At 35.5% G+C, this 72,089-nt stretch overlaps 1 protein-coding gene across 4 annotated transcripts; it reads right to left on the bottom strand.

Moving 5' to 3' along the window:
* Positions 1-15,921: 15,921 nt before the first annotated feature.
* LOC111155222 (DnaJ heat shock protein family (Hsp40) member C10) lies at positions 15,922-67,618 on the bottom strand. 4 transcript variants are annotated; one of them, XM_022515504.1, is made up of 24 exons: positions 66,931-66,944; positions 66,800-66,822; positions 65,754-66,103; positions 63,775-63,940; positions 62,453-62,503; positions 51,004-51,086; positions 50,632-50,763; positions 49,985-50,078; positions 48,860-48,937; positions 44,783-44,826; positions 44,006-44,143; positions 39,867-39,956; positions 38,987-39,100; positions 36,300-36,414; positions 28,513-28,640; positions 28,094-28,210; positions 24,365-24,466; positions 23,585-23,740; positions 22,639-22,772; positions 21,297-21,350; positions 20,904-21,051; positions 19,005-19,124; positions 17,059-17,163; positions 15,922-16,041 (listed from the first exon to the last, which is right to left on the bottom strand). In XM_022515504.1, exons 3-24 carry the CDS (start codon positions 65,955-65,957, stop codon positions 16,030-16,032), a joined length of 2,385 nt encoding a protein of 794 aa, XP_022371212.1. In that variant the 5' UTR covers positions 65,958-66,103; positions 66,800-66,822; positions 66,931-66,944; the 3' UTR covers positions 15,922-16,029. The 4 variants fall into 4 exon arrangements, with proteins under 4 accessions (XP_022371212.1, XP_022371145.1, XP_022371063.1 ...); XM_022515437.1 differs by lacking the exons at positions 66,800-66,822; positions 66,931-66,944 and adding an exon at positions 67,555-67,618; XM_022515355.1 differs by lacking the exon at positions 66,931-66,944 and having other exon boundaries at positions 66,800-66,851.
* Between the last annotated feature and the right edge of the window lie 4,471 nt (positions 67,619-72,089).

Raw genomic sequence — 72,089 nt, 5'->3', positions numbered from 1 at the left:
GTTTTTTTATCCATTCTGATACCCTGTGTCTTTGATTGGGGCATTTAGCCCATTTACATTCAGGGTAGCTATCGAAAGATATGAATTTAGTGCTATTGTGTTGCCTGTAAGGTGACTGTTACTGTATATTGTCTCTGTTCCTTTCTGGTCTACTACTTTTAGGCTCTCTCTTTGGTTAGAGGACCCTTTCAATATTTCCTGTAGGGCTGGTTTGGTGTTTGCAAATTCTTTTAGTTTTTGTTTGTCCTGAAAGCTTTTCATCTCACCTTCTATTTTCAGTGACAGCCTAGGTGGATATAGTATTCTTGGCTGCATATTTTTCTCATTTAGTGCTCTGAATATATCTTGCCAGTCTTTTCTGGCCTGCCAGGTCTCTATGGATAGTCTACTGCCAATCTAATATTCCTACCATTGTATGTTATAGACCTCTTGTCCCTAGCTGCTTTCAGGATTTTCTCTTTGTCACTGAGACTTGTAAGTTTTACTATTAGATGACAGGGTATTGACCTATTTTTATTGATTTTGAGGGGGATTCCCTGTGCCTCCTGGATTTTGATGCTTGTTCCTTTCCCCACATTAGGGAATTCTGTGCTATAATTTGCTCCCATATACCTTCCCCCCACCCTTTCTTCTTCTTTTGGGATTATCCTAATAATTATTAATAATTATTCCAAATATTCTAATATTGTTTTGTCTTATGGTATCACTTATCTATCGAATTCTCCCCTTTGTGGTCCAGTATTTATCTCTTTTTTTCAGCTTCTTTATTTTCCATAATTTGGTCTTCTATATCACTAATTCTCTCTTCTGCCTCATTTATCCTAGCAGTAAGAACCTCCATTTTTTATTGCACCTTATTAGTAGCTTTTTAAAATTTCAGCTTGGTTAGATTTTAGTTTTTATTTCTGCAGAGAGCATTTTTATTTCTCCAGAATAGGATTCTCTAGTATCCTCTTTTTTTTTTTCAAGCCCAGCTAGCATCTTGATAATCATCATTCTGAACTCTGGTTCTGACATCTTACTAATGTCCATATTGATTAGGTACCAAGTCATCGGTACTGCCTCTTGTTCTTTTTTTTTTGAGGTGACTTTTTCCACCTTATCATTTATCCAGATAAGAGTAGATGAATGAGAGAACAAAATACTAAAAGGGTTGCAAAAACCTCAGAAAAATATATGCTAACCAAATCAGGAGAGACCCAAAACTAGGGGGAGAAGAAAGGAGAAAGAAAAAAAGAGAAAACAAAATATGATTAGAACAGATCCATACACTTGATTTTGGGTGTATTTTGGTCTGTTAGAAGAAATGGCCTCCCCAAACTTTAAAGAAAGAAAACTTTTTATATATATAAAAAGAAGGGTAAACATGATGAAGGGATGGAATATGATTGTAAAGATAAAAATTTAAAAATATTATAGAAAAGGAATTAGTGAGATAAGAATTTGGTTGAAAAAGGAAAAAAAGAAAAAAAAATAACAAGAGAATGTGACCAACCTGGAAACTAGAGCAAAACCATATACCTAGGTTTAGGGTATATTTTGATCTGTTAGAAGAAACTATCCCAAAATTTTAAAGAAAGAAAGACTTATATGTATATAAAAAATAAGGTTAAGGGGCGCTTGGGTGGCTCAGTGGGTTAAAGCCTCTGCCTTCGGCTCAGGTCATGATCCCAGGGTCCTGGGATCGAGCCCCGCATTGGGCTCTCTGCTCCGCAGGGAGCCTGCTTCCTCCTCTCTCTCTCTCTGCCTTCCTCTCTGCCTACTTGTGATCTCTGTCTGTCAAATAAATAAATAAAATCTTTAAAAAAATAAGGTTAAATACAATAAAGGGATAGAATATGAGTATAACAATAAAAATTTTAAAAAGATTTTTAAAAGTATTGCTAAGATAAAATAGTTTAAAAAGGTTAAAATACGAAAGTGGAAAATTTTAAAAAAATAGAATAAGAGAAAATAAAATTAAAAAAATTAATTTTGAAAGACTGAAGAATCATAGGGGAAAGCTATGAATTCTATGTGTTTCATTCCCCTAGCTCTGGAGTTCCATGGTTCTCATTAATCAGTGAATTTGGTCTTGGCTGGATGTTCTTGCTGGTCTATTGGGGGTAGGGCCTGTTGCAGTGATTCTCATATGCCTTTGCCCCAGGTGGAATTGCACCACCCCTGCCAGGGGCCAGGATAAGTAATCTGCTCAAGTTTGCTCTTGTTAGCTTTTGTTCCCTGAATGCTTTCCATACAGTTTTGGAGGAAGAGAATACAGATGGTAGCCTCCCAGTGTCCAGCCTGGAGTAGCTGAGAGCTCAGGGCCCCACTCCTCAGTACACCCTCAGAGAAAAGCAGTTAATCCCTCCTGTCACTCTGGTCTCCAGCCACACTCCATGCTTACCCAGCCTATGATCGAGTGTTTCTGTCTCTGGTGCATGGCTCCATTTGGAGTCTCTAAACCCAGCCAATTCCTGTAGTGCACTCCTGTGCCTCTCCTCCTGGAGGAAGAAGGAAGGGGTCTCCCTGGATCTGCCACTTGTGGGGGTCCCTGCTTGAAGAGCAGTGACATGGGTGTGTGGGGAATCACAGTTTGTGACAATCCCAAGCTGAAAGCCCACTCCTTGGCTCCATCTTGCTGCCAGCTTCCTGGGGCCAATACCTGGGAGCTCTGTCACACTTAGACATCTCTGCTCTTTCTTGCCCTGTGCGTTCTGAGACCACACTGTCCTGGTGAGTGCTCCATCCCCTGCTTAGCATCTGGAGCAATGTTCCTCAATGGAGCAGACTTCTAAAAGTTCCAATTTTGTGTTCTGCTGCTCTACCACTTGCCAGGAGCCAGCCACTCCCCCCACAGGCTATCTTCCTGTATATCATCTCAGATTCACTTCTCTGCACATCCTACCTTCCAGAAAGTGGTCGCTTTTCTGTCCCTAGAATTGCTGCTTCTCTCTTGAATCTCCTGTTGAGTTTGTAGGTGTTCAGAATGGTTTGATAACTATCTAGCTGAATTCCTGGGACCTGATGAAATTTAGGTCTCCTATTCCTCCACTGTCTTGCTCCTCCCCCTATCACCTACAACTTTTAAGGCATAAAATGTTTTAACTTCTAGCCAACAATTCTTATCACAATTCTTACCACAATCACTGGCAAACTAATTTTAAACAATATAACAATATAGTGCAATACATCTGGTTGTTAATTATACACTTTATACGTGTGTGTTAGGTTCTGAAAATGGAGGAGGACAGATGAAAGCCATGTCTTATCCCCAGAGAAGAAAATTGTAAATTATGGGGGGAGGACGTGGAAGAAATTTCTTATCATTTATATTTTTCTACGTTTATTCAAAACACATCAACAAAATACATTCAAAATTTACTTAATCTCTATAGGAAAAAAGGTATTTTTTTGCACTTTGAATTTATTAAAATAAATACAGATTGAATTAGCTCTCCAAGGTGCTAATAGGATTTAGACTTTTTGATATATCTTATTATTGAGCCTTGTGTTCTTTTGTGACTATTTCAGAGAGAATAAATTGCTGAGGTATTTTTAAAAATCACAGTATAGTTGACATAGTAATAACCTCAGGTTTTTTTTTAGTAAACTATATGAGATGTTGCTGTTCCAAAGCTGGACATTTTATTATATAAATATACCTACCATTTTTAGAAATCATTAAAAATTTTCTCACCCCTATAATAAAATGGCAAGTAAAGGATTTTTAAAACATAGAACTAAGGAAAGCAAGGTTAGAGACTAGTTACCATGTCTAAATTTACTCAAAAACAAAGCAAAGATGGTATAGACTTTACTTTCATAATTTTCATGGTAACTAGAGAAAGAGAAGATAGATGTTTTATAAATTAACTAGTTGTTTTAACATATGCAGGATAAATTGTCTATTTTTTTGTATTGTTGCCTTTCAGTGGTTGATGGCCCCAGATACATCCACATCCACATATACATATATTGGATAAATATAATACATATTTAGTGTCAGAGCCAAATACTGTACCTAATGGCCTGGAACAAATATTTGAGTGCAAAGGTGGGGCTCTTTGCTGGTTAACTGGCCTCAGAACCATGGTTTGTTAGTCAGAGTCTTGTCATTTGTTAATATACTCACAAAGAATTTGAGTTTTCTAAATTTCTGATTTTATATTTTCCAAAAAACCCAACACCTATTCCTTTTTTAAAAGAGATATAATGACATATAACATTGTGTTAGTTTTAAGTGTACATTAAAATGATTTGATGTATATATATTGTGAAATAATCAGCATAAGACTCATTAATAGCCATCACCATACATAGTTGTATTTTTTTCTTATAATGAGAACTTTAAAAATTTACTCTCAGCAACTTTCAAATAGGCACTACAGTATTCTCAACTATAGTCACTATGCTGTATATCATAACACCAGGACTTACTTGTCTTATAACTGGAAGTTTGTATCTTTTGACTACCTCCACACATTTCACTCCCCTCCCCACCACACCCCACTTCTGGCAACTACCAATCCTTTCTATGTATCTATGAGTTTTTTTTCTTTCTTTCTTTCTTTTTTTCTTTCTTTCTTTCTTTCTTTTTCTTAACTGAATAAATTTGACATGTAATATTGCATAAATTTGAGGTATACAAATGTGTTACTTCGATACATGTATATATTGAAATATGATTGCCATTATAGTATTTATCACATTATAGTATAGTGTTGTCTATATTTACTATGCTTTAGCTCTCTATAGCTTATTTACTACTTGTTACAAGTTTGTACCTTTAAACAACATGTCTTATTCCCCATCTCCTGGTAACCTCCATTTTACTCCACCTTTTTATAGGTTTGACCTTTTTAGATTCCACATATAAGAGATAATCTTACATTATTTTTCTTTCTCTGTTTGACTCCTCTCACTTAGCATAATGTGTTCATGTTATTGCACCCATGTTATTGCAAGAAAGAAGGATATACTTCTTTCTCATGGCTGAATGATAATCCATTATGTACATATACCACATCTTCTTTGTCCATTTATTTGTTGATAAGCATTTAGGTTGCTCCCATATCTTGACTATTGTGAATAATGATGAAGCAACATGAGAGTGCGTATGTCTTTCTGAAATCCTTTCCTTTGGATGGAATCCAGAAGTGGGATTGCCAGATCATATAGTAGATCTCTGTAATTTTTTTGAGAATCCCCATATTGTTTCCCATAGTAGTAGGACTAATTTACTTTCTTAAAAAAAAAAAAAAAAAGCTTCATTTGTTTTTATTTGAGAAAGGGAGAGGGAGAGGAGTGAAGTGCACAGGGAGAAGGAGTACTCAAGCAGGCTCTATGCTGAGCACAGAGCCTGATGCAGGGCTCAATCCCAGGAACCTGAGATCATGACTTGAGCTGAAATTAAAAGTCAGCTGCTTAACCAACTGAACCACCCAGAGGTCCCCAATTTACATTCTTAAAACAGTATATAAGAGTTCCCTATTAACCATGTTCCCACCAGCACTTGTTGTCCTTTGTCTTGATGACAGTTATTTTAGCATATTTGAAGTAATATCTCACTGTGGTTTTAAACTGCAGTTCCTTGGTGATTAGGGATGTCGAACATCTTTTCATATGCCTGTTGTCCATTTTGATTCTAGAAATTTATCCATTTCTTCCAGGTTGTCTAGTTTATTGGCATTTAGTTTTTCATAATGCTCTCTTACAATTGTTTGTATTTCTGTGGTGGTGTCTCCTCTCTCATTCATGTTTTTATTTATTTGGGCTTTCTTGCTCGCTCTTTTTGTTTTTTTTTTCCTTGATAAGTTTGGCTAGAGGTTTATCAATTTTACTGATTTTTTCCCCCTTAAAGTACTCCTGGTTTTATTGATCTGTTCTATTGGTTTTTTAGTTTCTATAACATTTATTTGTTCTCTGATCTTTATTATTTATTTCCTTCACTGCTTTTAGGTTTTATTTGTTGTTCTTTTTCTAGCTCTTTCAGGCATTAGGGTTATGCTGTTTGAGATTTTTCTTGCTTTTCAATGTAGACGTATATTGCTTTAAAATTTCTTCTTAGAACTGCTTTTTGCTGGGTCCAGAAGGTTTTGAATGATTGTTTTCATTTTTATTTCCATGTAATTTTTTATTTCTTATTTGATTTCCTGGTTGACACATTCATTATTTTATAGTATGTTATTGAACCTCCATGTGACTCCGGTCTTTCCAGATTTTTTTCTTGTGGTAGTGTAGTGGTCAGAAAAGATGTGTGCTAGGACTTTGATCTTTCAGAATTTGTTGAGGCTTGTTTTGTGGGCTAATTTGTGATCTATTCTGGAGAATGTTCCATGTATACTTGAAAATAATGTGCATTCTGCTGTTTTAGGATGGAATTTCTTTTCTTTTCTTTTCCTTTCTTTTCTTTTTTTAAATAGACTCCACATCAGCATGGAGCCCAATGCGGGGCTTGCACTCACAACCCTGAGATCAAGACCTGAGCTGAGATCAAGAGTCAGATGTTTAACCAACCAAGCCACTCAGGCACCCATCGGATGGAATGCTCTGAATATATCTGTTAGGTCCATCTGGTCCAATGTGTCATTCAAAGGTATTGTTTCCTTATTGATTTTCTTTTAGATGGATCTAGCAATTGATGTAAGTGGGGTATTAAAGTCTCCTACTAATGTCTTATTATTGATTAGTTCCTTTATGTTTGTTATTAGCTGTTTTCATATATTTTAGTGCTCACTTGTTGGCTGCATTATGTCTTCTTGTTGGATTGTCCCTTTTATTATTATATAACATCCTTCTTTGTTCTAAAGTCTATTTTATCTCAGTATTGCTACTCTGGCTTTCTCTTGACATCCATTTGCATGATAGGTAATTCTCCATCCCCTCACTTTTAATCTGCAGGTGTCTTTAGGTCTAAAATGAGTCTCTTGAAGCCAACATACAGATGGATCTTGTTTTTTTTTTTAAATCCATTCTGTCACCCTATGTCTTTTGATTATAGGATTTAGTCCATTTATATTCAAAGTAATTATTGATAGATCTGTATTTATTGTCATTTTATTACTTGTTTTGTGGTTGTTTCTGAAGATTTTCTCCAATCCTTTCTTGTCTTTTATGGTTTGCTAGTATTCTTTACTGATATGTTTGGATTTAACTTTTTTATTCTTTGTATACTTAATGGTTTTTGATATATAGTTACTGGAAGATTTTTATATAACCTCTTCTGCATAGAGCTGTCTCTATTAAGTTGATGTTTGTTTAAGTTTGAACCCATTCTTTACACCTCTCTTCCCCATGGTTTAGGTATGTGGTGTTGTATTTAATTTTTATTTATTTATTCATTTTTCAAAGAGTTTATTTGCGTGTGAAAGAGAGAGTATATGCAGGGGGAATGGCAGAGGCAGAGGGAGAATCAGGCTCCTTGCTGAGCAAGAAGCCTGATGTGGGACTTGATCCCAGGACCGTGAGCTGAAGGCAGATGCTTAACTGACTGAGCCACCCAGGCATCCCATATGGTGTCATATTTTATATCCTTTTGAGTTCCTTGGCTGATTTTTTTTAATAGAAATATTCACTTTTACTGCTTTTGTGCTTCCTGACTTCATGCTGTGATTTTGGTCTTCTCTTTCCACTCAAAGATTTCCTTTTAATATTTCTTCCAGGGCTGGTTTAGTGGCCATGAAATTTAGTTTTTGTCCGGGAAACCTGTTTCATTTCCTTCTGTTCTTAACAATAGCCTTGCTGGATAGAATATTCTTGGTTGCAAGTTTTTCCCCATTCAGCACATTTATTCATTCATTATATTCATTTAGCCAGCATATAGTACATCATGTTTTTGATGTAGTGTTCAATGATTCATTAATTACGTATAACACCCAGTGCTTATCACATGTGCCTTCCTTAATACCTATCACCTGGTTACCCCATCCTCCCACACCCCTCTCTTCTGTAACACTGTTTGGTTCCTGGAGTCCAGAGTCTCTCATGGTTTGTCTCCCTCTCTGATTTCTTCCCATTCAGTTTTCCTTCCCTTCCTCTGTGATCCTCTGTGCTATTCCTTATGTTCCACATATGAGTGAAACCATATGATAATTGCCTTTCTCTGCTTGGCTTATTTCACTTGGCATAATCCCCTCCAGTTCCATCCATGTCAATGCACGCAGTGGGTATTCATCCTTTCTGATGGCTGAGTAATATTCCATTGTATATATGGACCGCATCTTCTTTATTCATCTGTTGAAGGACATTTTGGCTCTTTCCACAGTTTGGCTATTGTGGACATTTCTGCTATGAACATTGAGGTGCATGTGCCCCTTCTTTTCATTACATCTGTATTTTTGGGGTAAATACCCAGTAGTGCATTTGCTAGGTTATAGGGTAGCTCTATTTTAATGTCTTGAAAAAATTCCATACAGTTTCCCAGAGTGGCTAAAACAGCTTTCATTCCCACCAACAGTGTAAGAGGGTTCCCATTTCTCCACATCCTCACCAACACTTGTTTCCTGTCTTGTTAATTTTTGCCATTCTAACTGGTCATGTCACTCCCCTCTGGCTTGGAAAGTTTCTGCTGAAAAATCTGGTAATAGCCTTATGGTGTTTCCTTTGTATGTATGTAACTGTCTTTCTTTGTCTTGTTGACTTCAATATTTTTTTAATCACGATATTTTGCCATTTTAATTACAACATGTCTTGGTGTAGATCGGCTTTTGTTGATTTTATTGGGGGTTCTCTGTGCCTCTTGGATATGGCTGTTTCCTTCCCCAGATTAGGGAAGTTTTCAGCTATTATTTCTTCAAATATATTATTTGCCCCCTTTTCTCTCTTTTCTGAAATTCCCACAACATGAATGTTACTACATTTGAAGGAGTCACTGAATTCCCTCTGTATATTCTTGTTTTGCATAGTTTTTCTCTGGTTCAGCTTGATTACTTTCCATTACTTTGTCTTCTAGGTCATTAATTCATTCTTCTGCTTCTTCTAGCCTGCTATTCTCCCCACCAAACATGTGTCTCATTTTGTTTTTTGAGCCCTTTATCTCTATGTTATTCCTTATCTCTGTGTTGATGGTCTCACTGATGTTCTCCATTCTTATCACATCTGGGTAGTATCTTTATGATCATTAAAACTTTAAATTTTCCATCAGGTACATTATTTATATCTGTTTAATTTGATCTCCAGTGATGGCCTTGTCCATTTCTTTCATTTGGGACAAATTCTCTGCGTTCCCATTTTGTCTAAGTCTCTGTTCCTGTTTATCTGTGTAACATAAGTCCGTCATGTCTCCTGTTTTTGAGGATAATGGCTTTATGAAGGATAGGTCCTGTAGTGTCATGCAGTGTAGTGTCCCTTGTTCTTTAGGGCCTGCTGCTTTTGGGAGTGTCTCTGGTGTGTGCCGTATGTGCTTTGCTGTTGTGTCCTGACCATTTTATCCTTCAGGACAGTCAGTTGTAGAGGCTCTCTTTCCCTGTCATGGGTAATGTTTGGTCCTCGGCCTGAATGTTGTGCATTTTAACTAGATGTGCTCTGGTCTGTTTGTGAAATGAAAACTGTCATCGTCACCACCACTGGAACTAAGGCCTCAGAAAACTTCTTGGTCAGGAATTGTGGTGTTGGCAGGGGTTTGGGCCAATCTTCTGAGGGAGCCTCCCCACTGTGCTGGGACTCATGAGGGTCGGCATGACTGGGAAGGGCAGTTCCACTGGAGTGCAGGGGACAGGGCTTGGTGTAGGTTAGGTAGTAAGTGTGAGTGCTGTGCTGGTTCCCACGGGTGGCCCTGTGCTTATGCTGAGGGAGGGTGAGGGAAATGGCTCTGCCAGTTCCTTTGCTCCTGGAGAGGTCTGTCTGTGAATACTACCTCTCTGGCATGTGCTCCAAGATGAACAACCTCTTCACCATGTGCCCCATGTGCTCTTCAGATCGCTATTTCCACAATGTGTCCATGGGCTGTTTGTCCTTTCTTTTCTCCAAGAGTAGACCCCATGTCCTCCAATCTCTCCCAGAGCCAAGCATGCTGACCTTTATAATCTGAGCTTTAAATCCTGCTGGTTGCAAGAACTCATGAAAATTGGGCCTTCTCACTTTCCAAGTCAATTTCTATAGGGATTTGCTTTCCCTGTGTGGTAGCGTGTCCCTTGTCCTTCTCCAGGACTATAGCTCCCTGTTTCTCTCCCAAGCTGCATCTGCACTTCCAACCTTCTTTGATGTGGCCTCTTTTCTACCTTTAGTTGTGGAGTTTGTTCTGTCAGTCTTCAGATTGACTTCTAGAGTATTTAGGACGATATGGTAGTTATCTAGTCGTATTCGTGGGACATGGGGAACCTAGGGTCCTCCTACTCTGCTCCCATATTCCCTTCTCCTCAGAGCTTTCCTTTTTCTTTTTCTAAGATTTTATTTATTTATTTGACAGACAGAGATCACAAGTAGGCAGAGAGGCAGAGAGGCAGGCAGAGAGAGAAAGCAGGTCCCTGCTGAGCAGAGAGCCCAATGTGGGGCTCGATTCCAGGACCCTGGGATCATGACCTGAGCTGAAGGCAGAGGCTTTAACCCACTGAGCCACTCATGTGCCCCAGATCTTTCCATTTTCTTAATGAAGGTTTTTCATCACTATAAACTTATAGTGGTACTGCTTCTGCTGCCTCCCAAAAGATTTGCTGTGTTGTATTTTCATTCGTTTCAAGGCATTTTTTTTAACCCATTGATAGTTTGATAGCATGTTGTTTAATCTCAATACACATGTAATTTTCTACTTTTCTTCTTGTAATTTTTAGCTTTATAATATTATGATCAGAAAAGTTACTTTAAATGATTTGAAACTTATCATATTTACTAAGATTTGTTTTGTGGCTTAACATAAATCTGACCTGGAGTGTTCCATTTGAGAATGTCTATTCTGCTTTTGGGTGGAATGGTTCTGTAAATGTCTGTTCATCTGGTCTAACTTGTAGTCTAAGTTAGACATCCAATGTTTTTTGTCTTGTTGACTTTCTGTCCAATCTACCCATTGATAAAAGCGGGTGGGGACTATTATTTTATTACTGTCTATTTCTACCTTTAACATTTGCTCTACATATTTAGGTGTTCCTAATTTGGATGAATAAATATTTACAAGTGTACTTCGTTTGACCCCTTTGTCATTATACAGTGACTTTGTATAATTACTAGTCTTTGTTTTAAAGTATATTTTGTCGGGCAAGCATAGCTATGTCAACTTTTGGTTTCCATTTGTAACAGCTTCCTTCTCCTCATTCCTGAGCTTATGTGTGTCCTTAAAGCTGTAGTAGTTCCAGTAGGCAGCATAGTTGGGTCTTGTCTCCTATTTGTCCAGCTATTCTGTTTTGATTGGAGAATTCAATTCATTTACATTTAATTATTGGTAGGTAAGACATTACTAATACCATCTCATAATTGTTCTCTGGCTGTTTCATAGTTCTCTTGTTCTTTTCTTCCTCTCTTGCAGTCTTTCTTTGTGAGTTGTTCATTTTCTGTAGCTATTCACTTTAATTCCTTTTTTTTTTAAAGATTTTGAGAGAGAGAGCATGATCGAGCACGCTAACGCACAAACAGAGGGTGAGGGCAGAAGGAGAAGGAGAAGCAGAGTCCATCCTGAGCGGAGAGCCCAACGTGAGGCTTAATCTCAGGACCTTGAAATCACAACCCCAGCTGAAGGCAGATGCTTAACTGACTGAGCCACCCAGGTGCCTCAGTTCTCTTTGTGCATGTATTACAGGTTTTGCTGTGTAGTTATCATGAGTCTTACATGGAACATCTTTAAATCCATTAGTCTATTTTATGCTAACAATTTACTCTCCTACAAAAACTTTACTTCATTCTCCTTTTGTGTATCTGATGTCACAATTTGAATCTTTAGTATGAACAAATTACTGTAGTTATTTTACTACCTTTGTCTTTCAACTTTTATACTAGATTTATAAATGATGGACCCACCAGCATCACATTATTCAGAATCTATGTATTTATTTTGGTCAGTGAGATTGATACTTTTTCTTTTCTTTTCTTTTTTCTTTTTTTTTTATATTTTATTTGAGAGAGGGCACAGGCAGAGGGAGAAGCAGGCCCCATGTTGAGCAGAGAGCCTGATGTGGGGCTTGACCCCAGGATACTTGGATCAAGACCTGAGCAGAAGGCAGACACTTTACCAACTAAGCCACCCAAGCATCCCTCGATGTTTTGTATTTACTAATACCCTTTCATTTCAGCTTGAAGAAATCACTTTAACATTCCTTGTAAAGCTTGTTCATTGGTGATTAATTCCTTCAGCTTTTGCTTATCTGTAATACTCCCACTTTTAATTCTGAAGGATAATTTTGCTATGTATTCTTGGTTGGCAGTCACAAGTTCCCTCTTTGTTGTGGCACCTGCACTGGGGGATGGGGTTTATAAGACTGTGTCATTGCTGCTTCTGCCCAGTCCAGTGTGGGTTTTTCTCTCATTAACCTGATGGATAGGAATTGCTTGGCTACTAGTGTCTGGATTTCTCTTAGAGGGAATTGTTTTGTACATAGCTGTTGATTCAGTGTGTCCACGGGAGGAGGTGAGTTTAGGAGCTTCCTATCTCACCACTTTCTACTGGAACCAATTCCTCTTTTTTATTTGAGGATGTAAAATTTGAAATGTTTAGAATAGTAGTTATTCAATTAATATGGAACAATTTTTTGTGGACATTAGCACAGATCTTTCTGAATAGGCTTTTGATCTGTATCCCCCCCCCCTTTTTTTTGAGAGAGAGAGAGAGAGCGAGAACAGTGAGAGAGCATAAGCAGGGAAGCAGCAGAGGGAGAGAGAAGCAGACTCCCTGCTGAACAGGGAGCCTGATGCGAGGCTCGATCTCAGGACCCTGAGATCATGACATGAGCTGAAGGCGGGTGCCCAACTGACTGAACCAACCAGGCACCCCCTGTATCTTTTTTAATAGGACAGCAGGTACTAAGGAATGCACTCAAGTGACCAGTGTAACCAGCTGATCAAGACGTTATACCGGCTGGCCTGGCATTAGCTTGCAGCCATAATTTGGGTTAATCACCTTTCACAAAATAGATCCAACTGTGAACAAGGGGACTGGGTGACAGTACAAGAAACTAAGTGCAAATTTAGTGTTAAATGTAAAAAAGACTAAAGTTGTGAATAACTAACACTTTGGTGTATGATCAGTAACACATTTCTACTTAGTCTGGTGACTAACTTAAATTCCCATTACTCTTACCGAAAATAAGCTATTCACCAGAAGAATTTAGGTGTCTTTAAAAGTTTCAGTTTATGTGTAAAGTAGCATACTCTAGAAAGATATTCTTCTCAGCCTCAGAATCAATTAGAGGAAACTACAAAAAATTTAAAATATATTTTGTTAACTTTGTACTATTTAATAGTCATAATGGACTGAATGTGTCTAATTTAAGACATATATCTGAGTTTGGCAGACCTATGGCCAAATTATACAAAAAATCTGTTTTAAAAGGGCTGAAAAATATTACTGCATTAAAGGCTTTCATATTCTAAGTATCTGGGTAAATGTGTCCCATAGGAAACAACACAGCAAATCTGATCATTGTACTTAAGAAAATTCCGCTTTGAATACTGTTAGAAAACAAAGCACAAATTTAAAGAAAACTTTTACAATATAAAAATAACTTCCTTTATCTTAATCATATACCTTAAGTAAAAAAGATATAAAAGATCTTAAATAAAATATGGCAAATTGGAATAGGTAAGCATCACTAACATCAAAAACACAAACTCCAAGTTATTTTATATAGCCACATATTTAAATGTATCTAATTTTCAAATACAATTGCCCGATAGAAAATGCTCCAGTCTGCTAGAAATGGTGTTGTGTTACCAAAGGTCAGCTGCACACAAAAATGGTGTTGCTGAGAGAAATGGCACATTTGACCTGGCACTCTTCAGGGGTGATCCACTGCACTTATATGGCTGTTAAAACTGTTAATTCTGCCAGCTGTTCTTGAGATACTCAATGACATTTGTGATTGCAGAAAATCGCCTCCTGATGGATATTGTAGGATATATATTATTTAATAGGACTTTCAGTAGCCTTGGCTTTAGAGCCAACTCCATAGGCACCAGGTTACAGGGTATATAATGCTTACTTTTTTTTTTTTTTTTTACTGCCTAAAATGTCCCTCAATAAGTTTGGAATTGTACTTATAGTTAGTAGTATAGGTACCCATAAACCTATGTATGGGTTCAGTGTCAGAACTGTGAATTACAGACACTTGGGAGAGAGGAACCATCCCTTAGATTCCTTCTACATATGCTTCAGTGTCCAGCACAGTGGTATTTGCATAATTGGTACATTAATTCAATAAACATTTACCAAGACTTCTTTATATCTTCCATTTTGGAATTATTGTGGAAAGCCAATTTTGAGATTTCCAGGCAGTGAAAATTTAACACATGAAAGGCACTTGCCATTACTGATCGTATTTCAAAAAGGTGGTATTAAAGTTAGAAGTGGCAACTGTTCTGTAACTGCCCACATATGTGAAGTGGAATCCAAGTGTAATAGGACTTAAAGGATTCAACTGAAGCAAAAATGGGAGAGTATGAATAGGATTAGACTAGAAAAAAAATTTTTTTTTGGTAGATATTGCAGTGATAAAATAATTATCTTCATGAGGAAATACTGGGAAGGAGATAAAGTGACATCAAAAAAATCTTCCAATATCATAGAGCATAATTCTAGTAAGTTTTTGGGGAAACTTTTTTTTTTTCTAATTTGCTGACCTCTTTCGATCAATTAGTTTTTAATACACTCTGAACTGTAACTAAACTACACATTACTGACATGTTTTGTTAAGATGCAAGGAAAATTCTAGATTCTTTTAGTCTGAACAACCAAGAAATGAAAACAGCCCATCCTTAGATTTATATACTTTTCTTATAAAAATAAGTTCAGTTATGCCAATATTTATCTGAAAATGACAGCATTCAACAGCAAACTAATAAATGGAATAACCACAGTGTCATTATGAGCTACAGTGAAACAAAACCGTAAAGTTACTTTTCCTATTTGAATAATAAATCAGACGAGTGAAAAAACCTCAACTGTGGGGGGAGGGGAAGAGGCAAATGTAAATAAAGGATCTGTATCAAAACAAAGTCCAGGAGACAAAAACCATAAATATTTAGAACAATACTTCAAAAGTCAATTACTATCGCAGGGTAAAACTTCTAAGAAAGCAATTCAGAAGATAAATAAACACATATGTTTAAAATCTAGAACTCTAAATACCTGATATACTTGATATACTTGGGCCCACTACAGAGCCCACTTACCAGCTACAAATACTGTTTTCCTCAGGTATTTCTAGAGGCTGTAGAAATCTACTGGGTTCATTTATTGTTACAAAAACTTTTCTCAATTGTGAAAAATTAAAATCAGTTCTTCAAACTTTAGAAAGAAAATGAAAAGTTGCTTCACTATAAAACACCATGAAAACAGAATATGTTTGCCACAATGGGAGTGTTTTTTTTTTTTTTTTTTTTAAAGGAAACAGAATCTGTTTCATCCCATTTCAGAACAGGTGACAAAAACTAAGTTACGTCTCTTCAGGCCAGCCACAAAACTTTAAGGAATAGAGACCAGTTTCGTACAACTTAGACACATATGTACATAACTCAACAGGCTCCTGTTTGTGCCAGCCAGTCTTAACATCATTTCCAGGGGTCAGTAATCTATAGCCCATGAACTGAATGTGGTTTGTGGTCTGTTTGTGTATGGCCCTGAGCTAAGAATGGTTTTTGCATTTCTTTAAAGGGCTGTAAACAAAACAAAAACAGAGTATGTGACAACTGTATATGGTTTACAAAGCCTAAAATCTTTACAATCTGGCCTTTTATAGAAAAAGTTTGCAGACCCTTCATTCATACCAGTGTTGTACAGAATTCAGACAGTGCAATTACAAGTCCAAGATAATGTTCATTTATTCCCACCAAGAATGTAGTAACATCCTAAAAAGATGTCTTCTGATGTCATTTGTTAGAATTCCTTCTCTTTTTTCATCTTCAACATCATTAAAGTTCATCCTATAATAATATAAAAGTGATTGAAAGAAAAAGTATGAATTTATATTAAAATATTGATTAGTTTATAGTATTCTACCTTTTAAAAAATAACTAATGAATCACTATATGAAATATACCTTGCCTAACTGTAACAATGGAAAAGGATATCTCTTAGTTATTACCTATCCATGCAGACACTACTAATTACACTTAAGTAATCATATTGGTATGTTTTTTAACTTAATTTCATTTATGATATTCTGGTTTATGTCTAATAACATTTTCCATTTCAAAGGTTTAACTTGAGATAAGAGTCAGACTTTAAAACCTCTCGAGGAAGCTGACCTGGTCAAAACATCGGAAAAATATTTCTGTAAAGAAGATAAGGCCTCTATGTTGGAGTCTGCAGTTCTAATATGGCTCTACAAGGCCGGAGGTCTCTAGCGCTCTCCAGAATCTGTGCTGTTCTTTTTTGTCCTTCTTTCACCTTATAGGGAAAGAATACAAAAAACCTCATATGTGATTTTATTAAATTCCACTCAGAAAGCACTCCAGCACTCTTTGGCCTGTTTTTAAGTATGTCCTAGAATGACAATGATTTTAAAAAGGGAAAAAAGAACAGTTCTTTCACAGAATAGCAAAGGGCTTGCACTGCCTCTTGAGATAAAAATTCAAGAAGGGGCCAAGATGAATATGGTTCCAATATATCCTGACTCTACTAGAGTAGATATTTTGCCGTATAAAATATTTTATGAGGCTCCAGTATATTTATTCTCAACAAGTCAAGGCTTTATTTATACTTGAACAAAATTTAAATAATTTATGGCCATAGTTCACTACTTTGAGTTAAATGGTTTTACTTGTCTAAATTTCTATGCTTATTAGTGCATACAAGCTACATTCTGATTATCATATTTTCCAAATTAAGAAATTTCAACTTTACTATTTTTTGAAGCTTCCACTCTACCTGTTTATTGATATAATGTACAGTAAGAATAGATAATGTTTGCCAAAGTCAGCTCTAGATTTAGTCCTTACCTTATCTCTCTTTCCATGATTTTGGAGATTTTTCAGTTTTTCATATACTAGGGTAGCAATCTCTTTTGCATCTCTGGCATCTATTTGCTCTCCCCAAATATTTCTCTAAAATTAAAAACACTCCTGTTATAATCTTTAAGGTATCTATTCAAAACATGACATTTCCATTTAAGAAATTTAATTAAATATTCCTTTTAAAAGTTCTAAATATTTGAAACTCAAATTTCTTCAAGGAAATAATGCTGCAAAAACAGTTAACTCATAATTTACTTAAATACAATACTGTTAGGGGAACATGTAAAATAATTCATTGGAAAAAATGATATTGCTAACTCCAATTGCCTTAAAATAACTAAATTGTAAAGAAAAGACAGCCCCCATAGGATTCAGATCATTCCAATCTAATACAAATCATAGGCACAGTTAAAACCTTGATCAACAACACTGGAAAGTAATGTATGTCTCCTGGTTCTCATTTGCTCAGAGCAGGACGGTGGTTGAAAATCAGGGAAGGGGGCAGGTCAATATATCAGGCTTGCTTTGCTTGGATCTGGTGTCATTTATTTCCTTCTTGGTGGGAACTCCACACTGTATGTTAGGATTTTGTTTTTTTGTGTTACTGCCCACCTGATCTGTACTGCTATTTACCACAATCATTGTTCTGCTTTGATTTTCAAATCTGGCCTGGACTTCCACCTCTGTCTCTTGGTTTGGACAGGGATATTTGGGGTCCTAATGTCTTCTGCGCTTCTCCTGCCACATGGTAACATCTTTTCAAACAGCTCCTTCTATGGCCTGATTAATTCTGTAACTACTCATTATACTGATACTTCCCTAACACCATCTATCTGAGTGAAGACCCCTATCTATGCCATACATTTCTCAGCTGTTCTGAGAATCAAAGTAGAGTCAATGATTCCAAAGAAATGAAGATTCAGGTACTAGTATAAGCTCCTTTACTCTCACTGAGTTCTGCTTACCCCAGGCTGTTCTTAAGACAGAATTAACCTCTTTGCCAAATCAAAATCCTTCACTGAAAAATTTAGATGACAATACTAGACTTTTGAAATTCATCATCCAATTTCATTATTTAACTCCAAAATATAATTTCTAATAAATAAACATGAAATCTTAAGCTGATGAGCTTTCTCAAAAAGTATAAAAATATTTGAAATGACTTACTTCAAATGTTTTACCAGAAAACATGAATACATAGCAAATCCTTATTTAATTACATTGTCAAAAATGTCATGCTTTTACCCAGAAAGATAGCAAAAGTCTTGAGTACTTTCAGTTAGCAATTATATTGGTTGAAAGGTATACGCATTTATATAAATGACCATAGGGGTTATCACCTGAATTTTAAGACCCATCAGTAGATGTCTAGTTTTTCTTTTTGAAGGGGAAAAAAAACCCAAAAAACATAGTGGCCCACAGAAGGGAGTTATAACCAAACCAAGGAACCATAACTTTTATTTTGTAGTCTAAATCACTAATTAATATTTCTCAAGATAAATGTTCTGGTACTAGCCTATTTCAAAAATATTATGAATTATGATAGTATTCTTTTAATTTTTTTCATTTCCTGGGAAAAATAATTATAAAGGTAGTATTTTTCTAAAAGTAGGAAATACAGAACTTCACAGAAAATAATTAACTTAAATCTCCACTCACAGAAAACTACTATTAATATTCTAGTATGTCTCTTCAGTAGTTTCTGTAATTCAGGAGTACAAAAATTTTAAGGCAGTGGGTCATCTGAACTTTGAGACAGAAAAACCTTTTAAAATCACGTGATGCATATTTTACTGAAGCTTCTTTTCACATATACAAATAAAACAAATGACAAAGGGAGAAAAAGCTAATAAAAACATTCAGACTAATAACAAACCTTTCCAACTTGGTCTGCTAAAGGAGAGGCACATATACGAATGCCTTGTACGTACCTTTGTTCTTTCATAGGGAAAAAATTTAACAGTTGGATAGGCTCTGATGCCAGCTTTCTGGCATGTTTGAGCATAAGCCTGACAGTCTACTTTCCCAGCTTTCACTTTTCCTTTAACCATCTGAAAAGAGAGAAATATGGTTTGTCATTCTCTGTGGCATAAACTATTTTGGCAACCACAAAGCAACATGATACAAATATTTTCAAATCTTTATCACTGTCAAGACTTAAGCTTTTATCCTTTCCATCCTGGTAAGACCGCTTCCAACTTTTTACTGGCTCTTTAAACACCTGTTTACCCAGAAACACCTCTCCAAGAGCAAATAAACTCTTTATCTTATCAAGAAAAGCTCCTTCCTGGTACCCACACCCTGTCCATCACACCACAAACACCTCAGATTCTGTCCTCATCCACCTTCTTCCTTTCTCTGGTCTCACATGCTGAGGGAGCACTCTTCCTTTTGTGGAAGGTTCACAACTCTACCTAAGCCTCCAGTCCCTCTGTATCAAGCCTCTGACTTGCTCTTCAGGGTATGGTCTTTTTCATATTGAGTAATCTTCTGCTATATTCAAGATATTGTTGCATTACAAAATAAGCTAAATACAAAGGGAGTAAAACATTTTGTCGAATTACTAAACAAAAAGGGAGCATAAAAGGAGAAAAAGATCTAGTAAGTGGAAAATAACCTCTTATTTGAAGGACAATCCAATAACTAAAATAATCTTTTATGACTCCTGGGGAGCTCTGAAATCCCTTTGCTAAAGAAATCTCCATGGCTTGAGATTTTCAGCTTTTGTTTTAGGCTGGTGAAACTTTAGCTTTCTCATTCTAGTGAGTGTTTTACAGCCCACGGGCAAAGCTCCCTGAAGCCAGGAAGCTAACAATCTGGATAGGCTAATGAGGAGGGTAACAGTGACAGAAACAACAAACATTCAGACTGTATTCAGTTTATGCATTCAGTTAAGTTTTATAAGCATTTACTGAGTTAGACAAGACTTGTAAAACTAGCCCTCAAGAAGCTCAGTGTTATGGAGGACACAGGTAACTAAGTATTTAACATCCATTATGTAAGTACACCAAAGGAGTACAAGATATTAAAGTGAACTGACTGAGATGGACAGTGAATACAGAAGTGCCAACTGAAGCTGGGTTTTGTAGGATAAGGAGGAAAAGATCCACATGACCAAGATAAGGAAAAGGCATTTTAGAGATAGGGAACAGCATGTACTTGTTCAACAAACTTGGAGTAATTTGTTGTGCCTGAACTGTAAGGTTTGGGGTAGGGACAGAGAGAAAGCCAAAGAGATAGAAAGGGTCCCATCAGAGACCTGCAACCTAGGATGCCAGGTCAGAAACCTGGTTCACAGGAAGCCTGAGAAGGGAGTATTTCAGAAAGATGATCAGGGCAGAACAGAAGAAGGCAGGCTGGCAACATGAGACTAGCTGAAAGGTACACATGAGATGTCTCGATGAGATGATGAGGGCTTGAACAGAGAGGCTAGCAGAAAAGATGGAGAGGAGATGTCAAATTTGAAAGGCATTTAGAAGACAGAACTGATAGGATCTATGATGGCCTGCCAAGCAGCAGAGTAAAGGAAAGAAATAGGGAACAAGCTAAACTGAGGTATCTGGCTGTTAGTTAGGTAGATGATGTCCTCAATCAAGACAGAGGTGTTAGCTAAAAGCATTAATAAAGAAGGAAGAAATCTGCAAAGATTTTAGTCATAGAAATGAAATGGAATTGAAAAAAAATTCACAGGAAACTTAAGAGAATTAATATTTAAAATATAATTATAGCTAATCATTTAATATAGCTACTTTTTAAATAACTGTTATTTTATCTAATTATTAAAACATGCATGGGACTACAAGTGATTTAAGTAGAGAGACAAGACTTACCCTAGCCAAAAGCTCAAACTCTGGAGCAAAATTTTGGCAAGGTCCACACCAAGGAGCATAGAAATCAACCACCCAGTGATTTTTCCCTTGTATAACTTTTTCATTGAAAGTCTGAGGCGTTAGATCTATGGATGCTTTAGGTAAGAATCTGTGGCAAGGGATCAAATTATTTTTCATTATATGAAACCAAAGGAAACATCTAAAATATAATACTGTAAAAGTTTCTAAGTAAAAAAGGCCTTCCAAGTTATCTTGGTAAATTTTAATTCTTTACGAAGTAATTTAAAATGCTACAGCCTTAAGCAACTCACAATAAATGTAACTACAGACATAAGAGGAAGGTAAATAGCACTGAATCTATTTTATACAATGATGCATATTTTGATTACTCACCCTAGACCCCAAATTCTCAGGGAATAAGCATCTCTATTCCATCCATTGTAACTACTGAAAGAAGAAAATTGATATAAGTTTTAAATACTATATTCTATTATTGGATATGTTTAGAAAACCATCTCTCTGCAGCAACTGAAAAGTTTAACTTATTGACTAGATACCATTTCCCTTCTCAGATACACCTACCTATAAATGCTGCTTACACGGCTTCCCAAATAAATTTTTCTCTAGTCTAGGTGTTTTTTTTTGGTGCTCCAGACAGCCCCGAAGTCTAACTGCCTGCTGGACAGCTCCTATACGCATGGGAATGGTAACACTCCAAATGTTTAAGACTTCAGTTTCAGAACCTTTATTCTGGTCATTATGTCTGTCAAATTCCTACCTCCTTTTTTTTTTTTTTTTTTTTTTAAAGATTTTTATTTATTTATTTCACAGACAGAGACAGGCAGAGAGGCAGGCAGAGAGAGAGGGAAGCAGGCTTCCCACTGAGCAGACAGCCCGATGCGGGGCTCTATCCCAGGACTCTGGGATCATGACCTGAGCCAAAGGCAGAGGCTTTAACCCACTGAGCCACCCAGCCGCCCCTCCTACCTCCTTTTTAAGACCCATGGCAAAAGCCACCTCCTAAATGCAGCCTTTCATGATTTCCTCTCATAGCTGTGATCCCTTCCTCCTTGGCAATCCACGGCTCAGTTTTACTTTTTACATAATGTTCTTTATATTCTGCCTTGCACTTGAGTTTTCTACCTCAAATGCCATGTGGTGTTACAGAAACAGGATGGGCATTGACACAGACTGGGCTGAATCTTCAATTATAAACCTTAGCAGCTGTGTGACTTGACAAAATTATTTAAGGTCTGTTAATCAGTTTACTTATTTTTAATAGGAGGAAGGGCAATAATTCTTATTTCTCAGGGTCTATGGGAGGACTAGTGGGAATAACATGAACAAAGATCTAGTATAATACCTGAAACCAAAAACTGACTTACTAAATGTTAGTACTTCCTCCGTTTATCTTTTTCTATACTGGCGTGCCAGCTTCATAAACACTGGGATCATTCAATTCTTTTTTCATCTTCAGAGGTTCTCATTAGCACATCATCTTAAAACATGGTGGGCTCCCAAAAAATATTTATTGGGTTAACGTCTATTTAGTTAAGATAACTTTTTTTAAAGAAGCTTATTTATTTAAGTAATCTCTATACCCAACATGGGGCTGGAACTCATGACCCTAAGATCAAGAGTCACATGTTCTTCTGACTGAACCAGCCAGGCACCCCTAAGATAACTTTAAATAAAAGGTTATAATAAATGTCTTTACATTTTAGGCAACACTTACTGATACTGATAAGCGTTATTTGATTTTTGGGGGAAAAATCTTATCTCAGGGTATCTCCGAACATTTTCTTGGGCACAAAAAGAATGATACTGTTGGCAGTCTATGCTGCCCACATTGATCAGTCCAGTTAATGTCTATAAAAGAGAAAGAGAGGAGATAAACAGATCAAAGTGATTAGAATAAAATTAGAATTAGAATAAAATATAACTATTTATGTTTATAATAGAGAAATTATCACTGTGAGATGATTATTATTTTTCAGTGATTAGAACACTTACAGTAATGAACTGAGAATGTAATGCTGTAGTTAGGACCCTACTACAATTATTACAGATTAAACAACAGCTTTCATTCATGTTCTATGTGGGGGGAAATTAGGTATTTATAAAATTAAGTGTTAGAAACAAGGAACTAATGAAGATCACTGCAATGGTACTTCAAAGTTATTTTCCAAATAGAGACCTGCATTGCAACACATTGAAATCATGCCCCAATTTTAAAATTTTACTGAAAAGGACACAAAATTGCATCATCTTAAACGTTAAGATACTAGAAATCACTTTTACCTATTTGGTTCGTTCACTTTTTCTTAGAAATATAAAACAGAGATTTCATTTTCCATTCTCATATTTAGTAACTTTCTTCCAATCCTTCATAACACTATGTCTATTTGTATAGAAAATAAAGGGATTTGGGGGTTGACTTTGGCAAAAATTTGGCCAGATAGGTACCAAACAAGTGACACAGGGGAAAAAAAAAGGTAGATTATCTATACCATCTATACCATTCACTCAACCTGACAGAAAGAGAGTTGAAATCCAACTGGTATAATCAGAACTGTTTAAGTGATAATCTAGAGGTGGGTTAATCTCAGTTTCAAAACAGTTCTGTTAAATACACATTCATGCTACATGTTAAGATTAAAAAAAAAAAAACACTACTATACCCGGGCCATTCTTTTCCATTCTGGCATTAGGACTTGACATGGATGACACCAAGGAGAATAGAAATCAACCATCCAGACTTCGTCCTGTTTTCTCTGTTTAACTAGTTCATTGAAAGTGGTGGGTGTCAGGGTGATCACTGAAGGATTCATAAGATCCTAAAGAGAATATAACTTTCATTATAACAATATAAAAGAGTGTTCACATATTCTTGGCAAACTGTTGTCACTTAGAAAGTTCCTGTTTCTGAATAATCAAAAGATACTTATGGATGTTTAAAAGATAATCGACAGTGAATTATTTTAAAAAGGAAGGAATTATTCCCAGTTTAGACTTTGCCCATTAGCCTTCTTAAATCAAGGTTTATTTTTTTTTTCTTATTTCCATGTATCATTAAAATCATCTTAGTAGGGAACAGAGGCAACTTTACTTAAGGTGACATTAGATGGGACAAAAAGTTCTAAGAGGTGCCCAGATAGCTACACAGGCCAAATAGTCCCATTCCAGATCCAATGATTGGTTTGGAAATGATCCTTTAATCATTAATGGAAAGCCTATTACTCTATTTTCCTGACAGTCTGATTGGAGATACTGCTCAACCTCCCTAAAAGCTCACTTGCTCCAAATGCTGTTTTAATACAGCTTCAGTCTACCATGATAGGGTAATACTAACAAAAATGTTAGCTTCACAGGGGAAACAATAAAAAACAAAACAACACAAAACCAAAAACCAGTTAAAAATAATTTACCTCAGTAAATTACAATACTATAAATTAAAATACCTCTATGAATTCCAAGATCTGTTCAGCAGAGTGATGTCCTTCATATTCATGAACATTGGACTGGTTGAAAACCACTGTTGTTGGATAAGCCTGAATGTTATACTGTTAGGAATAAGAATACAAACTAAAGATTTTATGCATTTTACCTCTTGGTTGCAAATTTATAACCAACTTGCTTTTAAGTAGCAACAGTAACATTTTAAAAACCCATTGCTAAACTGCTGGTGACTGAAAAATTTTAGCCTGGCCAAATTTGGCAAAGAAATGGATTCACAGTTGCACTGATAAATGACCCTTTTTTATAGGTAGTCCATTAGCCATAAAATCCATGGGCAATGAAACATTGAGAAGTGCGCAAAGCCATAATATGGCTAATTATGAGCGTGGGCCCTTTTGACTCTCTTGAAGCAAGATGGATAATACATTCTTGGGACATGAGTCATGATTCCTTAAGTTAAAATATGGTTGTGTACACATTATTCTTTCTTTATCCTTGCTACTTTGTTTCCTTTATTTTCTTCTACTACTAGACAAATTGGAGCATTATTGTGGTTTCAAAGACTCAAGCCAGAGATTAGCCTTCTCTTTACAGCCTTATCCATCTTGCTTCAAGAGAGTCAAAAGGGCCCATGCTCCTAATTAGCCATATTATGGCTATGCTGTGTGAATTTACTGTAGCTGATCTTTGCATCCTTAAAGTTGACAAGCACTCAGCAGCAAACTGGAATGTTTGATTAGGATTCAAAAAACTCATTAGGTATGACTGTTAATCTTAGTGTTTAGCATATGCTGGACATCTTTTTAGCACTGAAATATGCAGTTTCTCTTCTTAAAAGCTTTTATTTATTTATTTGAGAGAGAATCTGAAGCAGATTCCATGCCAAGCACAGAGCCTGACATGGGGCTCAATCCCATGATCACGAGATCACAACCTGCACAGAAACCAAAACTCTTGAGGCTTAATTGACTGAGTCACCCTGGTGCCCCTTAAACATGTAGTTTCTAATCTATTCTGTACAACAACTCTATTCAGAAGCTAAAATTACCACGTCAACTTTACAGATGAGAAAATGGAGGTATTGAGAGGCTATGTGACTTGGTCAAGCTCCACCAATTAGCGAGTAATGACTCCTGGCCTCTATTCCAGGTGAAGCTGACACCACAGTTTTAAAATCTTATGTTTTACTCAATTATCTCAAGGATATTTAATAGTTTTGATAAAAAGTAGAAAAACTAGAAGAATTCAAATTAAGGTAATTATTATTTATCACATTGTATCTTGCTTAGGATCTTTTCAATGTCACATACAAGACATTCAAAACAAGACATTCAAAACCAAAGATCTTACATTAGTTTTTAGTTAAATGGAATTTCAAACAGAATGAAGAGGGAAATCATCTGACAAATATCCATCTATCCCTTCTCAATATTTAAATTTAACTTGTCACCCTGGCAGATTGCTTAAATTCTTTTTTTTTTTTTTTATCACATTTCCTTTCCTCCCTCAAAGTAAGAGCAATCAATATCCTCAAATAAGTATATATCCAATCCACAAATGTTTTGATACTTTTGTGACATGCTTAAGTATCCCTGGGTAGTATAGTGAAATGCTGAAGCATTAAAAAATTTTCTGTAATTCTATCATACTCTGTAAGCTATTCTGCAGCTTGCTTTTGTCATCTTACAATGTATTTTTGAGACTTACACATGCTGGTAAAGATAGATTTAGTTTTAAATGCTCTATGGTATTCCATTACAGGACTGGATCATTTATCCATATACTTGCTATTATCAGATTTCAAAATTTTTGTTAATTTGTTGATAGATTTATTTGATGGATTGTTGTAATTTGTACTTTCTTGATGGCCAGTGAAGTGCAAGATTTTTTATGTTTGTTGGATTTTTCTAAAAAGTCTCAACTTTCTCATTTATCTACTTAAACTCACTTGTAGTCAAATATTTTGGCAGTAAGGTTTTCTGTCAGTTACATGTGCTATAGTTTTTGGCAATAGTTTTATCATTTAATGTAGTCAAAATCATTCACATTTTTACCTTGTGTGTGTGGACTGAGAAATTCTTCCTCACACAGATGCCATAAAGATTTCACTCTAGGGGCGCCTGGGTGGCTCAGTGGGTTAAGCCTCTGCCTTAGGCTCAGGTCATGATCTCAGGGTCCTGGGATCGAGTCCCGCATCGGGCTCTCTGCTAGGCAGGGAGCCTGCTTCCTCCTCTCTCTCTCTCTCTGCCTGCCTCTCTGCCTACTTGTGATCTCTCTCTGTCAAATGAATAAATAAATTCTTTAAAAAAAAAAAAAAGATTTCACTCTACATTTACTTGTTTTTAAAACCTATCATTTTCTTTTCCTTCCTTTTCCTCCATTTTTCTTTTCCTTTTTCAAGTTGGCTTTTATACAATTATTTAAAATATACACGAAGGCAGACAGCAATACATTTGCATATACTCTTGTAGCTATAATAATCTTCCACTCATGGGCACACTTACTTCATTTATACTCCCTCCCAACTCTATTCCTATACCAATATTATTTTATTTCTTAAAATATTTCACTTATTTATTTGACAGAGAGAGAGAGTGACAGACAGTGAGAGGGGGAACACAAGCATGGGGTGAGAGAGGGAGAAGCAGGCTTCCTGCCGAGCAGGGAGCCTGATGTCAGGCTTGATCGCAGGACCCTGGGATCAATGACCTGAACTGAAGGCAGACGCTTAATGACTGAACCACCCCAGCACCCCCACCAATATTATTTTAAGGCAAATTCCAGATGACTTATCGTTTCATCCATATTTCAGTATATTTAAAATATAAGAACTTTCCTCCAAGTGTATATATACACTTATATAAAATATAAGGACTTTCCTCCAAGTGTAACTACACTGTCATTTTTACACCTAAAAATGAACAATTCCTGTTAATTTTCAGATACCCTGTCGGTGCTCAAATTTCCCTAACTACTGGTTGCTCATTTTTTTGCAGTTGGTTTGGCATCCAAACGAGACCAAAACATTGCATTTGAGTGATATGTCTTTTGAATCTCTTTCATCTCTTTTCCCACCTTTCAGTGTATCTGACCAATAAATTAGATATTTGTCCTGAAAGATCCTCTACATGCTGGCACTTACAGATTTCATGCCCATGGTTTCACTTAACATGTTCCTCTAACTGATTTCCTACACACGGACAGATCTCAAGGTGTGATCTGATTTAGGTTTCAGAGACTTGTTCCAACTATATTTTATAGATGGTATATACTTTCATGACAAGATATATAATTTCTAGTTATTCCTGGAACTGAAAAATAAACATTAATTAAGAAAATGTTTTATTATAAACAAAGGTTCAAAAATCTTGTTCATTTTTAAAATTTCCATCTACTAAGAAAACAATTATGAGGAAAACCTGAGAATCAAACTACAGACTGCCAAAAGACAATATTGCAACAAAAATTATAAAGATTTTAAATAATGGAAAAATCATATATTTTATCAAATAAACTAAATATTTTCCTATGTTTGATAAATAAGACCATATCCACATTCAACTCTTTATGTTGTCTATTCATGTTTTAATCCAATCATAATTTTATATCATTTTTTGAAATATTTGTTACTCCTCTAAATGTACCTGCACATTTTAAATTACACTGACAAAGGTTTCTATTTCAAAACTATTTTACAAAAGTGTTAATTAGAACAAGTATTTTATACGTACCATGTTACAGAGTCCCTCATGAACTGTACAATCTAGTGTACCAAACTTAAGCTGACCGTAAAGATGCTTTGATGCTTTTCGTAACTCTGGCAATAAAGCTCGACACGGTGGACACCACTATGAAAGAAAAAATATAAGCACAGAGCTACAGGGAACAAAAAAACCACATTTCTGCAATAAGCAATATATACTAAGTAAGACAAACCATACTTAGTGGCAAATCTTATGTGTGCCTGCCTGTGTATTTAATTCTTGGAGGGGCAAGTACATCCCTGTCCACTTGGAAGCAGTATCTGATAGGGGCCAAAGTGAGTAACACAATTTTGGTATTCATGGTTCAAGACTATCTAGAAAAAGTCTTTTTGCTATGATAAGAGAAAATCTGACAACACTGAAACTGACAGATAAAAATTACTTACTGGGGCAAAAAAATCAACGAGCCACGGTTCCTTGTCATTGGCAGGAAAATTTTGAGGTCCAAGTGTGGTAACATGAGAATTAACGCTTTCTTTGGCAAAGGCAAGTATATCATATAGAATCTTCTTTCCTTTGAAATTGTATAAAAGAAAAATTAAAATCCACATTCTTCCTTTCTACCCATATAAACATTTCAAAGTTTTTGTACTTAATATATTAAAGAAATGAAGATAAACTTATTGAACCCACTGATTTTGGTGAGGGTCTAGTGTTTTGTATACTATACGTAAACAGGTTTGCTCTGCCAGGAGCACTTTTCTTATATGCTTCTGTTTCTTGGAGGACCTATCTTTGCAATATTTCTTTATCCTCAGAGGCAGAGTAACCACTTCTTGCAGTATTTGTGTTCTTTATGCTTACCTGAACTACTACTGTGGCCCAACTACTAAATCTGCTTCTTCAAACTCGACTTCCCTTATGAATTCAAAACCTGTATTACCAACTACCCAGTGAAAGTATTCACATGGATGTCATACAAACATTTCAAATATATTAAAACTGAAATTGAGTTACTTTCCCCCGAACTTGCTCCTTTTCTCACCTTTCCTATCTTGGCAATGACATAATCATCCACTAGGTGGATGAATAGAGTGAGAACTAAAGAAGAAATAAATAAAATATATAAAAAATGAGTCAGAGCCAAAGAATACAGTAACTGACACTAAAAACACACGGAGGGAGTCAACAGATTAGAAGCAGCATAATGGACCAGGAATCTGGAAGACAGAGTTGAGGAAATCCCCCAGGCTGAACAGCAAAAAGAGAATAAAAAATGAGTACAGGTTAGGTTAAGGGACCTCTAGGACAGCATCAAGCATACTAATATTGACATTATAGAGGTTTCAGAAGGAGAAGAAAGAGACTAAAAGGCAGAAAAATTACTTGAGGAAATCAGAGCTGGAAAACTTCCCTACCAAGGGAAGAAAGCAGATACACAGATTTAGGAAGCACAGAGAAAACCAAACAAGAAGAATTCAAGTAAATTCAAACCCAGACACATTTTTAAAATGTCAAAACTATAGAGAAACAGAAAATCTTAAAAGCAGCAAGAGCTATGCCAACTAGTATAGAGAAGAGTACCCTCATATGATTATAAGCTGATTTTTTTCACCAAAAACATAGCAGGCCAGAAGGGAGTGGTACAATATATTCAAACTGTTGAAAGGAAAAACTCTACAACCAAGAATACCTCATCCAACAAAGTTATCATTCAGAATCAAAGGAGTTTCCCAGGCAAACAAAAGTTCAAGGAGTTCATCACCTACACCAGCCTTAAATGTTATAGAAACTTCTTTAAGCAGAAAAGAAATGGCCATAGTTAAAAGAATGTTATGAAAAAAAAAAAAAAATCACTGGTAATGGCAAACATTAGTAAACATGCAGAAAAGGCAGTGGCTTGATCACTTTTAAGGCTAGTACGAAGGTTAAAGAGAAAAAGTTGTAAAACTTTTATCTACAATAATTAGTTATGGGATACACAAAAGATGTAAAATAGGATGCCAAAAAAAGGCAGCAGGGAGAGTAAAATGTAGTGCTTTTAAAATGCATTCAGAGGGGACGCCTGGGTGGCTCAGTTGGTTAGGCAGCTGCCTTCGGCTCGGGTCATGATCCCAGCGTCCTGGGATTGAGTCCCACATCGGGCTCCTTGCTCATCGGGGAGCCTGCTTCTCCCTCTGCCTCTGCCTGACATTCTGTCTGCCTGTGCTCGCTCTTGCTCTCTGACAAGTAAATAAATAAAATCTTTAAAAAATAAAAATAAAAAAAAAATAAAATGCATTCAGAGGGTGCCTGGGTGGCTCAGTGGGTTAAAGCCTCTGCCTCTGGCTCAGGTCATGATCCCAGGGTCTTGGGATTGAGCCCCACATCGGGCTCTCTGCTCGGCAGGGACCTGCTTTCTCTCTCTGCCTGCCTCTCTGCCTACTTGTGATCTCTGTCAAATAAATAAATAAAATCTTTAAAAAAATAAAATGCATTCAAACCTAAGTGACAATCAACTGAAGACTACTATACACATAGGTTGTTACATATGATCCTAATGGTAACCAAAAACCTGTAACAGATGCACAAAAAAATTAAATGCAAATATAAAACTAAAGAAAGTCAAATCACAAGAGAAGAAAGGAACAGAGAAGAACTACAAAACAGGCAGAAAATAATGAAGAAAATGTCAATACATACCTATTATCTGTAAATACTATAAATGTAAATGGACCAAATGCTCCAAACAAAGGACACATGGTGGCTGAATGGATAACAAAAGCAAACAAACAAAAAAAAACCCCCTCTATAGGCTACCTATAAATACCTTACTTCGGATATAAGGACATACACAGACAAAGTGAAGGGATGAGAAAAGATATTCCATGCAAATGGAAACAATAAGAAAAATAGACTAGCAACACTTATAACTGACAAAATAGACTTTACAACAAAGACTGTAATAAGAGACAAAGAAGGACATTTCATAATGATAAAGGGATCAAGTCAACAAGAGGAAATAATAAATATCTCTAACATCAATATAGGAACATCTAATATGTAGAACAAGTATTAATTGATATAATGGGAGAAAGTGACAGTAATACAGTAATAATAAAGGACTTTAACACATCACATACATCAATGGATGACAAATCATGCAGACAGAAAATCAGTAAGAAAACAGTAAACTTCAATGACATATTAGACCAGTTTGATATTACAGATACATACAGAACATTTCTTTCAAAAACAGAATACATGTTCTTTTCAGGGGCACACAGAACACTCTCCAAGAGATTCATGTTAGGCCACAAAACAAGTCTCAATAAATTTAAGAAAAATGAAATCATACCAAGTATTTTTTCTGACCCAATGGTATAAAATTAGAAATTAAAACTAAACAAAACTGAAAAAAAAAAAAAAAAAACCCACAAACATACGTAGAGGCTAAACATGTACCTAACAACCAATGAATCAATGAAGAAATGAAAGGAGACAAAAAAATACCTTATATGACAAATAAAAATAAAACACAATGTTCAAAAATCTTCGGGACCTACCAAAAGCAGTTTTAAGAGGCAAGTTTGGGAGCACCTGGGTGGCTCGGTGGGTTAAGTGTCTGCCTTCAGCTCAGATCATCATCACAGGGTTGCTGGATTGAGCCCAGCATCTGGCTCCCTGTTGAATGGGAAGTCTGCTTCTCCCTCTGCCCCACTCTCGTATTCTCTCTCTCCCTCCCTTACTCTCTCAAATAAATAAATAAAATTAAAAAAAAAAAAGCAAGTTTATAGAGATACAGGCATAAGGAAACAAGAAAAATCTTCAGGAAAAATTTCTTCAGGAAACAAGAAAAATCTCAATCTAACCTTACATATTAAAGAACTAGAAAAAGAACAAATAAATGACTCTCTGCTCAAAATCTAATAGAACAAATCAACTCAGTAAAGTAAAAGGATACAAAATTAATATACAGAAATATCCGTTCTTTTTTTTTTTTTTTTTTTTTTGAGGGCAGGGAGGGGCAGAGGGAGAGGGAGAATCTTAAGCAGGCTCCACAACCAGCATGGAGTACAATGTGGGGCTCAATCTCACAATCCTGAGATCATGACCTGATCCAAAATCAAAAGTCAGGTGCTTAACTAACTGAGCCACCCAGGCGCCCCAAGAGCTGGACACTTAACTGATTGAAACGAGGCTCCTCAATCTGTGCTATTTCTGTACTCTAATATCAAGCTATCAGAAATTATGAGAACAATCCCATTTACAGTTGTATCAAAAAGGATAAAATACCTAGGAATAAAAGTAACCAAGGAGATAAAAGACCTGTACTCTGAAAATCTACAAGACATTGCTGAAGAAACTGAAGAGGACAAAAATAAATATATATACAGTCCTCATAGACTGGAAGGATTAATGTTATTAAAATGTCTATATAGGGGCACCTGGGTGGCTCAGTCATTAAGCGTCTCCATTCGGCTCATGTCATGATCCCAGATCCTGGGATCAAGCCTTGCACTGGGTTCCCTGCTCAGCAGGAAGCCTGCTTCTCCCTCTCCCACTCCCCCTGCTTGTGTTTCTCTGTCAAGTAAATAAATAAAATCTTAAAAAAAAAAGTCTATATGATCTCTAAAAATCTACATGTTCAATTCAATCTCTATCAAAATATCAGTGGCATTTTTTTACAGAATTAGAACAAATTACCTTAAAATTTGTATGGAACCACAAAAGACCATGAAGAAATCAAAGCAATCATGAAAAAAGAGAACAAAGCCAGAGGTATCGTGCTCCCTGATTTCAAGATACACTATTAAAGCTATAATAATCAAAACATTATGGTATTGGCACAAAAAACAGATATATCAATGGAACAGAACAGAGAACCAGAATAAAGAGAAACAAACCCATACTTATATGGTCAATCTGTGACAAAGGAGATAAAAACATAAAATGGAGAAAGACTTCAATAAATGGTACTGGGAAAACTAGAGCTACATGCAAAAGAATGAAACTGGACCACTTTCTTATACCATATGCAAAAACCAATTTAAAATATATTACAGACCTAAATATAAGACCTGAAGCCATAAGACTCCTAAAACAAAACACAGGCAGAAGACTCTTGGACATCTGTCTTACCAATATCTAGAAAACAAAATGAATGAAGAAGCAAAACAAAATAGAAGAGACTCATGAGAACAAACCGGTGATTGCCAGAGGAGAGGGAGGTGGGAAGATAATAAGGGTGAAATAATTAAGGGGATTAAGAGGTACAAACTTCCAGTTACAAATAAACAAGTCACAGGGGTATAAAGTATAGCACAGAGAACTAGTCAATAATAATGTAACAACTTTATATGGTGACAGATGGTAACTAAACATCATGGTGATTATTCTGCAATGTACATATAAAAGGGAGTTACTATATAATACACCAGAAACTAAAACTCTATTCCAATTATACTTCAATGAAAAAAAAAAAGTTAAAAATGCTTAGAGAAATCAGTAAAGTCAAGGCAGAAAAGTGATGTGAGACTGTCAATTTTACCAAAGAATGATAATAGAGTAAATGAAGGAGATGATGAACTGGAAATAAGGCAGCATACATGGGACGGGGAAGGAATTGGAATTATTTCAGAGATAAGAACAGAACTCCATTATTAAAACATGGTCATTTTTAGCACTTTCAGGAGACAGTACAGTTTAGTGCTGCTATAATCCTAGGCTCTGGAGTAAGACATATTTGGGTACAAAATCTACCTTTAGGGGCGCCTGGGTGGCTCAGTGGGTTAATGCCTCTGCCTTCAGCTCAGGTCGTGATCCCAGGGTCCTGGGATAGAGCCCCGCATCGGGCTCTCTGCTCAGTGGGGAGCCTGCTTCCTCCTCTCTCTCTCTCTCTCTCTGCCTGCCTCTCCGCCTACTTGTGATCTCTCTCTCTCTCTGTCAAATTAAAAAAAAAAAAAAAAAAAATCTAACTTGACTAGTTACTAGTTGTTGATCATAGGCAAATAATTATCCCGAGCCACTGTTTTCTCCCTTGGTGGGCTGTTGTGAAGATAAAAACAGAAAGGGCAAAGTATGTGAAGCCTTTAGAAAAACATCTGACTTGTAAAAAGTACTAAATAAACAGGAGCTACTGTTAGGTTCATCTTGCCGAGACTTTGCTCACACAGCTCCTTCAGCTTAGCCTCACTTCTTGCTTTTCTGTATTTACTTTGAGAAACTGAGCATTCAAATGTTATCTTAACTCAAATATCATCTCTAGATCTATACTAAACGTAAGTCTTTTTATTTGATCTTATAATACATACTGGCCATCACAATGTTTTTCCTATTTTTCTTACAATCTCCTGTCAACCACACCAGATGATATTTTAAATTTTTTTCTTTTTAAACATTTTTAAAATTCATTCATGAGAGACAGAGAGGGGCAGAGGAAGAAGCAGACTCCCCGCTGAGCAGGGAGCCTGATGCAGGACTTGATCCCAGGATCTGGGATCATGACCTGAGCTGAAGGCAGACACAACCAACTGAGCCACCTAGGAGCTCTGATACTTCAAATTTCTTGAGAGAACTTTGCATTCCTAAGCATATAACATCAGTCAGTATCTGTTTTTCACTTAGCTGTGTTGCAGTTAGTAGTTTTTATGTTTCTTTTGCTACATTTGACCTTTTTCAGGACAGGGACCATGAGGTAGCCCAAATCCTCATAATTGCAACTGTACCTACATGAATGCAGAGCTAAAGTCCCACACAAGCTGAAATGTAAAAATGTAATTATAAATTCAAGAGAGATAAAAGTAGCCATAGAAATATTTAATAGTCTAGCGGAAGAAAAATCTGGAAAACGCCCATGGCTAAAATACTACTTTGGCACACTGGAAATGGAAACTATAGGTATTGCTTACTTTTGTTAATAAGACCTCTAAATTTGGAACTAACCTGACAATGTCACCAGCATTCTTGCTGAAACACTAGTCAAAATAGCAGAAAAAAAGTTAATTATTTTAAAAAGAGAATAAAATAACTAAATATAATTCAAAAAATCTTTCTCCAAAAGAAACCTATTTACTAATAAAGATATTTACAGTAAGTATTTTCATATAAAATAACGTAAAAAGAACCACAAAAGATCCCAAGTAGCCAAAGTGATCTTGAAAAGGAAGAACAAATCTAGATATCATGGTCCCTGATTTCAAGATATAAGACAAAGCTATATAGTAAACATGACAGTATGCACTGGCACAAAGACAGACACTTAGGTCAATGGGACAGAATAGAGACCCCCAAAATAAACCCATGCTTACATGGTCAGTTATCTTTGACAAAAGAGACAAGATTATACAATGGGGAAAAGAGAGCGTCCTCAGTAAATGTTGCTAGGCAAACTGATCAGCTATATGCAAAAGAATGAAATTCAACCACTTTCTTACAACATACACAAAAATAAAACTCAAAAGGGAACAAAGACCTAAATGCGAAGCCTGAAACCAAAGAAGTCCTATAAGAAAACTTAGGCAGTACTCCCTGACATTGGCCTTAGTTACAATTTTTCTATAACTGTCTCCTCAGACATGGGAAATAAAAGCAAAAATAAACTGTCAGGACTACACCAAAATAAAAAACTTTTGCACAGTAAAGGAAACAACAAAAAGAAAAGGCAACCTACTGAATGGGAAAAGATATTTTCAAATGATACAACTTTTTTTTTCTTTTTTTTAAGTTTATATACAGGGATAGAGAACGTGTGTGTGAACTGGGGAGTGAGAGGCAGAATGACAGAGTTATCTTTTTTTTTTTTTCAGATTTATTTATTTCAAAGAGAGAGAAAGTGCCTGTGCACTGAGCAAGTGGGGGAAGGGGCCAAGGGAGAGAATCTTCAAGTAAATACAGAGAACTGGTGGTTACTTGAGGGGAGAGCAATGGCAGGATGGGCAAAATGGGTGAAATGGCATGGGAGTTACAGGCTTCCAGCTATGGAATGAGTAAGTCATGGAGATGAAAGGTACAGCATAGGAATATAGTCAATGGTACTGTTAATAGCATCATATGGTGACCAAAGGTAACTACACCTGTAATGAGTATAGCACAACATACAGAGTTGTAGAATCACTGCCGTACACCTGAAACTAATGTAACTGTGTGTCAACTACATGTCAAATAAATAACTAAAAAACAAAATAAAAAGTATAATTAAAAAATTACTATTTGAAAACTAATATAAATTTTTATCATTTTTTTCCCTTCTTACCATGATGAATTTCGTATTCCCTGGTTCCTTGTCCTTTAAATACTGCTAGACATGGCTGAAACACATACAGATTACTACAGATGTCTGGTGCAGAGGAACAGTCAAACTTGCCAACCTGAAGTGGAAGTTTAATTTGATGAAGACAAAATCACATGCATTCATTTTTAATATATTCATAAAGGAATGACATTGCTCTAATAATAGTTTCTAAACAGAAATTAACTGGCCATAAAAATAAAAGATGGAAATAAATAATTTACATTAACACTGAAACACAATTTCGTTAAGGGGAAAAAAAAAACGCCTTAGAGAGTTCAAAAACCTGAGAGAAAATTTTCCAGAAAATAGGAAGTTGTTTAAGAAATCCACTTTTTCGGGTGCCTGGGTGGCTCCGTCGGTTAGGCGTCTGCCTTTGGCTCAGGTCATGATTCTGAGGTCTTGAGACAGAGCTTGCATGGGGTTCCCTCCTCCATAGGGGGCCTGCATCTCCTCCTCCCTCTGCCTGCTGCTCCCCCTGCTGTGCTCTCTTTCAAATAAATAAATACAATCTTTAAAAAAAAGTTTAAGAAATCCACTCTTCTAAAAATATAAAGGATATTTATGTAATTTGAAGTGGGGGAGAGAGAAAACTCTTTCAGATCTAGAAGCAGAAATAATAAAGCAAAGTTTCAATTTCATTCACTGTAAAGAAAAACAGCATAAAGAATACTAAGAGGGAAATGATAAACCAAGAAAAAAATATTTGAGTATTTCAGAGGATCCACTAAGAAAGAAAAGATAAACATCCTATGAGAAGAAAGAAAATGGGCCAAAGACAGAAAATAGAAAAAAATGGTAATTTGTTAATAATCACAAAAAACTTTTTCAACCCCACTAGGAACCAAATAAATGAAAATGAATATTATTAACATATCACTGTGGCTTATCAGAATGGTGATTAAAAAATGTTAATACCATGGTTGGCACAGGTATGGAGAAATGGTTACCAACATGTGGTAAGAATATAAAATGATACAAACATTCTGGAGGACATTGGTAATGAGGACAATTTAAAAAAATATATAATCTTGGTTAAAAACATTCTCCATACTGCATTTTTACAGTATGTGTTTTTGATATAAAAAATAATGGAAACAATGTTAGTAAAGGAGGATTTGTTAAACAATTATGGTGTAACCATATAGTGAAATACTACCTAGACTTTAGGGAGGATGATATCCCTAGGATGATATTTGTATCATATGTTTAATAATGTACTTAATATATTTATCATCTCTAAAGATGTATATATTTATCATCTCTAAAGATCAGGCAGTACTTTGTATACATATATGTACATATACATATACACAAAGACACATATATATACATATTCACATATACACATACATACACACCAGCATATAAAAAAATAAATGATATTGTCAAATGGAAAATTCTACAAGAGAACACAGCAGGTCCCCTCTTATCAGTGGTTTCACTTTCCATAATTTTGGTTCCCATTGGTCAAACTATAGTCCAGAAGTATGATTCTCTTTCTCAGGCATTTTCAGGTCAGTAGTAGCTTAACATGTCACAATACCTGCGTCATTCACCTTACTTCATCTCATCATGTAGACATTTTACCATCTTGTTATCAATTCACAAGGGTGAGTACAGTATAGTATAATAAGACACTAATACATAACTTTTATTATAGTATATTATTACAATTGTCCATTTTATTGTTATTGTTAATCTTTCACTGTGCCTAATTCATGAATTAAACTCTCTTAGGGATATGTATGCATAGGGAAAAAAATAAGTACATATAGTGTTTGGTACTATCTGTGGTTTCAGGCATCCACTGTGGGCCTTAGACTGTATCCCCTGCAGAAAAGAGGGACTACTGTACAGTGAATCCATTTTGGGGGGTTTTCTTTGTTTTTGCTTTTAAAGATTTATTTTAGAGGAAGAGAGACAGAAAAAGCAAGAGTGGTGGGGGAGAGGCAAAGGGAAAGGACAAGAGCAACTCAAATAGACTCTACACTAAGTGCAGAGCCAAACGTGGGGCTCCATCATATGACCCTGAGATCAAGACCTGAGCCGAAACCAAGAGTTGGAGACTTAACCGACTGCACCACCCAGGTGCCCCTATACTCAATCCATTTTCATTAAAAAAGCTCATAAATAAAGTTACAGGTATGTCTATTACACTGGCTGTTACAATATGCATGATATAAACACACATACCTATGCCCACATACTAAAGCATATGCAGAAAAAGTCTGAAAAGTTACACAGTAAATTTATAGTAGGGCTATTAACAGCAGTAAAAATAGTAAATATTTTAATTCATTTTCGAGCTTATTTATATATCCTAATTTTTAAACTATGAGTACAAATTACTTACATAAACCAATAAGAATTTTAAAAAGGGAAAGATATTCTTCTATGGTATGCATTCCAAAAAATTGTCTGATACAGATATATCACATGCTAGCTACTAAAGAGAAATTAACTGTTTTCAGACATCACTGTAGATTCTTAATAGAAAAACAAAATCACAGCAGAAGAACAAAAGCACTTAGGGCTTTCTAAACCTAGATTCAAATAAGCATTTTTATGTTACTTAAAATATAATTTCATATATTAAATTAATAAGAAAACACACTTGCATAAGGCTAGGCAGAATGCTTTTTTCTTACTTGAATATGTTCATTTTTAAGTAGAGTTTTTAGTTTCTTCAATTCAGGATCATTTGAATTTTCATGTTTTCCAAAATTAAAAAATATGAGCCACCGATGATGAGCCAACCGATCCTTTGAAGTGATAAAAAGGAAAAAAAAAGTGATAAAATAATGTCAGAATCAAGAAATTCTAATGGTCCTATTCTTTATTTCTTTGATTTAAATTTTAGCTACCATACCCATTACTTCAAAATACTGTCTAAAATTCAGCCCTATTCACGCTTATATTTTGTATTTCTTTGGAATGTTATGTAAGTCAATCCCACATTAAAGGCTAAAAATCACTAAGTTATAAAATCTAAAAGCAGATAGCTGTGCCAAAAATTACATATAGTTTTAATGATATATAGCTAAAAAGTTGGGGGTAGGGAAGTAAGCTTTTTCAGGTTTGGCAGAGTTTGGTAGGGATACAGACTTAGCTCTGGGATCACTGAGTAGAAAAAAAAATGATTTTACTACAAACTCAGTCTTTCTAAAGCTGCTTCTTAGTTCTCAGTGAACAATATAAACAGTTCTGTAAGCAAGAACATAAAATTCTAAATCAGATCCAAAGTTACTTTGTGATCAAAATCTTAGCTTTTCTGACACTCCTGCTGAGGCCCCCATTCAGGACTTACTATGTTGTCCCGAACTCCAGACCCACCCTGAAGTTGCAACTCCAGCAATTAGAGTTTAACCTAGAATAACTAATATATACATATAGGTTATGTTTATATATGCAATCCTTTGAAACTGCTACTTTCTAATGATGAATAAAACAAATGCTGATTTTAAAATGTTAAGACTTGAAATGTTACCAACATTTACTACCATTTATTACCATTAACAGAAATATTACCTCTAGTGTGTTTGCCGAAAGTAGTTCAAAATCTGGAAGATTATGCATTATTTCCAAATATATTTCTTTAGCATCCAATGAATTAAGGAACTAAAATAAGAGAATCATATTGTAATCTTTTAAATCAACATCCATTTATTTTAGTGTCTTTTTTCCATATAATTCTTAAGATAAAAAAAAATCACAAAAGTTAAAAATAGTTTTTGAGCTATTTATTCTAAAGGTTGTGTTTTTTAAAATGTACATCATATTTTGGGAATTAATAAAAATTGTGTAACTCGGCTGTTTCTTAAAAATATTAATGTAAAATTAAAATTCCATTATCTGGAATTTTCTTTTGTGGTGTGCATTCTATAATAATCTTCACAATAATCTGGAGTAACCTCTGAATTAATGGGGAAAAAACTGTTACTATGTTCAGATTAACTTTAATGCCCATCATGTTTTCCAGAATGCCAATGCTTTACAAACGTTTTAAAGAATTATTAATTAAAACACTGACTATCTGATGACTCAAGACACTGCATACCTCAACTAATAACTAATAGGAATTAAGAACTTATAACAGGAAAATTAGAATTTTAAATATTTATTCATTATTATCTATTCATAGTGGTTATGAATATATAAATATTAACACACATACTTATATTTATTAATAAACAATAAAAATAAACATAATTATATCATCTGTTATATACATATATTATACATATTATTATATATTAATATAATAAATATATTTATTATAGAGGTTTTCAGAAATAAAGTCTAAAATCCTAACCACCTAGAGGTTTGGCAGAATTAAACATCCTGATAAAGACCTTATCTTAAAGGTTTAAAACATAAACAAGTGAAAAAGGCACACCTCCTTTCTAACAAATTTCCTTTATTTCTGTCCATATTTTATCCTTAGTACATTTTTCCCACTCTAGCTGCTCATGTAATTCTCAAGGAAGCAGCTGCTAACAACAAAAAATAAAGTAATGGTCATCAGGAAAATGTATTTGGGGGTTGACAAAACAGTTTAATTATGAACCACCTACGCCTGATCATTCAAGTATTACTTGAAAGACCTGGAACTCCATTAAAAACTTATAGGAACTTCCATATTCAGAGCTTAACTGTGCCCAATATGAGAATAATCATATGGAGAGAAACAATGGGTATAAATAACATAAGAGTAGAAAACTATTTTTCCTAAGTTTCTATTCTTAAAACTTGTTTTTGTTCTTTTTTCTTAAATCTTTAGCATATGAAATATCTTCTATTACCAAAGGGCTTTAAAAAGCCCCAAGTACTGCATGCCATAATACTATACAGGTCACTGGCACAAGTCACATTTATTAGAAAGATTTTCTAAAAACACTGATGAATCCACCAGAACCTCATTATAAACCTGTTTGTCATAGAGTAAAACTTGGTAGTTGCACTTACAAAGGATACCGTCTAACCTCTGAATTTCTTCCTTTCTCCCTTCCTCCCTCTTAAAGTTATTATATACAGAACATGTCCCCTATAAAATGTACATGTACCTTTTTTTTTGAAAAACATACATGTACACTTTTAAAATGTGTAATGTGGTGAACATTTTCTCAATTACAGAACTCAATTACAGAATATACTAAATCAGTTGGGACAGTAACTCACTGCTTCAAAATAACCTAATTACAGCACTCAAGAGTTTTTTTTTTAATATCTAATACAAAGTTATATGTTTTTTGGGGATTCTTTTGCCAATATGTGTTTGGGGAGACAGTTTTAACAATTTAATATAACTCCAGTATATTACAGTCACTGCACAATAAACCAGTTTATTACAGACTGAAATTTTTTTCATTATCGATGGAATGCAAACAAAATACTGGGTACTTTTAAATGGCAGATAACCACAAGATTATCTTTGATAGTATACTGGGTTTTAGAATAACATTAGGATATGAATGGTGTAAAATGCTGTTGTAAATAATACATCCCAAAACAATGAGGCCGTACTATGATGATTCACTATACTGTGTGCGCATTTATTAAATAAGTGAATTTTATCGATTTTTCTTCCCAATTACGCAGTACAATTTTGTCCACAATAAGGGCTTGGTAAATAAATGTTTGCTGAATATACTGACTGGGATAGAGGGAAGAGATGGATCTTCTCAGATGGATGTCAAGTATTATAACTGGAATTTACCTGGGAAAGAGAATGTTTAAGGAAGACATAAACTACATATGGCATACAAATAAATGATCTCACATTTCCACAAAACCACTGAGCAGAAGACACTGCCACTGGAATAAACAAGGCAGGATTTGCCAACAGCGAAAATGGAACTGGCTTTGAGAGATAACCAAGATGTTTATATTAGACCATACCTTTTCTCACCCAATTCAGTTTGAGGCAGACCAACATATGTTTTACTTTTCTAAAAACCTGAATGCTTTTAGGAGTGATAAGGACTGTTTAAATTTCTCACTCTCTGTTATTACACTTCCAGTATCACTCATTTATGTCTCCTAAGATTGCATCTGAGTTTGCAATTTGTATCAAAAAGCAGAAAGATCTCACTAAAATATGAGATTGTAGTACTGAAGCCAAAAACCTATATGAAGGGACTAGGCATGCCCATGGACTGTGGCACAACATAAACAGAAATTCCTATAGGGGCAATCTGGCAAAACAAACTGAAATTAAAATTGCCATGGCTATTTCATCTAAACAGGTAACTAAAGAGCACAACGATGAACAAACAACACTGATCATTACATTACTTATAAAAATCAAGAAAAAGTAGGTAACTTTAATATCAAGAGAGGACTGATTTAATTAAGTATGTCACATTTAGTGGATGGATTGTTACTTAGGGATTGTTGGGTTTATCCATTTATGTGTTATTTATCTCTAGCATATAGTATATAATATACATAGGCACTATATATAGTGTCCACTTACATGCCAGATAATCTTCTAGGGAGTTGAGATATAACAGTAAAAAAATTCAAACTTAAAAATGTATTGTGGGAGAAAAATAAAAATACAAAGGTAATATATTAGTGTATACTATAAGGGGATAAATGCTCTAGTAGCAGTGGAAGTGGATTTTAGAAAAGATTTTAATGACAGAGTCACAGATTCTCCTGATACAAGTTATAGAATATGAGAAAAAGAAGAGTTAAGAATGACTGCAAGGTATTTGACCTGAATGATAAAGGATGGATTTTTTTATCAACTGAGATAGAGAAAACTGTGAGTAGAGCAGATTTATGGGAGGATATTAGCAGTATAGGTACAGATATCTAAGTTTGAAAAAAATCAGTTCATATCCCAGGGGAGATGTCAAATAGGCAGTGGAGTATGTATGCAGGTCTGGAGTGGAGGTCAGAGGTCTGGGCCACAGATAAAAGTGCAAAGTTGTCAGCATGAAGTCATAAGTGCACATATATGTATGTAGAGATCTGGAAGAATATTTGTCAAGATTTGATGGTGCTTATCTACGGGTGGTTTGGTTTTAGAAGAATTTTGATCTATCTCTATACATTTCTATACCCACACATGAACTTCTGTAGTGAATATGTGTTACCTTTGTCGACATCAAGAAAGCAAGTTAAAATACAGAAATAAAACTAGTAACACTTTGTCTTAATTTATTATTGTCTTTTGAAGTTCCCTAGGGACCTATCTAATATCCCATTATTTATCTTAGCTCCTTGATAACTAGCTTGAACCTCAGTGTCCTCATTCATAAAATTAGGGAGGTGAACTATACAGTAGATTGCCAAACTGAGTTTATACCAGAATCTAACAGAATGGTTTAAAAAAACAAATACGAGTCCCAGTCAAACATACAAATGATCTATATTTTAACATTAGAAAATACACATATAAAATGGAAACCAATGAAAATTCATAGAACCTAAGAATGTTTTCCATACTGCTGGGTTGTAAAGTGCAATGGTTTCTACCACTGTAAAATAATCCTTATAGCAGAATTTACCATTAAACAGAATCCCAGAAATTAAATACTTGTTCTAAATATCAAATGTTTATTATAAGTGGATTCATTTCCTTGTTACTGTTTACAAAATGATGTATAATGTTTGAATGTATGTGTTCACAAATATATAAAGAAATTAGTAACTCATACCAAAACACTGCTTTTCTCTTTGTTACTTAAAGTGGCTCCAGGAGGAAAATAGGCAGTAGTACTTGTTGTAATATCCAAACTTTTACAAAGGTTGTCCTGGGTGGCACAGTCCATCCATCCTACATTAACAAGACCATCCTATAGTGGAAAGAAACAACAACAACAAAAAAAACAGGTCACGTGTTAAGTAAAAGAGAAAGTTAAAGGAATTTAGTTTTATTTAGAAAACCCCAACTTTTCTACTGTAAATTTAAAATTTTTTAAGAAAGTTTACTCAAATAATAAATGACCAGATTTGAATTACATGATTAATAAAGTTGGTCTAATAGATATAAAAATTCTACCTAACATACATAGAAAACATATTTTTGAGCACACATAGATCCTTCACAATTTTCCTAACTGATAAACTTCCAGGCAGCAAAGGGAGCTCCTACAGTGTTAAAGTATCAACAACATACAGATTACATTCCCAACCATAATGTGATGAGAGCTAAGTATACAACAAAATAACAATATAGCAAAAACAGTAAGAAATAAAGTTTGGAGGGACACAAACACTTATATACACCTCTTTGATTAAATAGAAGTGAATGACAATGAAAGCACCACATGTCAAAATTCTAATTAGGAAGAAAAGTTTTATAGCTATGAATACATTTATCAAAAAACAAAATTTACAAATAAGTGTTTAAGGAACTATGAAGAAATATTTAGAATCAATTCTCAAATGTCTTTAATACGGTGATACAGTTTTACAAAATAACTGATGCTTACCAACATGCCACTGAGCCTGAGTTGTGTCTGTGAAGTCAAACAATCTAGCGAGGAAAAAAATTGTAACACAATTTTAGCTTTATTAAGTCTGTACTTTATTTTGCCTTTCACCCCAAACTAACACAGTGATTCTAGGGCAACTGACTGGACTCCACTGGTAAATGTCCATACATGCTGACACACACGCACACATGTGTGCACACATTTTCCCATTCTCTCCCTAGTTTCCCAGGATTTCCAGCTAAAGGTAATCTCTTTACAATGATCCTCTTAAATCTCTGCTCCTATCAACAATCCCCTTGATCTAAGTAATCTCATGATTTTGGAGAAATAAAATGTAATGGCTCTATTTGATAAAAATATATAAAGAACCTTTAAATTTAAAATACAACAGTCTTTTACTTAATTTTAATTCCAGTAGTTAACATACAGTGTTAGTTTCAGGTGTACAATATAGGGATTCAACAATTCTATACATTACAGTGCTCTTCACGGCAAGTGTATTCTTTAATCTCCATTACTTTATTCACCCATCTCCACACCCACCTCCCCTCTGGTAACCACTAGTTTGTTCTCTATACTTCAGAGTCTATTTCTTGGTTTGTCTCTTTTTTCCTCTTTCTTAAATTCCATGTGTGAAATCATATGGTATTTGTCTTTTTTTCACTGACTTATTTCACTTAGGATTATAGTCTCTAAATCCACCCATGCTGTTGCCAATGACAAGATTTCATTTTTTTTTTTTTTTAGGCTGAATATTCCATTATATACCATAATTCCACTTCTTTATCCATTCATCTATTGATGGACACTTGGGCTTGGGCTGCTTCCATAATTTGGATATTATAATTAATGCTGCAATCAACACAGGGAGATATGTATCTTTTTCAACTAGTGTTTTCATATTCTTTGGGTAATTACCCAGGAGAGGAATTACTGGATCATATGATAGCTCTATTTTCAATTTTTTGAGGAACCTCCATATTGCCACAGTGACTGCATCAGTTTGCATTCCCACCAAAAAGCGCACAATGGTTCCTTTTTCACCACATCCTCATCCACACTTGTTGTTTCCTGTTTTTGATTTTAGTCATTCTGATAGGTGTGAGGTGTGAGATGCTCAACATAACTCATCATCCTTCCATGTGTGTTGGTCATCTGTGTGTCTTCTTTGGTGAAATGTCGATTCATGTCTCCTCCCCATTTGCAAACTGGATTATTTGTGTGTTTGTTGAGCTACATATGTTCTTTAATATTTTCTTCTCCTTTTAGTCTTTTAGTTTTGTTGTTTCCTTTGCTGGGCAGGTTTTTATTTTGATGTAATCCCAATAGTTTACTTTTGCTTTTGTTTTCCTTGCCTCAGGAGGCATGTCTAGAAAAATGTTGTGGCTGATAGAGAAATTACTGCCTGTGCTCTCTTTTAGAATTTTTATGGTTTCAGGTCTTACTTTTAGGCCTTACTTCATTTTATTTTTGTTAATGGTGTAAGAAAGTGGTCCAATTTTCCCAACAGTATTTGTTGAAAGGACTTTTTTCCCACTACATATTCTTCCTCTTTTGTAGATTAATTAACCACAAAAGCACGGCTTTATTTTTGGACTCTCTATCCTTTTCTCTTGATCTATGTGTCTATTTTTGTGCTAGTAGCATACTGTTTTGATTACTATAGGTTTGTAGGAAATCTTGCAATCTGGGATTGTTATACCTCCAGTTTTGTTCTTTTTCAAGGTTGCTTTGCTATATGGGATTTTTGCAGCTCTAAACAAATTTTAGGATTACTTGTTCTATTTCTGCAAAAAATGCTGTTGGTATTTTGATAGGGTTTGTAGTAAATCTACAGATTGGATTTGGATAGCATGGAGATTTTTAACAATATTTGTTCTTCCAATCCATGAGCATGGAATGGTATCCTTCCATTTGTTTGTATTGTCTTCAGTTTCTTTCATCATGTTCTATAGTTCCATAGTACACATCTTTTACCTTTTTGGTTAAGTTTATTCTTAAGTATTTCACTACTCTTGGTGCAATTCTAAATAGGATGATTTTCTTAATTTTTCTTTCTGCTGCTTCATTATTAGGGTATAGAAATGCAACAGGTTTCTGTATATTGATTTTGCACCCTGCAACTTTACTGAATTAATTTATCAGTGCTAATAGTTTTCAGTGGAGTCTTTAGGGTTTCCTATATTGAGTATCATGTTACTTGCAAATAGTGACTATTTACTGATTACTATTACTATTTACTATTTACTGATCTAGATGCCTTTTCTTTTTCTTGTCTGACTACTGTGGCTAGGACTTCCAGTACTAGGACTTCCAGTACTACACTGAATAAAGTGGTGAGAGTGGACATTCTTGTCTTGGCCCTGATCTTAGGAGAAAAGCTTTTAGTTTGTCACCACTGAGTATCATGTTAGCTGTAGATTAGTATACAGCCTTTATTATGTTGAGGTATGTTCCTTCTAAACCTACTTTGTTCATGAATGAATGCTGTACTTTGTCAAATGCTTTTTCTGCATCTACTGAAACGATCATATGGTTTTTATATTTTCTTTTGTTGATATAAAGTATCACATTGATTGATTTGCTAATGTTGAACCATCCTTGCGTCCCAGAATTCAATCCCACTTCATTATGGTAAATAAATTTTTAATGTATTGTTAGAGATTTTTGTATCTATGTATCTATGTTCATCAGAGATATTAGCCTATAGTTGTTTTTTTTTTTGGTAGCATCTTCTGGTTTTGGTATCAGGGTAATGTTGGCCTCCGAGAATGAATACGGAAGCTTTCCTTCATAAAATACAATATAGTTTTAAAATAACTTCATCATTTTCATGAAAATGCTAGGATACAATGAGACATATTTAGAAGCAAGGGAACTGTAGCACCATAGAGCTTTTAAAGATATGTAAAAACAATCTACCTGGGGTAAAAAGTAAAAAAAAGTCAGAAAGTTTAAAGTTTTCTTAATGTGTGGAAAGAACAGAAATCTGTGCATTAGATCAAAATGAAACAAAATCCCTCAATGATAGCCTAATTTAAGGGTTATTTTTGCTTGAAGGCAATACCTTCCTAAGATGGGCCTTACAGGATAGGGGTGAGCAGTTGATTTTAGCTGAAGGCAATTTGTTCTCAATACAGTAGCATGAAGCTGATAGGTAAAGTCTGGGTTAAAGACCCATGTTGGAATTAAACATATGAAAATGTATTAATGAATTGGGGTATTCTGTAATAATGGGGCTGATTTTTAACCAATCTCATTGTTTGAATAGAGTTTAATAGTTTGTGGTTTGGTACCCAGAGTACTGAATTTTCTAACTAATTTACTGGTAAAAAGTTTCCTAGAAATGGAAAATTGTCATCTTCAAATATTTTATAAGGCAACATGCATACATTTTTGATATGTTAAGTATGAGACAAAGTCCATAATACCAAAAAATTATTATTTTGGGAGGGTTACATCTGTCAACAACTAATTATTTTTGCAAACTGCCAAATATATCTGTAGTTATCTGAATGTACTATTTATAATGAGAATAATTAAGTTGAAAAACTGGTCCACCAAACAAAATCATAAATGAAATAAATGAAATCTTAACAAATTAGTAATCTATAACTTATGTGTAAATTAACAAATAATGTAAGTATTCATTAAATGAAAAATTGTAACTGGATATGAACTGTAACTTGAAGTACTGAATAATCAATTATAGTAGCATACTTAAGACTGACAGCTAGTCAAAAGGTACAAACTCCGTGTTATAAGATTAACAGGTTCTGGGAATGTGATGTACAGCATGGTGATAATAACTGATATTACTGTATCATACACTTGAAAACTGCTAAGAGAGTAGATTTTAAATATTCTTACCATGAAAAAGAAATGGTATTTATGGGACAGAAATGCAGTGTTAGCTAATGCTATGGTGGTAATCATTTTGCAATATGTAAGTGTATCAACAGGTTGTATACCATGAAGGTACATTATGTTATATGACAACTTTATCTCAATTAAAAAAAATAAAAATTAAATATCTTGGTTTCTTCATCATTACAAAATAACAAATAAAATTACCTCCTCCTTTGGAACAAAAAGTGATCAGCCAGCCAACACCAGCAGCAAAAGCAGTTTGTATGGAGTTAACAAAATTCCCTTGAAAGAAAATTAAGTAAATTTCTGATTATCTACTACTGGAATTCAGGAATTCATAAAAATCCTCTTGAAGCATATCAAATTCCTACATTGACTTTCCATTGTTTTCATCATCTAAAATCTTAATTCATTATTTCATTGAGAAATTGGTAACTAAAACTGATAACTAAGGCCCCTGTGATCTGAGCTTTGTCTACCCATTCAGCTAGCTGTGTTTTTCCTCCTACTATTCCACCTGCTGCCCATCTTTTTGTTAGATTTATGGCAAAGTAATGCCAGTTTCTAAAGTTCACAGTGCTCTTTGAAGGCTTCCTCTTCATTTTCATGACAGATTGGGTCTGACTTTATTCAAGAAGTATCTTCTAATCCTTCCAGTTTTCCTCATCTGAGTTCTTTTATATCCTTCATGTTTCCCTAAGACTGCCTCTACCATAATAGTTACTACATTGCATTAATGGTTTACTAATGCCTTCCTTGCTAAAACAATGAGGCACTTGAAAGAAGGATTACATATTACTGCAGCCCTAATATTTAACACAGTTCCAGAGACATTACTTGTATTCAGTCAATGATGTGAACATCTTACTAGATATGAATACTATCATTTCATGGGTATCACAGAGCATAACCCACCTAAAGTCACTTGATGAATTAAAAGTCTAAGATTAGAGGAAAGAGTTTTTAAACTTTAAAATTACACTGGATCAGGAATTGACTGCCTGATAAGGTACACTTATGAAAGCAGTAAAACGCTTGGTTAACTAAACATTGTACTCTGAAAGCTGACATTACACCTAGCATCACACTGTATTCATTTCCCACATCTTAACTGCTTTAGTTTCTATACAAATCTGATTCACTTGTTAAATACCAACTATTTAGCAGAGGTCAGAAAAATGACAAAATTCCCTTCTTTTTTAAAAGCATGGAAAAGATAGCTTAAAAATTTCAATATTATGACTAACGTGTTAACACTATTACTGAAAAAAAATTAAAATACCAAAATCAAAGTATCCTTGAAAATCAAAGAAATGAAAATAAAATTACCTGTCCATAATTCTGTCACGGTGCTTCTAACATGCTGCATGGCAAAACTCACTAAACTTTCCTTTGATCTGTCACCATGATATTTCACTGCAGCCTTTTTTTTTTTTATAAAAAGAAAAACATCTTTTATTGTTTCTTTTAAAAACTCAGTAGGAATAATACCAAATGCTTTCAACTTTACCTTCTTTTGAATACAATAAGATTTCTCTCTCAATTCTACTTCCAAACGATATACTGCAGATCTTGATTGTGTAGATTCCACAAAAGACATTTTAACAACACTATTTATAATAGTTTTCTAGTTTGTTTTTTCATTAGAAAAAGAAGGAGCTACCAGAACTTTATATTCAATGAGACAATACAGGTAAAATATTTTGTGAACTATAAAATATAATATGCATAATGGTTCAGTTAAGACAGAAACCAATGGTAAACATTTAATTTTGAAATAAAGAAAGGTCAAAGTAATGGCATTTAAATTATTCACAATATAATCCAAAATGTTTATTATGACTAGAGTCTAGTTAGATGGCACCTAAAATCATATTTAAAAATCAAAACATTCTACAAATCATGTACTGTGTTCTCACTAGTATTTTCCTTGTCATAAAGTTCCAAATTTAAAAAATGCCAACTTTACCCCTTACCATTCCAGACCTAAAAATGAAGAGGCTGGGATAACTGTTGACTCCCTTCATTCGGCAAAGCATTCTATCATCACCACAGTTAACAGCACCAATTCGAAGTAATCCATCCACTTCTTTAGCAAAGTCTCTCCACTAGTAAGAAAAAAGAATAAGTATTTCCCTGATAAGGTAATTTTTCTTTCCTTGAACACTCGTCAAGCTACGCATTCTTAAAGGAGAGTATTTTTATCAAATAAAACCATACATATATGAAAGTATTTGATAATTGATAGTTATCATTATTATTAGTAGAAAAAGTCCTAATATATTAAAAAAAAACACTCGACAGATCAGAATAAAATTTTAACAATCAAGATGTAAAAAAATACATACTGTGGGAGCTAAATCATGGCAGTGTGAACATCCTGGGGAGTAAAAGTTCACAAACCAAAGTTCTCCAGAATTAACAGCAGCATCTAAAGCATATAAAACCAAAAAAACTTAGAATTATTTGCTAAAGGTTTGTGCATATTTTAGTTAAAATTCTGTTGTAGTCATACATTTTCCATACTACCTTTGTTATTTTCTGTGCAAGTTTTTCTATAAAAAGAGAACATGTTACAGTTGACCCTTGAACAACATGGGCTTGGATTTTTTTCTGATACAGTAATGTACATGTATTTTCTCTTCCTTATGATTTTAATAATTTTTCCTCCAGTTTACTATTAAGAATAACAGTATATAACATATATACAAAACATGTGTTAATCAACCGTTATGTTACTACAAGGCTTCTAGTCAACAGAAGGCTATTAGTAGTTATGTTTGGGAAAGTCAACTGGGTGGGAGGCCAGTGCCCCAACCCCTGCACTGTTCAACGGTCAACTGTGTATCAACTGTCAAACTAACAATATTGCAAAAAAACCTCCTTTGGGCACATACTCGACTAAAGAGCAACCCTAAGCTGCAAGACACACTTGTCACCATGAAGCTCTGAGAAGATGTGGCATTTAAGGAATCAGCAGCCAAACCTCATACAGAAGTTTGTGTGGATAAAAGAAATAAATGAAGAGGAGAAACAGTGAGAGAGCTGGAAATTTAAGTTCATCTACTAACTGCAGAACAGGTTAAATACCTGGGTCAATCAGTTCTGACAGCTACTTCAAATTTTCAAAGAATGAAATAAGACAACTACACAATACAGTAAGGACTGTGGAGATTAAATTTAATCTTTGTCCTTAAATAAGTCATTTACCTAAACTTTTATTAGAAAAACATTAGATCAAGGTTTTTAACAGTTTAAAACACAAATACATATTTGCTAATATAATGGATCTGAATATCACATGATATCTAGCCAATAATCTATTATGCATTATAATCTATAAAATGACCAGATGTAAACTCTTAAGAAGAGAACATAGACAGTAAATTTCTTTGACCCCAGCAGTAACAACATTGTTTTAGAAATGTCTCCTAAAGCAAGGGAAACAAAAGCAAAAATAAACTATTGGGATTACATCAGAATAAAGCTTTTGCACAGCAAAGAAAACCATCAACAAAAAAAGGAACCTCCTAAATCAGAGAAGATAAATACATAAGAAGTTTATACAATCCAATACCAAAAACCCCACATAATCTGATTAAAACTGTGCAGGGCATTGTATATTTTTCCAAAGAAGATATACAGATATATGTAAAAGATGCTTAACATCACTAAACATCAGAGAAAAGCAAATCATAACCACTATGAGATATCACTTTACATCTGTCAGAATAGCTAGAATCAAGAAGAAATAACAATAACTGGCAAGGATGTACAGAGAATGGGACACTTGTGCACTGTGGATGAGAGTGTAAATTGTTATGGGGAGGTTCCTCAAAAAACTAAATATAGAACTAACATATGATCCAATAATTTCACTCGGTATTTACCTAGAAAAAAACAAAAAACTAAGTTGAAAGATAATATGCACCTTTGTGTTTACTGCAGCATTATTTATAATAGCCAAGATACGGAAGCAGCCCAAGTGTCCACTGACAGATTAATAGATTAAAAATGTGGTATATATACAATGGAATACTAGCCATAAAAAGGATGAGATCCTGCCATTTGTGACAATAAAGATGGACCTACAAGGTTATTATGCTAAGTGAAATAAGTCAAAGAAAAACAAACACCATATGATTTCACTTATATGTGAAACCTAAAAAACAGAACAGATGAATAAGTAAACAAAAAGTAGAATCAGACATATAAGTACAAACTGATGGTTCCCAGTGGGGAGGAATGTGTGGGGAAAGAGCAAAATGGTAAGGGAAGTGGGAGTTACCAGCTCCCAGTTATGGAATAAATAAGTTATGGGAATAAAAGATACAGAGAATACAGTCTGTGGTATTATAACATCATTGACAGTGACAGATGGCAGCTACTCTGGTGATGAACACAGCATATCTACAGAGCTGTTGAGTCACTATGTTGTACACCTGAAACTAATGTAACATAGTGTGTCAACTCTACTCAGTAAACAACTCAATGTTTACTTTCAATTTCAAGACACATGGATCTGTAGAGAGAAGTTAATCTGTATGTTACTGGTAAAGCATATAATTTAGGATTTTATCAGCTATTCCCTGGCAATGTTTAGAAAGTCTGACCAACAGATCATTCTATCTAAGTGGCTAAAATAATTGCTACATAAACTTGGACCACCAACTGGTAATAATTTAGGTAAAATTTTTTTATAAACTCAGTGAAGACTCTAACAGAAATAGGGTTATTTCATTAGCTATAAATAAGAAATGAGATGGGTATTTATATATAAAAAGATAAAGAAATGATTAGACAAAATAGGACTGATCATAAGTCTTAAATAAAAGTGTGACATATGACAAATCTGAATGGCATTTAAATTGAAACAAAACTGTTCACAGTGAAAAAATGTCCTTTTGGTACTTTGTTTTCACAGAGCACTTTTAACATATTTATACAGTTCCCACTGCTGCTGAGTAAAATTAAAAATATTCTTAATGCTCTGTTATTGACACTCAACGTTTTTACAAAACCCAGCAACACAGAATAAAACAAGTATATTTCAGAATGCAACTTTTAGCTTCTAAATTCTACAATTACAGTAATATCCACTGATATCCACACAACTATAGCTAACAACTTGTTAGCCTAGAAAAATGTAACAATAGGATGAGTCATAAACACGTGAGGTAACAGAGATCAAAGAGTTAAGAGCACGAGAAAACTAAATGTACAAGTGGTAACAGAGATCGAAGAGTTAAGAGCATAAATTACTGAGTAAGACAAAACTAAACGTAAAAGTATAGGGAATACAGTCAATAAGACAATTGATGAGTAACTCTAATGCTAACAGGTTCATTTCATTTAAGAAAAAAAGAGCAGCAAAAGCATGGGCTTTAAGATGAACCAGAGTTGAGTGTATGCCCTGTCTCTGGTACTGTGTCAGTCAGGAAAGGTTATGCTATAGTAAATAAGTGATTCCAATTATGTCATGGGCTGACAATAAAGGTTTATTTCTATCATCTATTACATGTCTATATTGAGTTGGCTGCAACTCTCCATATCATTTCACCACTGACCCCTGGCCAGTGGAGCAGACTCTATTTTCAACAACGCTATTTCTCCTGACAGAGCAAAATGGTGAACCACATGTTGGCTCTTAAATGCTTCTGCCCAGAAGTGACACACATTACTTCTGTTCACATTTCACTGGCCAAAGCAAGTCACATGGTCATGCCCGAGTTCTACAGAGTCGGATGTATAATTCTCCATCACAGAGGAGAAACTATCAACATGGATGAATATAGTAAAATATACCACAAATACCTAATAGCTGAACTTAGGCATGTAATTTTTTTCCCCTCAAATGCAGTTTGTAATTTCTGGGGAAAAAAACCCCTAGTATCAATATTGATGTTTGTTGTGAAGATTAGGTATGTTAAATATTAATTGCCTGGAATAGGAACTGATGCTCACAAATTAAAGCAATGTTTTATTATTCTCTTCCACTTACCTACAAAACATTCTTATAATATGACCACTTATTATTTGAAAGAACTTTGTCGTAATAACTCACAAAGAGGCAGCACAGGACTTGCTGGCAGATAGCACAGTTGTGAAATCAACAGCTCCATGAAACTGCACATTAAAAAATTTTTTGCTGGGACGCCTGGGTGGCTCAGATGGTTAAGCGGCTGCCTTCGGCTCAGGTCATGATCCCAGGGGTCCTGGGATCGAGTCCCACATCAGGCTCCTTGCTCGGCGGGGAGCCTGCTTCTCCCTCTGCCTCTGCCTGCCTCTCTGTCTGCCTGTGCTCACTCGCTCTCTCTCCCTCTGTCCCTGACAAATAAATAAAATCTTTAAAAAAAAAAAATTTTTTTTTTTGCTACGATTTTTGTCCCTCAGAATGAAGCCTGTTAAGAGGATGTTTATTTATTCATTGATTCATTTTAGTTATTGAGAAATAACTCATTCCCTGATGTGACTATTATGGAAAAAAATTAGAAAATTTAGGGTATTAAAGGAAGTTTGTGTTATTATTCCCAATGGTAGAATTTCATCTTTCTTGCCCCAAGGAAAAGGGTTTCAAAAAAAGTCTTATCAATGGGAAGCAATCCAGCATAGCTCCTATTCCTGAGATTTCCCAAAACCTTACTAAGGATCCAGTTATTGCACACTCCTGCAAACATGGCCCAGAATGTTGAGAAGTTCACCCTATGCAGGCTGTGCTTTGTATCATTTCAACACTGAATGGGTTTTGTTAGATGCCTTTACATCTTGTATTAACCAGATATGTCTGCTTCATAATTACAAGAATTACAATTCATAATCGTTAATTGAAATTAACAATAACTACTCTCCAAAAGAAGAGTTTTCTGACAAATAATTGAACAAAATCCTAGATTTCACTTTGTTAGATGATGGGGATTTAAGAAAAAAGAAAAAAAAAAAAGAGGCAGAGGTGCTGTGAGCTCCTTCACAATTTCTTGAGTTTGTCTTCAAAAGAATGCCTGTATTATGTAAGTACTATTCAGGATGACTAGTAAAAGTGAGATGTCCTCTGCTTTTGCAGATACTGTCTAGAATTTGCTTATAATGACTAATAATCTACTTTTCTGTGACACATAAAAAGACAGTATGAACCATACTTAGTAGGAAGGATGAGAACCTTAAGTGGAGTTTACTAATCAGATTTTCTCTTCTGTACTATAAACACTCTAGAGTTCAGTACTGATAAAAGTGAACTATGCAATTAGCACTAACTCTCCCACAACAACTGCAAAATTGGACAAAATATAAGACTTCTGCTGAAAGCATCAGACATTTACCAATACAGTGAAGAACTAGAGGGCCAAAGCATGGAAGGAGGTGGAAATCACAACGCCAGCGTTTTCAAGAAAAGGTAGTTGATTGGCAAGAAAGTGAGCAGAACTAATATATTCATGAGGCTAGAGGGACAAAAATAGAGTACAGGGCAAATCTAAGAAAGGGTCCTCTAAATAAAGATGAACTGGAAAGTGACCAGTCGTCTCAAAATCCAAAGCTCGGCTTTTGAATCATTTCAGTCTCTGGATAAAACTGATCTGAGACTGTTAGTGACCTCAGCCAGAAGAAAGCATAACTCCTCTCTGGGAAAAGAGAACAATATAATTTTAAAATATCTTTGCAATTATATGCATAGTTATACAACAACAGAACTAAGTAACACAAACCAACAGAAATAACCAGTAATAGAAAGAAATACACAACCAAGTAGGTCAATGTGATATTTACACAAGTACAAATTGATACTATCTTGCTTCAGCTTCTTCAATGGAAACATCTGGATCAGCTTGTTTCAGCCCAGTTACAGAGCACCTTCAGAGATCAGATACCATGGCGCCAACTATGCACTGAACCTATCAGTATTAGCTTATTATTCCCAAAAAAAGATCTCTAAGGTTTTGTGGCTGTATTTTTAACTACTCTTTGGGGGTTGTACATGAATTATTAGCAGTTTTTAGTAACTGTTCCATAGTGACACATCTGAAAATGTTTGAACCCATATGCAATATAACCATCAGGAAAATCTCTCATTCTGGGTCACTCCATTAATTGGTCAGTTTTCAAGTTCTGTTCAGTTCTTCCAATTCTATCTCTGATTCCAGTTTTCTGCCCTACTGGTCCCCAAACACTCACTGGCAAACTAGCTGATGAGAGGTACTAACAGCCATAGAGGAAAGCTATAGGTTCATAAAACTACATTCAGTGGAGTTATGATTCTCTAGCTTGTGATATGAGTAGCAGTTCTATCTACCAAAAATCCAAAAAAAAAAAAATCAAATTTTTCCAATTTTCTTTGTATAGAAGACACACTTTTTTACTTTAAGAACTTGTTCAAGTGTTCATGTATAAGACTATTGACAAAATGCACTGAATATCTTTGTAGGCCTAAGCTCACCAACAGGATAGAGAAAATAAGTGCAGTTCTTGGTCAGAAGAAACTGTTCAAAATCAAGCGACTATTAGACATCTTTGATAATGATAATGTGTGAGAAACACTATATGCATTATTTTTTTGCAGCTAGTATGCTATTTTTATTTTCTAAATTAAATGAGATTATAATAGAACAAAATAAAATTGAAATTTGAGGTAAAATATTTATTTGAAATAGAAAGAATAAACCTATTTTATTATACCTGCACAGCCTTTGAAAGTAAGAATCTAATCCAATAGTTAAAATTTTCTAAAATGCAATGGAAGATTTTAATAGAACTGTTATTTTTACATCCATTTTCACATAAATGAAAGTCAAAATAAATCTGCTCCCAAAATAACCACAGTTAACCAAAACTCTGAAATCCAAAAGCTCCAAAACTGGGAATTTATGTGCAAGTTTGCAGCAAGCTCTCATGGCATCCAAACCTGTCCTGAACTGTTCTGGGGCCACTTATCATTCATTCTTTTCTCTTTCTTTCTTGTGTACATACTTACACATTTACTCTGCAGAAATATTAATGTTTTAGAAAAAAGTATACTGCCCCACATTCTGCGAAGAACATTATTTAATCCACAGTGTACTGATGAAAAGTAATAAAATGAAACTTCACTAGAGTTGGAGGCTGGAATGAGGAGCCATACCTCTCAGCATCAATTACAGTAAGAACTGTCAATTATAAACCCCAACAGAATCATTATTAACAGAAAAGAATGATCAGGGAGCCTGGGTGGCTCAGTGGGTTAAAGCCTCTGCCTTCGGCTTGGGTCATGATCCCAGGGTCCTGGGATCAAGCCCTGCATCGGGCTCATCGGGCTTGGCGGGGAGCCTGCTTCCTCCTTTCTCTCTCTGCCTGCCTCTCTGCCTACTTGTGATCTCTGTCAAATAAATAAATAAAATCTTGAAAAAAAAAAAAGAAAGAAAGAAAAGAATGATCAATTATAGTCTGTAGATCTGCCAATTAAACTGTTGTCACCCTGAACTCTTGCTTTCCTCCAGTGGATTTTCATTCAGAACAACCCTTCCCAATTTCCTCCTTTTTCCCCATAAAGTAACATTCCTCTCTGCTGTTTTTTAGACTTGCCTATGTTTTTGTCCTACCTTGCATGTCCCAAACTGTAATTCCCTGCTATTCTTAAATAAACCCTTTCTTTTCCTGGTAAAATATCCTGTTTTCAGGTTGACATTATTTGGCGATCAGACATGGGCTCCAGGCAGGACCCCAACAACTATGAGATAGGTGAAAAGCAGATGCTGGTACCCACAGAGTCAACTGAGCTAACTCCTTCCTTACAACCCTGTAATCTGTTAGGTTTTTTTCCTGGATTCTGAGTTCTGTTCTCTGCATTTTGAGCTCTTCAGGCTTTATTCAGGATCTGTTTTAAGGCTTTCTTCTTCTTGAGAGTACTCATTGGGCCTTTGGTCCAACTCTTCTTTGGAACCAGACTGTTTCTGTTGGAACTGCGTTGGCCTTTGGTTCAACTTCTTTTTGGGACCAGACCTTTTCTATAGGGACTATTCTTGTTGGGACTGTACTGGCTTTTAGTTTGATTCCTTCTGGAACCAGACTATTCCTACTGGAACTGTGCTGTTTAGGAATTTTTCTTTATGCTTTAGGAAAAAAACTCTAAGAAATGGGGTACTAGTCATCAAAATGCTTTGAGGGTGTCTGTACTTCTAGGACTTCAGCTGGTTTTATGTTTAAAAACTATGGTCCATCCTTAAGCATATTTCTAAGTAAATGGACCCACTTAAGTAAATTTAATTTTAGAACTTCAGTGACCATTATGGTGAACTTTGGATCTCCCCAAACTTACTTTCCTTAAAACTGAACTGGATAGCCATGGCTCTACAGTTGTTGAAACTGAATGGGATTCCTGTATTACCTGGTATTTTGAAGCATCTGACCTTTACCAGGAACCTAAAATTGCCTCTGCAAAATACAATTTTTATACTAAATGAGGCGAACAATTAAAAAAAGACTAAAAGGCTTCCAAGGGCTCCTTTCCCCCTCCCCGATCTCGCCTCAGAATGTGTACAGCCCCCCACGCTCAGACCCCACCTCCACTGTCATCATCCTCCTTCCCTACTACACACTTCTATCTCCACCTCCCTCAGGCCCTCGGTTTCCTCATTTGAATTTTCTAACTGCACTTCTCTGAGTTATTTGGAACCTCTCCCTGTTCCCATCTCTCCTGAACCTACTAAACCTGCCCCATTAGAGACTTCTGAGAATCCAAATAAACCCCAAATTTCTTAGGTTCCCTGGACTAAAGCTGAATTACAAGCCATAGTTAGAGAGTTTCCTAAAGTGAGTGACGACCCCCATAGGTCTGCTGAAGATTTTAGCATAGTTATTCAAACTTACCAACCTGGTCTCTCAGATATTTTTCAGTTAGTCTACATGCTTGTTCATGAGGGCCAGGCCAAACGCTGGATGAAATCAGCCCAGGGTGAACATCCTGAAAGGGATTCTGAGAAATAGACCCTGAACTTTTGGCAAGATGTTAGAACACTCGGCTATAAACCTCCATTGAGCAATTACAGCAGTCTTTCCTAAGCCTGTTGCCTGGAACAGAATTCAGGCTTGCACACAAAAGCCTGATGGAGCCTGTTCATGATTATTACAATCAACTTCAAATTATCTTTAAAGAAAATTCTTATCTTACTGTGCATGCTGAATCCACACAGGTAGCATTTAACTTTATGTTTATTAGCAAGCTGAACCCGGGTCTCTTTTAGTTAAAAGAACCAAGGCAAAATGGGAAACTATGTCCACTACAGATTAAATTTGGCAAACCAGCTTGCTCACACCCTAAATGAGTCACCTGAAAGACAAACCATTAAAATTCTTAATTTTCAACCCCAGCAAATGAAAGCCGCTAAGCAAAACCAAAACCTCATAGTGTCTGCTGTTGTTGAAAAGAGCCAGGACATTGGATAAAAGACTGTTACCCTCTTAAGTGCTTCAGATGTCTTTAGTCCTCTAGACACCTTTCCAATGCCTTCCTAATTCCCAGTGATAGGGATCCAAGGAACTACCAGGCATCTTCCCAATCTTCCCACTTAATTAGCTTGGAAAAACTACTTGTTTTTCCCTGTCCTTGACACCAGAGCTATAGTCTTTGTGCTCTACCTCACTGCTATAAAGTCAACTTGCCCCAGAGTACTGAAACAGTTCAAATAGTGCGGGTCTCTAATCAACCTCAACAGCTTCCTAGCTCTGAACCTATTCCCTTTTGTCTCGGGTCTTTAAGAAATATGCACCTTTATCTCCTTAGTTCTGCCACCCCTTTCATTTACCAGGTTGACATTTCTTAGAAAAATATTATGCCAGAACAACGGCTACGTTTTGAATTCAGGTAGGCTTCAGTGGATCCCGAACTTCCCCCCCCAACTCTGAAGCTAATCTCTAATTGCAAGGTTTTCTTGGACTGACTGGACACTGCTGAAAGTGGATTCCAAACTTTTCTTCTAGCTCAACTTCTATATGCTTTACTAAAAAAAAGGACACACCTGACCCTACTATTTGGAAAGAGTGGATAGACAAAGCTTTTGGGACTTTAAAGAAAAACCTAGTAAAGCCCCTAATAAATGCTTTTAGACATCCAACTTCCCTTTTTCCTCTTTGTATGTGAGAGAGAAGGAAAGGCTTTGTCTGCGTTTTCCAAACCTCTACAACAGGGGGAAACCTCTTCTTTTGATTACGTTTTTTGGAAATAGCTTCATCATGATCCTGTGATCAAATTAATCCTTTACTTGTTTTTTTCTGAAGGGTTAGAAGGTTGAGAATTCACAAATCCTTCTTTCATCTGATGTGTTATCTGACTCTGGAACTCTTATACAAATTCATGGTCTCTGAATTTGCAACCTTACAGGTTGTATGGTTAGATAACATTTGTTTCTAAAAGTTCTTTTGAGATAACAATACTGTTTTAATACATCTTTGAGGTTTTGTTATTTTTTGCAACAAATTCATTAGCTATTGCTTCACGTATACTTGCATTATACTGTCCCAAATGCACTTTGTAAATTCGGTGTGCTCTTGCAGTACTCACTGATTGGCTTTCATGGCCACCTAAGTGGGGATTTCCAAGAGGCATCCATAACTCTGGGTTTGCTTCTGTTGGAAGAACCTTTCTCCCCTTTGTTGGAGTAAATGCCAATAAATATTTTCAGTTAGTTAATTTTTTTTTTAAAGATTTTATTTATTTGACAGAGAGAGGTCACAAGTAGGCAGAGTGGCAGGCAGAGAGAGAGGAGGAAGCGGGCTCCCCGAGGAGCAGAGAGTCCGATGAGGGGCTTGATCCCAGAACCCTGAGATCATGACCTGAGCCGAAGGCAGAGGCTTTAACCCACTGAGCCACCCAGGCTTTAACCCACTGAGCCACCCAGGTGCCCCAGTTAGTTACTTTCTGATCTAGGGTCTTGGTTTAGAACCCTCATAAAATCTGGATTTAGGTTACTTCTGTTTTGCACGATATAGCTTTGTATTTTGTTACCTGGCAAACTTTTGTAAAAATCACATACCCAGTAAGGAGACGATCTCCAATGCTTACAAACTTGATAAAATAGGAACTATACAGGAGAAATGCCCAACCTTCCTTGTTATTCAAATGTGACCATAAATGGTTTCTAACTATATGTACTTTCCTTGAAGTAGGATGTGTGGACCAGAAAAGGTCCTTCCTGGCACTGAGGAACAAAACCATTAAATATGGAATTCCTGGCTCTTGATCAGAGATGCTTTTGGATAAAGATCTTGACCAAAAAGGGGGAAATGTGGGACAACCTCATTAAAGTAGACTGGGAAAGTTGAAAAGGGGAGGCACACCACTCAAAGTCAATTACAGGAAGAACTGTCAAATGAAGATCCTAACAAAAGAATCATCAACAGGAAAAAATGATCAATTACAGGCCACAATAGGAAAAGATGGACATTGAATCTTCTATGAGAAATTGACTACCCCGCAAATCAGCTAAAGAGAAACTGTTATCACTTTGAATTCTTGCTTTTCTCTAATGGACTCTCATTCAGAACAACCTCTCCCAACTTCCTTCTCCATAAGATAAAAGTTCCTTTTATTTGCAGGACTTGCCTATGGTTTTACCATAGCTTGCATGTCCTGAGTAACAATTTTCTGCTATTCCTGAATAAACCTATTTTTTCTGGTAAAATAACTATTTTATTTTGAAAGTTAAAAATACTCATTACCATGTTAAAACCAAAAAAAAAAAAAAATCTAAATTCCAAATATATCTGTCCTTAAGAGTTTTAGGTAAAAGAGTGGTCTTGGACTAGTTTTAGAAAACCACATCATCATGAACTTACCAAATTCTCTTCTATCCAGTGTTATGATTTCAGGATCATCATCATAAATACCTAATTTAAAAGTAAAAATTATAAATTAATAGTTCATCATAAAAATAAATTACCACAGAAAAATAGGTTACTTACTCTTGTTTTTTCATCAAAAATCAGATTACTATACTAAATCTCAAAGTTGAAGAATGTGCAACAAACTAACAAAAATGGAGAGTAAATAATACCACTCGTGATGCATCTGAAGAGTTATAAAAAACCAAAAAATATCCATTTCCTGATAGGGACTCTTATAGTTGTGCATAGGAGTTCCTAATATTCCCATGATTTCATCTCCACAGAAAAGTTCTATTATTATTTTTTAATTGTTTATTTTGTAATAATTATAGACTCAAAGGAAGTTGTAAAAATAGCAGACCGCTATGTACCCTTCCCTTAGCTTCCCCTAATGGTGACTTATGTAGTTTTAGTAAAATATCAAAACTAGGAAATTGACACTGATCTGTTACTCTTAACTACACTACAGACCTTACTTCCTTCTCAGATTAAATGGTTTTTTAAATAAATGGTGTCACTAAAATATTTTTTAATAGTCTTAGAATTTTTATAGTAGAGATCGACTTATTTAGTAAATATAAATTGTCATAATTAAAATCAATGTGAGAAAATTCCTTACTATGTGAAATATAAAAATAATACTAGTGATGGATAAAGACCAGGTGTTGGCAAACTTTTTCTGCAGAGGCCAGTTAAATAGGCTTTGTGGAATGTGTAGTTCTGTCATAACTATTCAACTCTGCTCCCAAAGTGAAAGAAGCCAAAGACAATATGTAAATAAATGAGCCTGATTTTACTCTCATAATTATCATGGTCTCATAATTCTATGATTAATAAAGCTCTATTTATAAAAGGAGGTGGCAGGCCAGATTTAGCCTGTGAAACATAGATTGCTGACATCTGATACACCCTACTGCACTGTAGTGATTATAAATGAAAATACTATTTTGGAAAAAAAAAGGTCAGTCTTGAGAAAAAAATACTCCAATATAAATTTAAAGTATTTATGTGGTCTACTACAAAAGAATATCTCAGTTCTTAGAGTGCATTTCAGGATAATTAAAAATGAAGAGAAATGCTGGGCAAGTGAATGCTCCCTCTTGCCTTGATACCTGTGTTTATTTTACTTCCCCTCCCCTCCTCTGGAATTCTGCTCCAATATTATATTAAAAAAGTGACACATATTTACGTAAGCTTAGTAGTAAAACAAAATTAGTTTTCAAAATTTACTCAAATAAAAACAATATTTCATACAGAGTATCTTATTATCTTACCAAAATCATAACGATAATAATTCCAGCTTTCATACTGGCCTCCTTCTTGATTATCTGCAAGTCCCTTTTCTCCGTATTTGTCGTACTTTTTCCGCAGATCTTCATCTTTGAGTACTTCATATGCTCTATTTATTTTTAAAAAATCACTATGTGCGTTTGGGTTATTCTATTAAAAATATTAGATATAACGTTTGTTTTAGGTATGTGATCAAGTCTCTTCAAAGCCTATATGAAGATTTAATTTAATCTTAAGATTTCTGGGAGAAAAAGTAAGGAGATGACATGAAATGTGTTATCACAGGTTAAAATAAGAAAGTATTTCTAAAGAACTACAATCTTCCAAAGAAAAAAAAGAATAAGGAAAATAACAGAGAAATGAGAATTGATGCCTCCAAAGGCTGACAGATATGGTTTTACAGTATGTCATTCCTTCTAAGAAATGCAACTGAGAAAAACTAAACCTTAGAAACATTCAAATTTGTAAATATTATGCTACCTCTAAAACAATTACAAAGAAATTTGTTGGTTATTTTTCCATTTGAGGCAAAAGCAACATATTAACTAAAAACCACCCCAAAACAAAAAACAAAAGGTATGTGCCCCAATCCACCAGATAATTAAATGGGACTGATACCAGAGTAAAACTCAAAACTGGATTAGAAATGTTCCTCATTTGTTACTGTTGCACAGATCTGGTTTCTAAGGAATGCTTTCATCTAAATAATAATTAGCTATAAAAGGACTACCATCTTTCATACGGAAACTTAAAAAATCATGTTCTGTAATTTTAAAAGAAAAATATGAAAAATAAAAATTCTAAATAGAGTGCAGATCTCAGGAAAGATAACTAACAAGAGTTCTACTGCTGAGCTGTATGCAATGAAAATAAAATAACTCTATTTAAAAACTTCTACATAGGAAACAAAATTACAAACCATACCTTTCCTCCTGATAAGCTGAATCTCATTAAAAAGTTACAGAAATTACTAAAAATACTCTAAGTATTAAAACATTTTATTTTGAAAAAAATGACATTATTGAATACATAATCAAATATTTATGATGGGAATTAACTGGATTTGGCTGTTCTAAAGTTTTAATTTGAAGTAATTTCTGATTCTGGTCTGGAATTTGTATGTGGGAGAAAACAGTGAAAGATGAAACATGGTCTTATTAGCTCCTACTGCCATTTTTAGCAAGAACCTTTCAAGTTCTAAGGAAATAATTTTTCTGTTACTTTTTTTTTTTTTTTTGAGATTTTATATATTTATTTGTTAGACAGAGAGAAAACATGCACAAGCAGGGGGAGTAGCAGGCTGAGGGAGAAGGAGGATCCCTATTAAGCAAGAAGCCAGACGTGGGACTCAATTCCAGGACCCTGGGATCTTGATCTGAACCAAATCAGAAGTTTAACCAACTGATCCCACCCAGGTGTCCCTTACCTAACTTACTTTATTAAAAAAACTACTTAAACTACTCCACAACATTTTTGTTGGCTTTGGAATTAACACCTGTAATGGACCTGCTGTAAATTAGTTTTAAATTAAGAAGGAATTAAATTTTTGGTATCAACATTCCTTCACATTGTTCTCAACTAGAATATTTTGCTGCTTCTTGGTACAAAAACTGAACTGTGATTTTTGACATGTATTTTCTTAACCATGTGAGCACTTATTTAAAATTTAAATATGGGGACGCCTGGGTGGCTCAGTTGGTTAAGCAGCTGCCTTCGGCTCAGGTCATGATCCCAGCGTCCTGGGATCGAGTCCCACATCGGGCTCCTTGCTCGTGGGGAGCCTGCTTCTCCCTCTGCCTCTGCCTGCCATTCTGTCTGCCTGTGCTTGCTCTCTCTCCCTCTCTCTCTGACAAATAAATAAATAAAATCTTTAAAAAAAAAATAAAAAATAAAATTTAAATATGTATCAAAAGTTTACTAAAATATATTAATTAGAGATATTTAAAAAGAAAATTTTACCTACCGGGTTTTTATCAGGATGTAGCTTCAATGCCAATTTCTTGAAAGCTTGTCTTATTTCTCTACTGCTTGCAGTTTTGGATACTCCAAGTAAACTGTAAAAATCCTGATCTGTGCCCACTAAAACGGCCATATATACTATTAGAAAACAAAGAATGATCCTTTTCAAGTCTCTGACATAGTCATTTTTATTTAACCAGACTTCCATTCTTTTTCTTATACAAGTTAGGATTTAAGTGAACATTAAAATACACTGCTGGTTCCAGCTGATATAATATGCAAGTTGGAGAAGTTCTGTTCACATTACTCCAAGAGTGCATCAAGCGTCATGAAATTGTCTCCCAAAATGTCAATCTAAAGAGAGGAAACCAGGTAGTTAAAAATACATTTTAAAAAATAGCACTAACACTATTAAATAACATGACCAGTAATAGTCTCCATTCAGTGGCAAATCACCGTTGGGGGCCCCTTCACTGCTTCCCTCGCCAATTTGTGAAACTACTCAAGAAAGGAGATAAAAGTAAAAGGTAGTATGTAGTTGTAGCTAGATAGAACACTTTAAAAACAAACAAATTCAACTATTTGCTCTGATCAGCACCAGAACACAAGGTTGGGAAAAAGCGGTTTCCTTTCCTTTGCTATCTAGCTTAAGAACTGCTTTTTTGTAATATCATTTCCTTTTTAACTACTTTTTTTTTTTTTTTTTTGCCACTTAAGTCTACACCGGTTTCATTTTAATCAGATTTCACTTATAGGAAATATCCTTTGGAGGGGCTAGAAGGAAAATATAGGGTCCTTTTTCATATAATTCTCCCAAGAATGGCATGAATTTATATTGTTTTAAGAGACAACATACTTGGTATGGCCGTTTTTTCCTGAGTTTTCTCAAAAAGTGCTTACACTATACATAGAGACTACTTTATACAAATAGCAGAATAATAACTAGAAGTGTAATTTTATTGCAAAGTTTCCGTTTGAGATAAATAAAAATAGGAAAAAAAGAAAAAAAAAAACCAGAAGAGAAGGAATCACTTATTTTGACATGCTCACCTGTAAAGGGTAAATAAGTTCCACTTCATCAGATCACAAAAGATCTCAAACTGCTTTGAAAAAACTAACTTTAGCATTCTGTTTTTCCTTTCTTCATTTAATTCTAAATGTCTATTTCTAAACTTTCTTACCTGCGAATGGTCTTTGGCTCATTCCTAACTCCTCCATTTCATGAAACCAAAACATATCTTTGTAAAGTATGGTGATGGAGAGTAACAAATACCCAGACTAAAAAGCAAGACTAGAGAGAAATAGAGAACATATTCCTAAACACCACTTTGGGATAGGTGGTGCTCCCTGCCTAGCGGTCGTTCTCAGCGTGGGTGTGGCTTACTTGATCAGTGCCAAGCTTCGGGGACAGGTGGAAGCTGCAGGTATAATGCAATACGAAGGCTTTCTAGCTGCCATCACTCCAGAATGGGATGCGGGAGAGGGGAAAGATGGGAGGCATTGAGTGAAAGAAACTATTAAGTGTTGCTGGGGTATGAAGTCTCCGGCCGGACATGGGAGAGAAGAGCCTGAGTAACTGAGGCTTAAGTGAGAAATTGGAGTTAAAAGCAGGGAACCGAGGTCGGAAGGAGGGTGAGGATGTAGGTAATCGGGTGAAGATGGGGAGCGAGAACACAATAAACCGGCCGCAGGGGCGGAGGAGAGGGAAAGGGAGATTGAGGTGCACAGGCATTTCTCTCGCCCTTCCTGGAGAGCCCAGGCCGCCGCCGGCTCCGGCTGAGCCCCGGGCCCCGGCCCATGCCCACCTCGGTGTAGCGGGGTCGCTTCCTGCAGCTACTCCCCCATCCTCAAGTCCCGGCGGCGGACCCCACCCGACCGAGCGCAAGCTGTGCGCGCGCGAACGAAGCACGCCCTCTCCGACCGCCGGGCCGCCGCGCTCGGGATGGGAGAGGACAAGCCGCACCGGCAACAACGAGCGCGGCAGCTCCAGTCGGCTCCTCGCGCCCCGGTCCCCACGGCGAACCGGGGCGGGGCCTCGCGCGGGGCACTGTGGGAAAGGCGTGGAGGACGCGGCCAGGGAGGACCTGCGGCAGGCTCTGCGGGTGCGACGGCAGCAGGGTGGGAAGGGCGGTGTAGGTTTAGGTTGACGTGGCCGTCTGCGCGGAATCCGGCTCCGGCTCCGGCTCCGGCTCCGGCCCCAACCCCGACCTAAGAAACCCGCTCAACCCTAGAAGCCCGCGCCCCCGCACCAAAGCGGCTGGCGCACGCGGCGAGCCGGACGTAGGAAGACAGAACCCGCCCCTTCCTGCTCCAGTTGCTACGGCGACGGAGAAACCCAGAAGGCACGATTAGGCGTTCAATTTCCGTGTAGCTCTGTTCTTAAAGGGAAGGCTGCGTTATGAAACATTTTTCTGTTGGTGGGTGGGTGTGGCAGAAAAGGAAAATTCTGTGAGAAAAGGGTAGGTTGGCCAAAGTGACACTAATTAGAGTGGCAGGCTGAAGAGGAAACTTGGGAGAAACAAGAATGTGTGTGTGTGTGTGTGTGTGTGTGTGTGTGAACAAACATTTGAGGAATCTACAGTATTGTCTGGTTTCCTAGTCACCCAACCTAGAAACTAGGGAGTTAGCCCTATTTCTCTCTCTCACTTTTACATTTAAATGATATGGTACAAAAACGGCATTTTTGATCTCCGGCAACATAGAACAGTTGAAGTAGCTACATTTGCCATCATCAAGAGAAAAAAAAGAAAACATTATGAGGATACCTGCTTAGAACATTAACCCTAATATGAAATAAGTCATAATTGGTATGAATTTCTTGGGTAGTAAATCAAATGTAAGCTTATAAAAAACTGATGACTGTATGGAATCCATAGCTGAACTTATATATCGCAAGAAGGAGGAGGAAGTAGGTTAACAAAAGCAGAAATATTAGAAGAGTCTAATATAATAGTAAATATGTGCCAGGAACTGGTCTAAGCACACATGTATTAATTCAGTCCTCCAAATAATCTCATAGTGACTATTCCTCAACTGTGAAATGGGTATAATGAGGTAAATATGTGATAGACCTGGGAATCACACTTAAGCAGCCTGGCTCCAAAGACTGTGATATTAATCATTATGCCACACTGTGTGAACCAACAAAATCTTTAAGCTGGAAAGCAAAACAGAACACTGGAGAATCAAGCAGGGACCAGATCACAGTGGGTTTTACACTATGATGAAAACATAGACTTCATCTTTTTGGTAATGAAAAAACTACTTAAAGCTTTTAAGTAAGGGACTGAGATTGTATTTGAAGCTATTGGAAAGTGAATCCAAAGGGAACCAGATCAGAAAGGAAGAGCAGTTAGGGGAATGCTAGAGAAAGTAAATTTGGCAGGAGATGGTGACTGGTTGGATATTAGAAAGAAAGAAGAGGAAGGATCTAAGGTTACTTCTGGTTTAGGTAACTGAGTACATCCCCTGAAATGAGAAACTCAGGGAAAAAAGAAAGTGTTCTTATTTGGATATATCTATTTCAAAGTTGCTACATTGTGTCCAAATAAATACATCCAGCCTAAAAACTCATGGGACGTGTCTAGATTGAAGGAAAAAAAAATGGGAAATTATCAACTAATCTGTGGTAGTTGGAGCCATGAGTATAACTAAGATTACTGAGAGAAAGTATGCAAAATAAAAGCTGTGAGCCAAGGATAAAATCTTGGGGAATTCTAATATTAGGACTGTTGCACAACAAAGGAAACAATCAACAAAATGAAAAGACAACCTGTGGAATTGAAGAAAATATTTGCAAATCATATATCTAATAAAGAGTTAATATCCAAAATATGTAATGAACTTATACAACTCAATAGCAAAAAACTCCCAAACAATTCAATTAAAAAATGGGCAGAAGATCTGAATAGACATTTTTTCAGAGAAGACATATAGGTGGCCAACAAGCATATTTTTTTTTCCAACAAGCATATTAAAAGGTGCTCAGTGTCATTAATCATCAAGGAAATGCAAATCAAAACCACAATGGGATATCACCTCATACCAGTCAGAATGAGTAATATCAAAAAGACAGAAAAATAAGTGTTGGCAAGGATGTGGGGAAAAGGGAACCCTTATAGGGTTGTTGGGAATGCAAACTGGTACAGCCACTATGGGAAACAGTATGAAAGTTCCTCAAAAAATTAAAAATAGAGCTACCATATGATCCAGCAATTCTTCTTCTGGGTGTTTATCCTAAGAAAGTGAAAACAATGATTAGAAAAGATATATGCACCCTTATGTTCATCGCAGCCTTATTAACAATAGCCAAGATATGAAAACAACCTGTTGATTGGCAGATGCATAGATGAAGAAAATGTGGTATATATGTAAGATGGAATATTTTGCAGCCATAAAAAAGAATGAAATCTTGTCACTTGTGACAACAAGAGTAGATTTCAAGGGCAGTATGCTAAGCGAAAAAGGATGTACAGAAAAAGATAAATACTGTATGATCTTATATATGGAATCTAACACACACACACACACACATACACACACACCATGAAACTTATAGATACAGAGGACAGACTGTTGGTTGCCAGAGACTGGGAGTGGGGGGGTGGGTGAGATGGATGGAGAAAGCCAAAATGTATAATTTTCCAGGTATAAAATATAAGAGTCCTAGGGATGAAATGTATAGCACGGTGACTATAGTTAATAATACTGTAATGCATATTTGAAAGAGAGTAGATGCTAAAAGTTCTCATCACAAGAAAAAAAAATCTATAGGTATGTATGGGACAGATGTTAATTAGATTTACTGTGGTGATCATTTCACAATATATATAAAAATAACAAATCATCATGTTGTATATCGGAAACTAATATAATGTCAATTATACCTTAATTAAAAATTCACAAATTAAGAAAAAAAAGAATGTTAGCTCTATGAAGACAGGAATTTTTGTTTGTTTGAATTACTATTGTATCCCTAGTTGCTCTTGGCACATGATGGGTACTAAATAAATATTTCTTATATGAAACAAATTAATTGAGAGCTGGGCTGAAAAAGAAGAGCTCATAAAGGAGTCAAAAACGAGATGATCAGAGATGTACAAAAACAGCTGAATATCAAGGAAGTTATTAAGAATGATCAGGTGAGACACTGACTATAAATTGATAACTGGGCCTGGCAGTTAGGTTATACCTACCACAGCAAGCACATATTTGGTGGATGGTATAGGTGGAAGTCAAGTTGCAGTGGACTGAAGATTGGATAGAAACTGGGGTGATGGAAATAGCAAGTTTATAGCACTCTGTTGAAAGTTTGGATGAGAAGAGAAGCAGGGAAATTGTGTTACAACTTGAGGAGGATGTGGTTTCAAAAGATGAAAGGCTTTAGGCCTGGAAAAGCTTGAATATGTTTCAAGGCTGATTAGAAGCCAAAGGAGAGGGAAAGAGAGATGGAGGAGGAAGAGGAGAGAGGGAGGGCAGGAGAGAAAGGCTGCTGATATAGAAGAGAGGACAGAGTCAGGGACAGAGACGGATGGATTAAACATTTCATTTATTCAATAAATTTTTATTGTCCACTGGGCTAGATCCCTGGGGTATTATGGTCAGCAAAGACATAGCTCTGTCCTGAAGAAGCAGTGTAATGGGGGGGCACATCAATCAATTATAAAAACAAATCTATAATTATGAAGGGAAAATATGTAGTGCTGTGAGAATGAATAATGGGGAATTGATCTAGTCCTGGGTGCAAAGATTTTGAAAAGGTATTGCCAAAATATATAAAATAAAAAGAAAAAAATTTAGTGAATATGGGCAAGAAATTAGGGAATGGTTTAAGCAGAAGTAATAGGAAATACATAGGCTTCATACTTCTAAAGCATATAGGTTTTTCGAGGAGCAAAAAGAACATCAGAATGCAGTAATTCCAGGGGTGCCTGAGTGGCTCAATTGGTTAAGTGTCTGCTTTTTCCTGAGGTCATGATCCCAGGATCTTGGGATTGAGCCCTACATTGAGCCCCACATCAGGCTTCTTGCTCAATTTCCCTCTGCCTACTGCTTCCCCTGCTTGTGCTCTCTCTCTGTTAAATAAAAGCTTAAAAAAAAAATGCAGTAAGCCCCAAGGAAAGATTCAACAAGATGAGACTGGAAAAGTAGACAGGGACAAGATCATGTCAAGTTTCATTTTAAGGATTTTGGTTTTTTCTCTAAGAGAAGGGAGAAGTCACAGACAAGTTTTAAACAGTGGAATGTCATTATTATTATTGTTATACGTTAAAAAAATCTGTAAACAATCTCAAAGTTACAAAAAAGTTCAAAGTATAATTTAAATAACTTTGTTTCCCTC

This window comes from Enhydra lutris, unplaced genomic scaffold (assembly GCF_002288905.1).
Source record: "Enhydra lutris kenyoni isolate GAN:26980312 unplaced genomic scaffold, ASM228890v2 scaffoldscaffold1, whole genome shotgun sequence".
Lineage (NCBI taxonomy): Eukaryota > Metazoa > Chordata > Mammalia > Carnivora > Mustelidae > Enhydra > Enhydra lutris.
The sequence above is the reverse complement of the archived record's forward strand: the minus strand, read 5'-3'. Positions and strand labels throughout refer to the sequence as shown.

Excerpts from the sequence above, each read along its gene's own strand:
- LOC111155222 (XM_022515437.1), bottom strand. The coding sequence starts at position 65,957 with ATGGAAGTCTGGTTAAATAAAAATGACTATGTCAGAGACTTGAAAAGG. Across the intron at positions 50,079-50,631 it reads TCATTTTTAGGTCTGGAATG|GCTGCAGTGAAATATCATGG; the intron begins GTAAGGGGTAAA and ends AAAAAAAAAAAG. Across the intron at positions 36,415-38,986 it reads TTAAAAATGAACATATTCAA|GTTGGCAAGTTTGACTGTTC; the intron begins GTAAGAAAAAAG and ends CTTCCACTTCAG.